Genomic DNA, 55,713 nt, shown 5'->3' with positions numbered 1-55,713 from the left:
TATCACTAACATCCAGTAGTAAACGCATGTGTGACTACTGTAGATAAAAGTTAAAATGAATTAGGCCAGAACTATTTAAATGCTTAAATCACTCACAGACCCTATTCTGATTTACCCGGAGGTTGGGATCCACTGTCTATGGTTTCTGGCTTATGAGACAATGTTTAACTTCTCATGCTGTGTATTTTCTTATTCCTGTGCTGGTTGGCTGGCAGCCAAGTCCTCTGCAGCCATGAGCCACTGCTTCAACCCATAAACATGCTGTAGTGTAGTCCAGACTTTTTTTAATCTTGCTGCCCCAAGGGCAGTGCAAACCAGCCAAATTCAACTTTACCTCAGTCAGAAGTAGGCAGGGAATTCCAAGGATCACAAATTTAAGATTTGCCAAACTAAGATCAAGTTACAGGTCTTCAAGTGATTTTGTTATTGTGAAAGGACACTTTGGCCACTGAGCGCCAGAGACATTTTCCTATGTTCATGTGCACCCCTATGCGGTGCTAAAAACAGGAAATCAAACCTGAACATAAATGATCTCTTGCCAGTTCTCCAAATGGCATGCTGTGGTAATACTGTTTGGAACAAAGAATAGAAGAGAAAGCAGCAGTGTCATTTTAAAATCTCGTAGCTAGAATCTGAGTCAACCAAGTTGGTAACCAAATCCTGTGGGACCATTTGTCCACGAGGTCTTCCCTACCTTCCTTTGGTCTCTCAGTCTAAAAGCATCATCACCCTGTTACTACATTCTTCCTGGTAGACAAATGCGAGATGTAAGCGTGCTTTCTTTCTGCAGTCTTCCTTTCATCCGGGAACTACTGTTCTTAGAAGAAGAGGTAGCAATCAATTCTGTACTTCTCAATATAACTTCTAAAAATGCTATTTTTTACTCGATTGGGTAGGTTAGTGTTGAGAGTAACTTTTTTTTTTTAATTTTCCTTTAAGTGAAAGTTTACAAATCAAGTCAGTCACCCATACAAAAATTTACACTATACTCTCGACTCGATGGCCCTGGGTTATATACTCCTAGTTGCTCTCCCACTGAGACAGCACACTCCTTCCCTCCACTCTCTTTTTGTGTCCATTTGGCAACCTTCTAACTCCCTCTGCCCTCTCATCTCCCCTCCAGAGAGCTGCCCACATAATCTCATGTGTCTACTTGATCCAAGAAGCTCATTCTTCACCAGTATCATTTTCTATCCCATAGTCCAGTCCAATCCCTGTCTTAAGATTTGGCTTTGGGAATGGTTCCTGTCTTGGGCTAACAGAAGGTCTGGGGACCATGACCACCAGTGTCCTTCTAGTCTTAGTCAGACCATTAAGTCTGGTCTTTATACGAGAATCTGGGATCTGCATCCCACTGCTCTCCTGCTCCCCTCAGGAGTTCTCTGTTGTGTTCCCTGTCAGGGTAGTCATCGGTTGTAGCCAGGCACCATCTAGTTCTCCTGGTCTCAGCCTAATGTAGTCTCTGGTTTATGTGGCCCTTTCTGTCTCTTGGGCTCATAATTACCTTGTGTCTTTGGTGCTCTTCATTCTCCTTTGCTCCATGTGGGTTGAAACAAATTGATGCTTCTTAGATGGCCGCTTGCTAGCGTTTAAGACCCCAGATGCCGAGAGTAAGTAATTTAACAGCGCGAGAGTAAGCTACAGTATTTTTTAAAAATAATTTTTATTGTGCTTTAAGTGAAAGTTTACAAATCAAGTCAGTCACATATAAACTTATATACACCTTACTACATACTCCCACTTACTCCCTCTAATGAGTCAGCCTGCTCCCTCCTTCCAGTCTCTTCTTTCGTGACCATTTTGCCAGTTTCTAACCACTGCTACCCTCCCATCTCCCCTCCAGACAGGAGATGCCAACACAGTCTCAAGTGTCCACCTGATGCAAGTAGCTCACTCCTCATCAGCATCTCTCTCCAAACCATTGTCCAGTCCAATCCATGTCTGATGAGTTGGCTTCGAGAATGGTTCCTGTCCTGGGCCAACAGAAGGTTTGGGGACTGTGACCACTGGGATTCTTCTAGTCTTACTCAGACCATTAAGTCTGGTCTTTTTATGAGAATTTGGGGTCTGCATCCCACTGCTCTCCCGCTCCCTCAGGGATTCTCTGTTGTGTTTCCTGTCAGAGCAGTCATCAGTTGTGGTCGGGCACCATCTAGTTCTTCTGGTCTCAGGATGATGTAGTCTCTAGTTCATGCGGCCATTTCCGTCTCTTGGGCTCATAATTACCTTGTAACCTTGGTGTTCTACATTCTCCTTTGAGGTGGGTTGAGACCAATTGATGCATCTTAGATAGCCGTTTGTTAGCGTTTAAGACCCCAGATGCCACACTTCAAAGTGGGATGCAGAATGTTTTCTTAATACAATTTATTTTGCCAATTGACTTAGATGTGCCTAGAAGCCATAGTCCCCAAACCCCCACCCTTGCTCCGCTGACCTTCGAAGTATTCAGTTTTTTCAGGAAACTTCTTTGCTTTTGGTCCAGTCCAGTTGTGCTGACCTCCCCTGTATTGAGTGTTGTCCTTCCCTTCACCTAAAGCAGTTCTTATCTACTATCTAATTAGTAAATAACCCTCTCCCACCCTCACTCCCTCCCCCATCTCATAACCAAAAAAGAATGTGTTCTTCTCAGTTTAAACTATTTCTCAAGATCTTATAATAGTGGTCTCATACAATATTTGTCCTTTAGCATCTGACTAATTTCACTCAGCATAATGCCTTCCAGGTTCCTCCATGTTATAAAATGTTTCACAGATTCATCATTGTTCTTTATCAATGCGTAGTATTCCATTGTGTGAATGTACCATAATTTATTCATCTGTTCGTCCGTTGATGGACACCTTGGTTGCTTCAAGCTTTTTGCTATCGTAAACAGTGCTGCAATAAACATGGGTGTACATGTATCTGTTCGTGTAAAGGCTCTTATTTCTCTAGGATATATTCTGAGGAGTGGGATTTCTGGGTCATATGGTAGTTCTATTTCTAGCTTTTTGAGGAAATGCCAGATCTATTTCCAAAGTGGTTGTACCATTTGACATTCCCACCAGCAGTGTATAAGTGTTCCAATCTCTCCACAGCCTCTCCAACATTTATTTTGTTTTTTTGGATTAATGCCAGCCTTGTTGGAGTGAGATGGAATCTCATGGTAGTTTTAATTTGCATTTCTCTAATGGCTAATGATCGAGAGCATTTCCTCATGTATCTGTTAGCCGCCTGAGTATCTTCTTTAGTGAAGTGTGTGTTCATATCCTTTGCCCAATTTTTAATTGGGTTGTTTGTCTTTTTGTGGTTGAGTTTTAACAGAATCATATAGATTTCAGAGATCAGGTGCTGGTCGGAGATGTCATAGCTGAAAATTTTTTCCCAGTCTGTAGGTGGACTTTTTACTCTTTTGGTGAAGTCTTTAGATGAGCATAGGTGTTTGATTTTTAGGAGCTCCCAGTTCTCTGGTTTCTCTTCGTCATTTTTAGTAATTTTTGTATTCTGTTTATGCTTTGTATTAGGGCTCTTAACGTTGTCCCTATTTTTTCTTCCATGATCTTTATCGTTTTAGTCTTTATGTTTAGGTCTTTGATCCACTTGGAGTTAAGTTTTTGTGCATGGTGTGAGGTCCTGTTTCATTTTTTCGCAAATGGATATCTAGTTATGCCAGCACCATTTGTTAAAAAGACTATCTTTTCCCCAGTTAACTGACCCCGGGCCTTTGTCAAATATCAGCTGCTCATATGTGGATGGTTTTATATCTGGGTTCTCGATTCTGTTCCATTGGTCTATGTGCCTGTTGTTGTACCAGTACCAGGCTGTTTGACTACTGTGGCTGTACAATATGGTCTAACATCAGGTAGAGTGAGGCCTCCCACTTTGTTCTTTTTCAGTAATGCTTTACTTATCCAGGGCTTCTTTCCCTTCCATATGAAGTTGGTGATTTGTTTCTCCATCACATTAAAAAATGTCGTTGGAATTTGGATCGGAAGTGCATTGTATATATAGATGGCTTTTAGTAGAATAGACATTTTTACTATGTTAAGTCTTCCAATCCATGAGCAAGGTATGTTTTTCCACTTATGTAGGTCCCTTTTAGTTTCTTGCAGTACTACTTTGTAGTTTTCTTTGTATAGATCTTTTACATCTTTGGTAAGATTTATTCCTAAGTATTTCACCTTCTTGAGGGCTACTGTGAATGCTATTGATTTGGTGATTTCCTCTTTGATGTTCTTTTTGTTGATGTAGAGGTATCCAAGTGATTTTTGTATGTTTATCTTGTAGCCTGAAACTCTGCCCAATTCTTCTATTAGTTTCAGCAGTTTTCTTGAGGATTCCTTAGGGTTTTCTGTGTATAAGATCATGTCATCTGCAAATAGAGATAATTTTACTTTTTCATTTCTAATCTGGATGCCATTTATTTCTTCATCTAGCCTAATTGCTCTGGCTAGGACCTCCAGCACAATGTTGAATAAGAGCAGTGATAAAGGGCATCCTTGTCTGGTTCCTGTTCTCAAGGTAAGTGCTTTCAGGCTGTCTCCATTTAAGATGATGTTGGCTGTTGGCTTTGTAGAAATGCCCTTTATTATGTTGAGGAATTTTCCTTCTATTCCTATTTTGCTGAGAGTTTTTATCATGAATGGGTGTTGGACTTTGTCAAATGCCTTTTCTGCATCAATTGATAAGATCATGTGGTTTTTGTCTTTTGTTTTATTTATACGGTGGATTACATTGTTTTTCTAATATTGAGCCAAACTTGGATACCTGGTATAAATCCCACTTGGTCGTGGTGGATTATTTTTTTTGATATGTTGTTGAATTCTATTGGCTAGAGTTTTGTTGAGAATTTTTGCATCTATATTCATGAGGGATGTAGGTAAGTAATTTTTTTTTTTTTTTTTGTGGTGCCTTACCTGGTTAATCAAAGGGTCAGCAGTTCGAATCTGCCAGGGTTTTTTTTTTTTTTCACCTGGTTTTGGTATCAGGGATATGCTGGCTTCATAGAATGAGTTAGGTAGTATTCCATCCTTTTCTATGCTTTGAAATACCTTTAGTAGTAGTGGTGTTAACTCCTATCTGAAAGTTTGGTAGAGCTCTGCAGTGAAGCCATCCGGGCCAGGGCTTTTTTTTTTTTGTTGGGAGTTTTTTGATTACCTTTTCAACCTTTTTTGTTATGGGTCTATTTAGTTGTTCTACTGCTGATTGTGTTAGGTAGGTAGGTAGTGTGTTTCTAGGAATTCATCCATTTCTTCTAGGTTTTCAAATTTGTTAGAGTACAATTTTTCATAGCAATCTGATATGATTCTTTTAATTTCAGTTGGGTCTGTTGTAATATTGCCCATCTCATTTCTTATTTGGGTTATTTGTTTCCTTTCCTGTATTTCTTTAGTCAGTCTGGCCAATGGTTTATCAATTTTGTTAATTTTTTCAAAGAATCAGCTTTTGGCTTTGTTAATTCTTTCAATTGTTTTTCCGCTCTCTAATTCATTTAATTCTGGCCCAGTTTTTATTATTTGTGTTCTTCTGGTGCCTGATGGATTCTTTTGTTGCTCACTTTCTATTTGTTCAAGTTGTAGGGACAGTTCTCTGATTTTGGCTTTCTTCTTTATGTATGTGTGCATTTATCAATATAAATTGACCTCTGAGCACTGCTTTTGCTGTGTCCCAGAGGTTTTGATAGGAAGTGTTTTCATTCTGGTTGCATTCTATGAATTTCTTTATTCCCTCCTTAATGTCTTCTATAACCCAGTCTTTTTTGAGCAGGGTATTTGTTCAGTTTCCAAGTACTTGATTTCTTTTCTCTGATTTTTGTTACCGAGTTCTACTTTTATGGCCTTATGGTCTGAGAAGATGCTTTGTAATATTTTGATGTTTTAGATTCTGCCAAGGTTTTATGACCTAATATGTGATCTATCCTAATGTTCCATGTGCACTAGAAAAAAAAAGTATACTTTGCAGCCATTGGGTGGAGTGTTCTGTATAAGTCTATGAGGTCAAGGTGGTTGATTGTAGCAATTAGATCTTCCATGTCTCTATTGAGCTTCTTACTGGAAGTCCTATCCTTCTCTGAAAGTGGTGTGTTGAAGTCTCCTACTATAATTGTGGAGCTGTCTATCTCACTTTTCAATTCTGTTAAACTTTGTTTTATGTACCTTACAGCCCTGTCATTGGGTGCATAAATATTTAACATGGTTATATCTTCCTGGTAAATTTTCCCTTTAATCATTATATAGTGTCCTTCTTTATCCTTTGTGGTGGATTTAACTTTAAAGTCTTTTTTGTCAGAAATTGATATTGCCACTCCTGCTCTTTTTTGATTGTTGTTCACTTGATATATTTTTTTTTGTTTGTGTGTCTTGTAGGCAGCATACAGACGGATCGTGTTTTTTTATCCAGCCTGAGACTCTCTCTTTATTGGTGCATTTAGTCCATTTACATTCAGTGTAAGTATAGATGTTTTTAGTGCTGTCATTTTGATGCCCTTTTTGTGTGTGTGTTGTTGACAATTTCATTTTTCCACTTTTTTGTGCTGAGTTTTTCTTTGTAAATTGTGTATTCCTCGTTTTCATTGTAGTTGAATTTATTTTTGCTGAGTCGTTATGTTTTTCTTGGTTTTTATTTTGAAGTATGGAATTGTTAGACTTCTTTGTGGTTACCTTAATATTTACCCGTTTTCCTAAGTAAAAACCTAACTTGTATCGTCCTATATCACCTTGTTTTCCTCTCCATATGGAAGATTTTTGCCTCCTGTATTTAATCCCTCTTTTTTTATTATTGTAATCTTTTATATAATGACTTCAATGATTCCCTGTTTAGAGCATTTTTTTTTTAATTAATCTTATTTCGCTTTTGTGATTTCCCTATTTGAGTTGATATCATGTTCTGTTCTGTGACCTTGTGTTGTGCTGGTATCTGATATTATTTTCTCACCAAAGAATTCCTGTAGTAATTCTTGTAGCTTTGGTTTGGGTTTTGCAAATTCTCTAAGCTTGTGTTTTTATCTGTAAATGTTTTAATTTCACCTTCATATTTGAGAGAGTTTTGCTGGATATGATTCTTGGCTGGCAGTTTTTCTCCTTCAGTGCTCTCTCTCTCTATGTCATCCCATTGCCTTCTTGCCTGCATGGTTTCTGCTGAGTAGTCTGAACTTATTCTTATTGATTCTCCTTTGTAGGTGACTTCTTTTATCCCTGGCTGCTTTAAAAATTTTCTCTTTATCTTTGGTTTTTGGCAAGTTTGATGATAATATCCCTTGGTGATTTTCTTTTTGGATCAACCTTGTATGGGGTTCGATGAGCATCTTGGATATCCTTTCATCTTTCACGATGCCAGGGAAGTTTTCTGCCAACAGATCTTCAAGTATTCTCTCTGTATTTTCTGTTATCCTTCCCTGTTCTGGAACTCCAATCACATGCAAGTTATTCTTCTTGATAGAGTCCCACATGATTCTTAGGGTTTCTTCACTTTTTTTTAATTCTTTTACTTCTTTTCTTCAACTATATTGGTGTCAATTGCCTTATCCTCCAACTCCCTCACTCTGCATTCCAATTCCTCAATTTTGTGCCTCTGACTTCCTATTGTCTAATTCTGTAATTTTACTGTTAATTTTTGGATTTCTGAATGCTGTCTCTCTATGGATTCTTGCAGCTTATTGATTTTTCCACTATGTTCTTGAATAATCTTTTTTATTTCTTCAACTGCTTTATCAGTGTGTTCCTTGGCTTTTTCTGTAGATTGCCTTATTTCATTTCTGAGGTCATCCCTGATGTCTTGAAGCATTCTGTATATTAGTTTTTTTATAATCTGCATCTGGCAATTCCAGGATTGTATCTTCATTTGGGAAAGATTTTGACTCTTTAATTTGGAGATTTGTAGAAGCAATCATGGTCTACTTCTTTAAGTGATTTGATATCGACTGCTGTCTCAAAGCCATCTATAAGATATTGTAATGATTTATACTTGCTCGGTGAGTCTTATCTTCTTGTCTTGTTTCAATATACCCAGATGGGCTACTAGATTGTGCTGTCTTGATTGTTGTAGCCTTTGAATCACTTATGTCCTATTACCAGCTGGTTTGAGCTGTTACCAGATATATAAGCCTAACAGTCTGTCCAATATTCTTGAATAGAATCAGCTTAGGTGTTCTGATTTTGGGTCAAGTGTGTGGTGTAGACTGTCACCTATTATAGTAGTGGTGATAGTTGTGTGCACCAGAGTCTAGTAGCGGCAGGGGGTCACACTCCAAGGAGGGCAGGATGCTGACAGCCTTCCCCCATGTGCTAGTGAAGTAGGTATGTCTCTATGCCTAGAGCGCTTTGGTGGGTGGGCTCTGCAGCTGTACCTTAGGCACCCAATGCTTGTACCTCTAAAGACTGGTAGGTGTCACTATCCTCAGACCCCTTTAGCAGGTGGCTAGGTGGTTTGGGCGGAGCTTCAGCACTCAGTTCCCCGCTGTGGATCAGTGAGGGCTCCCTTTAATAGGTAGAGAGGTATCAGACCTGGAAAACTTACAGTCAGATCTCTGTCAGAATTGCCTTTGCATTATAATAGCCACCTTGTTCCCTGTAGGGATGAAAGCCAAAGACTGTGGATCTCATATGCTTGGCTGGAGCTGGTTCTGTATTTTTATCCCAGTTTAGGGAAGTCAGGGAAGGATTTTTCCCGGAGGGTTGTTAAGTTGCTGCTTCTCTCAGGTCAGGAGAATGGGTTAGGAAACCCTCCCCCCAAAGCACTTCACTCCCTGGCCCAGGAAATTCCGATGTTAATGAAGCTGCCTGGCACAGGGAGGAGAGGGATCAGATAGATAGGAGAGAGTAGAGCACAGCAATATAGACAAAGTTACTTGCTTGGTGATGACTGTTTTAACTGAGATTCCAGAGGAGCTGTAACCTGTGTGTGCTGGCTGGGTTGAGATTGCGCCTGAGGGCCAGGCCTGCGTCCCATACTTGTGTTGTCTCAGAAGCCATGGTCAGCTCCTACACTTCTAGTCCAAAGCCCAGTGCCAAGGTTTCCTGGTTGGAACTCTGCACTCCAGGCTCCAAAACCAGTCACTGCTTCCCAGTGATTTCTCCTCCTGTCATCCACATCGTTGTGCAGCCTGCGTGCGCTGGCTGGGTTTCCCCCGAGTTTATTTCAGGGGGCTAGGGCTTCGTCCCATGCTTGTGCCATCTCAGAAAGCTGTGCTCAGCTCCTCTGTGCTTAGTCCAACGCCTGGTGCCAAGGTTTTCTGACTGGGATGCTGGCTCCAGGCTCCGAAAACAGTCGCTGCTTCCCCGTGGTTGCTTGTTCTCGTCAGCCACGTCAGTGTGCAGCCTGCTTGTGCTGGCTGAGTCTCTACTGATGTTACTCCCCGGGGGGTTAGGGGATAGAGCTATGTCCTGTGCTTACCCCATCTCAGTAAGCTGCAATCAGCCCCACCACTCTGGCACCAGGGAACCGCGAGGGCTCAAGGCTGTGGCATGGGACATCGGTTTCAGAAGCGTTCGCTGCTTCAGGGCATGGCTTTTCCCTCACCTGTCGCTCGGAAACTCTTTAGCTGTGTTTGATGGTCAGGGTTCGTAGATTGTCATGTATGTGACCGATTCGCTTGTTTTGCAAGTCTTTGTTGCAAGAGGGGTCCCCAGTAGCTTCTACCTAGTCAGCCATCTTCGCCCCGCCCCAGCTATAGTATTTTAACATTTTAAATTATAAAGCAAATATATTACAGGGTAAAACGCAAAAAAGAAAAAATTACAAGAGGCTTAAAGATAAAAATAAGACGCGATTTAGGTTTCCTTTTGTAGTCCTCAAGAGGTAAATTGGGTCTATTTTCTACTTGCTTTCAAATTTGTAACTTTATATACTTTCAAGTCCCTAATAACAGAGCCAACTTAAGAATGTCCGAATAATTTCTCAGTGGAAACAATAAAATCTTCAACGGCATACACTACTAGATTTTTTATGGCTAATTCAACCAGCTAGGTTTACCATAATCCTATTAAACCCATTGCTGTCGAGTGTGACTCATGGCGACCCCATATGTGTGAGAACTGCACTGCATAGGGTTTCCAGTGGCTGTAAATCTTACAGTAATCTTAGTGTTTTGTTGTGTCATATATGGGGTTGCTGAGTCAGAACCAACTTAATACCACATAACAACAATCTTACAGAAAGGTCCCTGGGTGGTACAAATGGTTTGCACTTGGATACTAACCTAAAGGTTGGCTGTTCAAACTCACCCAGCTCACAGCAGAAAAGCGTGGCGATCTGCTTCCATAAACATTACAACCAAAAAAACCCTATGAATCAGTTTTACTCTGTAACACAATGGGTTGCCATGAGACAGAATTGACTTGATGGCAATGGACTTGGTTTTTAATCTTACAAGAGTAGATCACCTGGTCTTTGTTCTGAGATGCCACTGGCTAGATTCGAACTGCCCACCTTTTGGTTAGTAGCCAAGTACAAACCATTTGTATGACCTAGAGACACTATAAGCCTGTTAGTTCCCCTTAAAGATGGTATTTTTCTTCTGGGAAGTAGTTTTTCCCTTTATTCTATGGCCTTCCGATGCTTTTAAAATTAGCATCACCGCAACAGTTCTCCCAGAACAACATGGGAGTTTTATGCACCAAACACTGAAGCAGCTCTAAAGCAGTGACCTAATTTTTCATTATCCTTCTTGCTTAATTAACTTGTGATGCTCCATCAATCTTACAATGGGGATAAAAAAAAAACATGGAACTTTCCAACTTATTTCAAGCAATACGCACAATAGTTTTTTTTTAATAAGTCTTTAATTAAAAAAGTCAACAAAAATATATAATCAAGCATTTTACATGACGCATACATTCTTTATATCTGCAGGTAAGATAAATAACAGAAGGCAAAAGCTGATATACTGTATTGCTTCTCTTTGGCAACTCATCAGTATCATCCCCTGCAGAAACAGGATACATGTAAAAAAACAAAACAAAAACAAATACCACGGTCTTCAAATACGTGTCCCATAGTACAAACAAAATGTTTAGCAATAATACAGGAAATGAATTTTTCAAATCAACTGTGTTAATACTTTATACCACAGGGGCTAAAACAGCAGATTGCTTTCCAAAGTTAAGGCCTGCAGCAGTATTTAAGAAAAACAAAACAAAACAAAACACCCTTTTTATTAGTTATATCCTGGCTCTGCTCTATATCTAATAATGTCACATTCAAACCCCTCCTCCTCTCAGATGCCATTTCTAAGGAAAATAAAAAACAGTGTTTTACACGCAGGGCAGTTGTCTAACCTCCCCCACCCCAATCAAATACACATTTAGTATGAGGCAGTTGTACTCTGTCCTATTAGGTCGCTATGAATCGGAATGGACTCGACAGCACTGGGGTTTTTTTTTTTTTTTTTTAATGAGGCAAAGCAGCTTTCTTATGTCAATAATGCAGCTTTCTTATGTCAATGTTTACCATCTAACTTAGTATCCCAGAATAAAAAAATTCCTTCCACTTCACAGCAAAGATACACATTGTGGTTCTACCGAAGCAATATATATACACGTCAGACACTAAAAATTATAAAAGCAAGAGTTCATTCAACACATAGCAGCTTGTATCTAAATATATTCACGTATGTATGTTTTCACAGTTGGACTTAAAAAAATTTACATTTGATATTTTCAGAAATATTTCTCCTATAGTCTATAAATAATATTTTAAAAGCTCAACTGATCAAAATTGCAGTACAAGAACATATCAAATTAAATAAATCTTTTAAACCTTTAAAAACAGATACTTGAAGTCAGTAAAGCTCGAGGTTTCTGTAATGCGTATTGTCTGTCCCTCCTATTAAGGAAGGCAGAGTCTTCTAAATACGATACGAGAGAAACTCCAAAACTTTGGAAGGAACCGGCAGCTTCTGAACTTCTTGGGTGGCCATGACTCTCCGGATTGACATACGACATAAATGCTGAAGGCTAGGAATCTGCCTTGGAGTGGCCCAAAAGTACACGCTTCCATCATGTGTCCTGAACGGAAACAGAAGCCCCAAGCTCAGTCACCAAAGCATAATGTATTTCAACATGCCTACAGGAGCCCTAGTGGTGCAGTGGTTAAGTGTTCTGCTGCTAACCGAAAGGTTGGTGGTTTGAACCCACCAGCCACTCCTCCATGGGAGAAAAAAGGGGCAGTCGGCTACCATAAAGATCACTGCTCTGTCCTACAGAGCTGGTATGAGTCGGAACTGACCAGACGGCAATGGGTTTTTTGGTTTACAGCTCAACTATAATCCAAGGCTTTGTATTAGATTCACAAATTTCACATTAAAATCTAATTAAGGAGACCCAACCAATGATCTATTCTATCACAAATAGTTTTATTTACTGACAATAAAATCAGCGGCTACTTTGAGGAAATAGAGTCCTGGTGGCATAGTGGTTAAGAGCTCACCTGTGTCAATTCAAATGTACCAGCTACTCTTTGGAAACCCTATGGGGAAGTTCTACTCTGTCCTATAGGGTTCGCTATGTGTCGGAACCGAATGCAAGGCACCTAACAACAGCTGACAAAAAACACCTTAAACTGGCTTTTAAACAAAATAGAAAAGTATATTTACCCAGCAGCTAAAACACTGCCATCAGTAGAAAAAGCACAGCAAAGACCATTGCTCAAAGATGCAATTTGTACTGGGTAATCCTCATCAATTCTCCAGAACCTCACCATTCTGAAAAGGAAATGAATTGTCTAATGAGTATTTAGCAGCCTTTAAAATTCAGAAAGAAATACCACTATGTCCTGAGTCACAAAAAAAAAAAAACATACACACACTCAAGGCACCGTAGAGCAGGCAATTAATGTTGTTTCAAATATTTTATGGTCTATCCACCAGTTTGCAATTTGGATCAACTCACACTTAAAGAGACTACAATGCATGGCTGCCTTCTTTTCCTAGGTTTGTAATGTTCACAACTGCAAGCTTTCTCCTTACTTTTTAATAAATAAAACATAATCAGTATCTTTCCAAAATAATAAAGCCCTTTCACTTAGGCAGTGTGTGTTGTGTGTGTCTAGGAACACAGCAGAAAACTGATGTTTGGAATTGATCTGAGCTAACAGGAAACGGTTGCTGGCAAATGAAAAAAGAACTCCCCCTGTATGTCAGCTAACATTCTGGAAAGATAATGAGTTGCCTTCTGAACTAGTATTACTGAATTGCTTAATCCTATATCCACACACGTTGTATGATAAAAGGTTGGGAAAATGGACGAGCCACCACTAGTCTCTGCTTCTTACCAATAAGCAGCACAGCTCATGACATTTCATCTTGGAGTCTCAATCTCAGGGAGTATAAATTAGTGTTTTTATCATTCATTTCACTTTGGAAATTTCTTTCTGCTTCAACTTTCATAAGCTGTTACTGAAAAAAAATCTTTGTGAGCTGGGCCGAAAGCTAATTAAAATCTACCCAAGTTTGCCTAAAGTAGTTAACATGTAAGGAACACAGGGAAAGGTATGTGTTATCTTTAGTTTACACAGGTATTATTCAGGCCAGTATTCTTTAAGACACACTGATGTTTCTCAAGTCCTTGTCTAGAGAAAGAGGCATTAAAACTCAAATTGCAGAAAGGTTTTTTTTTTTTTAGGCTTAAGAGTATTTCCATTGTGTATAAGTATCAAAGAAAATCTTAAAACAAACAAAAAAGGCCAAGCTGTAATTCACACACTCACTTATCATCAGCAAGGCTTGCAATATGCAGTCCGTCATGACTAAAAGATACAGAGCGTACCCATCGGTCATTGGCTCCTCCAGCAAATATTGGAGTAGGCGGGGGAAACAGGTGCCTGAAGGCAAATACATGTTTTCAGTGAACATAAGGACCACTTCACAAAACAAAACTACCAAGTACTAAGTACATCTGTCTTTCAATAAGGTTTACAGTGAACTTAACGAACACAACTGAGAAGACTGAGCAGAGCCAAAAAAAACAAAACAAACAAACAATCAAAAAAACGACTGCTGATGAGTCGATTCCAACTCACAGTGACCCTACAGGACAGAGTAGAACTGCCCTATAGGGTTTCCAAGGCTGTAAATTTTTACGAGAGCAGACTGTCACATTTTTCTCCCACAGAGTGGTTGGGGGTTTTAGCCGCCGACTGTTCAGTTAGCAGCCGAGCACTTAGCCACTGTGCCACCAGGGCTCCTCATAGAGCCGATATATCCAAACCAAATGAAAGGGGCCTTAAAAGAATTACTAATCTCTCTTTTACAATGTAGTTTAAGACACTAAGATTATGTTTTTAACTATTTCCTCAACATGAAAATACTAGAGATCTGCTAAACTCTATTTTAAATTACTGTGCCTACAGTCAGGTACTGTTAGACAGCAAGACTGGCATCCAGAAAGACAAATTTTTCGAATTTATATCTAAAGCGTTGTATTGTTCAAGGGTTTAAATAACACCAAAATTTTAAAATTATGATAGATGCACCATTAGTGATTCTAAACATTCACTTAACTTCTTAAAAGCCAGATACTGACAGCCAGGGATGAATTATAGACTAAAATAATTCATGCTGTACCTACCCAAATTCCATCAGAATGTCTCCAGTATGTGGATCCCAGACATACACTCGAGTATCATAGGATGCAGTAGCCAGTAATGCTCCATCAGGAGAAAAGTCACAAGCTACCACATCATGATGGTGTCCTTCGAGTTTTCGTATCATGGTGTATTTGTCCATATTCCAAAGGAAAACCTGCAATAAAAAGGCAATGTTATAGCTTCATTCAAACAAGCAGAGGACAAAATGGCACATTTTAAACTAAAAATGCTAAATTCAATTAAGATCATATTAAATTAAACATTATAAATTATGAGTAATTAAAAGAATATGCTCAGTGTCATAGATTAAAATCAGTCTTTAAGTTAATTAAAGCAGACATGCAAATTCTATTTCAAATGCTTCTGTTAAATGTTAATTAAAAAATAAGCCTAAACGTAATATAAAGGCAAAGCAATTTAACCACAAAGTTATACTGAAATCCATTTATTCCAAAAACTAATTAAAATATACAGAAATAAATAGGGTTAAGTGCTACAAACCCCCTTTTTTTTTTTCTTTTTCCAAAAACTACCAAATTTTAAAAATATATACAGACAGAAAATGTAAGGTTAACAAATTGTTACTCCATTGGCATCTCCCTTTGAGATAATCACTTGTTTACAATAGGCTTGGATCACCAACGTGAGCCTAGGAAGAGAAACAGATACTGCAAGCAAAGAGAATTTTCACAGCCAAATGAAATTTCTTTGGCAAACAACAAGGATGTTAAAACCACATTACAAAATGAAAATGCTACTTATGAAAATAATATAATCACAACATTTCGTGAATTGAGATTTACCAAATCTTATTTTTCCCAACTGACCACAATCATTAATCATTTTAAGTATTAAACATTCAAATTACTTAAGTACAAGTTTTCATATAGTTTTAGATTCTAAAGCTCGGTAGTTAAACTGTGCAGAATAGCTCTAAATAGAATTTAACGTATATTTCAGTCTGTTACATTAAATGTAAGCTTGGGAGGTTTATAACAATCCAAATAACACAATCTCGCCTCCTCTTGGAATAAAGCAATCCTTTTTGCTACATTTATTCTTTTTTCTGCACAGACATATTACTTCTAAAGGAAAATAAATACAAATTTTCAATTGGATCGAAGACTTAAGGTATCTCTAGCATCTAAAGAATTCCAAAAAACAGCACAGAGAAACCATTTGAAAGCCAACTGCTTTACATTAAATTGGTCTCACTCATCAGACTCCCAATTCCATCAAACTGGAAGATAAATTTACTCAGGAGTCAGTGGGTTTCACTGTGGAGAATATTATTTTAAAAAAGAAAAAAAGAAAGAAAGAAAAGCAGAAAGTGGACATCGACCAGCACCTGCGTACGTACAGTACACCTTGCAGCCGAATGCAAGGTTACTTCATCCTATGGTAAAGGTCGCCCCCAGCCCGGTAGCCAGAGATGCCACTCTTTCTGCCCAGCTAACACCATTGTGCGCCTGTGTGCGAGTGGTGCCAGCATAACCTCAATCACACCAATATTGCTGCCACCACCTGTGACAGGGAAAGCAAGAAGCATATGGAAAACACACAGCCTAAAATAGCAATGTCAACATCTAGCTTTGTTCTTCTTATGATTTTTAAAGAACTAGGCTAGGTATTTTGTCCTAAACTTCCAACATTTGCAACTACCTTTTTAACATACTTCTTAGCTAAATAAAATGCATTTCACCAGCCTCCCATCCCCCATTAACTCATAAAGTATTGTGATCAGCACATGTACATGGCCTTTAACCATTTTCATAAATACCTGAAGCTAATAAGATCTCTATACAACTCGGGTTACTGGGTTTTATACAACTCAGAGCCGGCAGACAACTAAGAGAGAGTTCATCAATAAGCAAAACCCTCTTAAGAGTCATTTACTCCAGCTGTCTACAGGTATGCTACATAAAACAGACAATTTCATCTATAATCCATTCTAGGACATACATGAGTGCTATTTTTATTCTCATCAGATTTTTAAGTTACTTTTTTTCAGTTAAATGTCCAGGACCAGCTGGGACTGAAAACTTTAAAAACCGCAAACTGGACAAAAAAATAGAACAACAGAGAAAATAATTAGCAAGGGAATGTCTTAACATTCAGACTAATCTCTTCTATAGCACATAAACTTCCCAGATCTGACAAAAAATAAATTTGACACACCCTCATTTTATGAATATTATCTCTAACTAAAGGCAATCCAACTTCTCTTCACCATCAATAACTATATTAAATTAATTTCCTTCATGCAAATTCTCCCCCATCATGAAATAAAACATTTAAGATATTCATGACACCGAGCACAGACTTAACAGGTTACTTAGATTTGAAATGATTATGCACACATTATTACAATCAAGTCACAATGAAAGTACAAGAGCTCTGATACATACTGCTTTACTGGCTCCAACTGAACACAGCACAGAAGAGTCAGGAGAGAATGCACAGCTGTACACCCAGTTCTGATGCCCCCTCAATACTTTCATCATATTTCCTGAACAAAAGGAAGTATTGTTAACCCTGGAATCCATTTTAAATGAGCAGCATTTCAAAATGGCAATAAACCACACGATCACAAACGTCTAAAGCTGACATGATTCATCTAGCATATTATTTATGATAGCAGGGATTGGCAATCTATACCACTGTCTATCTTTGTTAATAAAGTTTTATCAGAACACAATCACACCTGTTTGTTTACATATTGTTTATGGCTTTTTTCTTTTTTCACTACAAAGGCAGATTTGAGTAATTACAGAGACCACATGGTCCACAAGCCTAAAACATGCATTATCCTTTTAGTCCAATTCTCCTATTCTATAAAGAGAAACTGGAACACAGAAAGGTTAAGAGACTTGAATATCTTCAAAATGCTTTCATCCTTCTTTCTTTTTGATAACTTATACTTCACTCCAAAGCCCGTGTGCATTACCCATGGTACACATTAAAAACTGTATTTACATATGATTAACTCTTAATTTTACAAATACTTGTTTAGTGTCTACTATATGTCAGGCACTGTTCCAGGCACCAAGCATACAACTGAGAATAAAAAAAGTCCCTACTCTTTCAGCAGTTATATTTTGCTTGGCCTACATTCTTAGAACAAGTGCACATAACTGAAAATGTTAAGTAAACATTACTTAATATGCAAAAAATTTCTATTTATGAGTTTTAACTGTTGGGATCATTTCTCCCATCCACAGCTGACAAATCAGAACACCGAAAAAATGCACAGGAGGCACCTCATGGTTTGGTAATGTCATCATAATGATATCAGATGATGGTTACTACCCATCAGCTGCAAAAATTTCTGCACATCTGAGGAGTTTGTTTCCTACTGCATTCATCATCATCTACTACACATACATCAGATCTCTTTTAAATATAAAGCTTTAGTTAAAAAATGTAAGCCCTTTTATAAGGGGAAAGACACGCTTATCTCTGGTCCACTCAAACAACGTAGCCTCCCAAACATTTGTAAGCATCATAAATATTAAAGTTTCAAAAAGGCTCACACACCTTTCTATTGAAACCGACAAAGCTTTCTGACATAGTTGAAGGGTGTCTTTTACTTTTAATAAAAGAATTTCTTAGCATTATTTGATAAATTGTGTGTAAATTATGTTTTAATCTAAACTTCACTGGATTACTAAATTTTATCTTTTTGTTATTTCAAAAACCAAAACCAAAAACCAAATCCAATACCATCAAGTTGATTCGAACTCACAGCGACCCTACAGGACAGAGTAGAATTGCCCCACAGGGTTTCCAAGGCTGTAAATCCTTACCGAAGCAGACTGCTGCATCTTTTTCCTGCAGGGCAGCTGGTGGGTTTGAACCACCGACCTTTCAGTTAGCTGCCAAGCACTTAACCACTGCACCACCAGGACTCCTTGATACGTCAAGGTCTACTTAAATTTTCACTAAACAAATGCAGGAAGTTAATAACCCTCCCTACAAAAAAAAATAAATAAACCAACACAGATTATGTAAAACCCTAAAACTGATCCAGATTTTGTCCTCCAATCCTTGATATAGATCTGTATGGTTAGTTTCCGAATAATAGATTGTTTACTTAAAGTAACTGCTGGCTCCTATTCTGGGTCCCATTTATGTTTTTATTTGATCTGTATTGGGAAATGGACCAAAGGATTAAGCAGACAAAAGGAAACTTTGATCATTTGCCACTTACAAATGCCTCAGATGACCCCAATACCTCTCATTAGTAATACCAAACAACTAATTTTTTTTTTTTCCTGCCTAGGCAAATAACATACCATCATCTTTCAGGTCCCACACTCTCAGAGTTTTGTCTCTTGAGGCTGATACTAGGATCAGGCTCCCATCTGGAGCAAAAGTTAAATCTCTGACCACTTCAGTATGATCTACCAAGTTAAGGAGGAGTTTTCCTAAAGGGAACAGGAGAGATAAAAACAAAGGTTCATTTTATCAGCTTGTACTTTTAAAAAATGAGTCGCTCAACACTAAAAAAGTAAATCAACAGAAATTCTTGGGCACCTCTTTAATTTACCAAGTGTTAAATGTAGACTTATATTCACTGTTTACGTTGTTTTAAAATGGATTCTTTCCAGGAGAGCAAAGCCTAAATTTATGAGAAAAATGAAAAAAAACTGCTGAAATGCAAACAAACTCCCGGATCAAGTAAATTTAGTAACAAGAAAAATCATTATCATTTTCCAAATCTTTGTATAATTTTAAAATATAAAATATTTCCTTAGTATTTATTACCGATGAACTGTCGAACTTCCCACAAGATACACGTCATACCACAACCTAAATTTCTGAACATAATCTCAGTGACAAAATACACTTTATTCATCTAATATTGTAAGAGTTTTGCTTTCTAGGAAAATATATGTGCTTACCTTATTTTTTAACAAGAATCCAATCAAATTTATTATTCATTATCCCCACTCTATGTTGGTATCACTTGCTGTGTTCTGAGGTACATATTTTAATTATTTTGTTGTTGAAAATATACAGAGCAAAACACACACCAATTCAACAGCTTCTACTACATGTGTAATTTAGTGATTCATTACATTCTTCTAGTTGTGAACCATTCTCATCCTCCTTTTCGTTTTTTTTCCCCTGAAAAATGGTCTCTTTAATAATGGCATATTGTTTATAGAATTTAAAAAATAGTCTTAACAACAGATAAAACCTGTTGCCATTGAGTTGTTTCCAACTCATAGGAACCCCATGACAGAGAACTGCCTTATCACCCTCCTTTTCTGAGCTGTTCTTCCCTCATTAACGTAAACTCACTGTCCCCCAAAGCTCCTATCTAATTTTTGGAATTGTTCTCAATTTGATACTATATGGTTCTTTAAAGAGTATAACGCTCAAGGCACATTTTTATTAATTAAGCAAAACAATATTGTTCAGTTTTAAGATGACTTCAGGGGATGTTTTTGGTTTAAGGTTTAAAGATTATCTCAGGGCAACAGTTTCAGGCGTTCAACCACCCTCCATGACTCCAGAAAGTCTACAGTACGTGAGAATTTGAAATTCTGTTCTACATTTTCCCCCTTCTGATCAAAACTCTTCTATGGAATCTTTGATCAAAATGTTCAGTAATGGCAGCTGGGCACCATCCAGTTCTTCTGGTCTCATGGCAAAGGAAGCAGTTGTTCATGGAGGCCATTAGCCACACATTCTATGTCTTCCTCCTATTCCTGACTGTTGCAGCAGGTGAACAGAGACCAACTGTTGTGCCTTGGATAGCTGCTTGCAAGCTTTTAAGGCTCCAGATACTACACAACCAACTAGGAGGTAGAAGAGTAGCAGTAAACACCTTATTAAGCCAATTAACTGGGATGTCCTATGAAACCATAACCCTAAACCTCCAAACCAAGGAACCAAATCCCATGGGGGTGTTTGGATGTACATAAGCAGCCTCAGCAGCCACTCTTTTTTGTCGTTGTTGTTGCTGTAAAAATAATGACGCTGTTTGTTTGCCAACCATGCCCTCCCCCCATGAGGTATTTTCGTAAGTGTGCTATGCTAATTTTTTTAAAAGAGCAACATGTAAAAAAAAAATTGTCATAGTGGCACTTATGAAAATACCTCGTGGGGGAAGGGTTCAGTTGGCAAACAAGTGTAGAAGGTGAGCATTATTTGCATAAAACGTGGTATCTTACACACTTTTGCCAATTCAAGTTTTTATAGGTATACAACCTATTGATGTACTTATTGGTTTTTTTTTTTTAAATAACATCTTACTGTGGTTTAGGTGACAGTTTACATAGCAAATTAGTTTCCTATTCAACAATTTATATACGGCTTGTTTTGTGACACTGGTTGCTATCCCCTCAATGTGTCAATACTCTCCCCACTTCTTCCCCTGTGGTCCTGTTTTTCATTCGTCCAGCATTTCTGCCCCTTCCTGCATTCTGAACTTTAGTTTAGGGCAAATATTGCCCTTTAGGTCTCATATAGTTGACTGTTTTGGGGAGCATGGTCTTTATGAGTGTTACTGTTCACTTTATAGGCCTGTCTATTGCTTGGTTGAAAGGCTATCTCTGTGAGTAGTTTCAGTTTCAAGTTTAAAGAATGTCTAAGGGTCATAGTCTTAGGAGTTGCACCAGTCTCTATCAGATTAAGAAGCCTGGTCTTTTTTTATGAATTTGAGTTTTGTTCTACATTCTCTCCCAGTCTGTCCAGGACCTCCTGTTGTGATCCTGGTCAGAGTGGTCGGTAACAGTAGCTGGGCACCACCTAGTTCTGGTCTCAGGCTAGTGGTGGCTGTGATTTAGGTGGTTCACTAGTCATTTGGACTAATTATTTCCTTGAGTCTTTGTTTTTCTTCATTCTTCTTTGCTCCGGGTGGGAAAAGACCAATAGTTATATTTTTGATGACCACCTGCAAGCTTTTAAGACCTCAGCTGCTACTCACCAAAACAGGACATAGAGCACTGTCTTTATGGACTATGTTACGCCAACTGTTCAACAAGACTACGGTCCTTAGCGTTCGAGCTCAGTTAACTGGGTCTCGTGAGGTGTTTGGAGATACCTGAGGTGTTTGGAGATAACTGTGCCCCCTTCGTGCTCTATCATATACATATGAATATATTTGCATCACAAATACAAAATACAAATGCCCACAACCTATATATGTATGCAAATATACTCCATACTCCCTCCCACACTTATATAGCATACATATCTACCTTTGTAACCACTCACAAATTTTTGGTTATTACTTACATTTGTTTTTAATTACCCAAAGAATTAAACTTTTCAACCTATCTAGTTAAACCTTAGATAAACTGTCCCTAAAACCTTTCAAAGATTAGATAATGATTGTTGAAACCAGGTTTGCTTTCAAAGCTCCTAAACCATCAACCATTGAAAAAGTATAAGAAGATGCTAGCTGGTAAGTGACAATTAACTAATTACCTAGATTTCCCGTTCCAGCTATAGTCTCTTAAGAGTGATCAAGCAGTGTGAACTCTACAGTCTTCCAAAACTAAAACCATGATGAGCTGAATAAATGCTATTCAGACAGTCGAAGTACCAATCCTTGCTTTTCAGTGTGTTAAAACTCTCAAATCATTTATTTCATGTCTGAGCAGTGCTCTGAATTATAAAACCATCAAGTTTACTTTCAAAACTATGACTAAAAATACTTTAACTTTATAAAAAATCCGTACCTGTATATACATCCCATATTTTGATACGCCCATTGTTTAACCCTGTAGCAAGGAGCAGCTGATCTTGTCCAAATTTGAATCGATGCCATTCTATATTTACACAGCGACTCTGTTTTTCTGGAACTGAAGACCCAAAAGCAAGACTCCAGACTATATCTCCACAGTCTATAATATGTTCACGAGGCTTATTTTTCTGGCCACCATCACTATTTTGTCTTGACAATCTTAAACTGCTTGAATTGGTGACATTCTTGGTGCCATGCAAGAGACTGAGAGGGGGAGGGGGAGATGGAAATTGAGTCATTATTTAGTCTGCACTCCTGTGGGTATGAATAATTTTATAATTTTTGTTTGTTTATTAAAATAACCTCAACCTATGATACTGAGTAACTGTAGAATCCTGTAGATTGGAAGGTGAAAAGTTATTATTTGGGCTATTAGAGCATGACTAAACAAATTCAGATCATTCAAAGAAATTTTCAGTGGCTAAGGTAAAAAATAAAGCAATTTATAAGTTATTCACTGTCCAAATTTTCCTCAGGCATTTGACAAAATCCCAAACTTTCTATGTCTAAAGTAATATATAATAAAACATTAATGAATATAACCGTGAAGGTCTACTAGACACTAAAAGCAGGGCAAGATTAAATGTAGTATAGGATACACTGTAGTAAGATTTCCAACAAATATATTCAATCAACCCCAAGCAAAGGGATCACAGTACTTTAAAAAGTAATTTCATGATCTATGTACCATCATTACATAATAAAATTATTTAAGCCACTGCTGTGAAATTCAAAGTGAACCCAAAAAGCTTCACATAATAAAGGTCACCTGCCCGACATAACACATATGTGCTAACAAGACACAACTAATCTGCCTTTTAATGCACCAAAAAACTTAAACACACAAAAGCATCTGAGAAAGTTCTATAATGTCAAAGGCCTGACAGTCCTTTACACAAAATTTTCAGTAAGTATATACAGTCTATAATTAAAATACATTTACTATACAAAGGGAAATTAAAAAAAATCAAAATATTTTATTATCCCCACTTAGAAAAACTCCACAAACAGACAGCACAAAGAAGAAGAGTCTTACAAGTTCTTAAGGCACTGGGCCCACGGAACAAGCTTTACTGTACGATGTCCTTGTGACCAAGCAAAGTATGAACCATCTGGAGCAAATGCAACAGTCCAATTTTCACGACCACATTTCTTGTCAAAAGGAGCTGCTGGAGCTAAAAGTTCACCTATAGTACGTGATCTCACTAAAGAGAAAAAAATAAAAAATACGGATACCATGTATGATCAACAATGAATTTGAGATTGCCTCCATATTACTTTGGGACTCAACCAATTCTACTGAGTTTTCCCCTTTTCTATGCTGACAGCATATACGGTTTTGCTTTCTACTCTCCTGGGGAGGTATGTTATGTGAAGACCCCTTACTGATAATGACTATCTTTAAGTTTCGGTAAAAGTGATATTCCTAAAATTTCCAGATGCGAATTTTTTAGAAAGCTGCAATAAAAAACTGCTCAAGTAATAATAATGTAATGGCCACTTAGGGCTAGCAATTTCTGAGGTCTGAATTTTGCATTGCATCATGTTTTCATCAAATTATGGTACTAACATTTAAAATGCAAGAGACTAAAGTTACTTTGCAAAAAAAGTATCTTCCAAATTACTAAGTTTTTTTGGCTTTCTAAAACGATAAACCATTATACAGTACAACATTACATCATTTCTCAAAGGAAAGCATTATAAAGTAGTTTTTTCTAACATGAATATCTTTTTCAGGTCCAGATCACAAAAATCACAAAACACTCAGAACCAAAAGGGGCTTATTTTGTCCAACCAATGATTTAAAACACATTACATTTGTGATTCTCAAATAGTGGTCCTTAGACATCTTCCTAATGGGCCACAAACTGACCCTAAAGCAGAAGTAGAATAATTATTTTGGTTCTTAAGGACAAACCATGGGCAATTTCATACATTTTTAATTTATCTAGGATTACTTAAATTTAGCATTCATAACACAAACTGGCATTTGCCAGAGTGTACGGAGAATTTTACTTCCATATTTAACAAGGAGCAGATCAACAAGCTCCTATGGTACATGTGCACACGCAAAGTCGCCTGGAAGCTCCTCAATGCCAGAACAGAGCTTCTTTCCTCAGGGTATCGCTAATGTCTTAGGCTGGACTTGATTTCAAATTTTGCTATTCTTTGCAGTTATAAATTACTTACTATTACTGTCAGTTTAGCTTCCCCGTTATCTATTTTGTGGCTGGTTGTCTGGTCAACTCTACAATGAATAGTAATATATTTTTACATTTTTGGCCTAAACTTTCCAACTAAATGCTAGAGCAGAGATATACACAATTTCCCAGAATATACTCTTGGTAACAACTGCACAGCCTGAACATGTGCTATGTCAACAGCTAATACAGCACCTGGCTCGACAGGTCCTCAGTAAACATTCACTGATTGAATATGAAAGCACATGTATAAATCCCATTCCCATTTGAGATTATCATAAAATTTTCCTTTTAATGACTCACAATTTTCCTGCCAGTCACTCCACCCACTCACTGGTCCTGACCTAAAAGAATAAGCCTAATCCTGCTCTCACATGACATTCATATACTGAAGAGAGCCACATTACCTCCTAGATCTTTCCACCAAGCTAAACATCTCTAGTTCTTTCATTATTCCACAGGTTACATGGTTTAAAGTCCATTCCCCAGCTCAACCTTCATCACACCTTTCTGCGTAAACTCAGGTAGTCGATGGCCCTCATGAAAGTGACACCCAGGGCTAAACACAATAATTTACGTTTGGTTTAATCACAGCCAGCCGGGGATTCCTACATACACACTTGTATTATTAACTTCACTGGCAGTCACGTGTCTTTCTTAATAACTCACCAACGTCTGACTTGATATCTGCAAAATGATTTTTTTTTTTAATATACAAAATATCTCAGAAAGGGTATGCCGCTCCAGGTTTCCTGACGTTCCTCCAAGTCTGGAGTCTTATGTGGCCATTTCACTAGGGTACCTTACGTGACTGGCTCCTGAATTTGTAATCTCTGCCTAAACCACATCTTTTTAAAACCCATAAATTTTAGGAGAAAAAACTGCAAAGTTCACAAATACAGGAAGTTTAAAAATTAAACTGCAAAATAGAAGCATTATCTTAAAAGAGAAAGCCCCTAGTTAAACTAGATGAGTATACTAACATTTCTATCTCCAAAAATAAAGGACCAACCGTTGCATTCAACTGCAAAAACATCTGTAAATTAGACTAGAATTCAGCTCTCCACCCTGGTGGCACAGTGGTTAAGAGCTTGGCTGCTAAGGAAAAGGTTGGCAGTTCAAATCTACCAGGCACTCCTCGGAAACCCTTATGTGGCAGGTCTACTCGCTATGAGTCGAAATCAGCTCGATGGCAATGGGTTTTAACAAGCATAATCAAGACTAAATTTTCCAGAGAGAGGCTCATGTTTTCAGTCCATATTTTAAGATTACTTTGTGTTTTTCTTTGTTTACCTTGGCCACAAAAAAAACAACAACCTGGTTCAAATGGCAAAGACCACGAAATAATAAACCAATTTATTCTCAAATATATAGAAATTCACTATAAGAACTGCCAAATAAATAGAAGCTATAGTCCAAAACAAGCATTTTACTTTAAAAAAAAAAAAATGCTTGATAGTGTTTCCTTGCTTGTTAACAGGCATACCAAATGACTTCTGAAAGCAACTCAATTTAAACACTTCCTTGTACATTAAAAACCTAGCAGAAAGTTTAGTGCTGGGGGTGGGGGGAGGGAACGCAACCTGTGTTTAATGCTAGTATCCTAAGAAATTTATGATTTAATGACCTCATAGAAGGTAAAGGCTGCCTGCCATGAGACATCAGCCATAAGACACAATACTACATTATTAACGCCTGCACTGCAGCAAGGCATCATCTAAGTCACTGCTGAACAAAGCAAATCAGCTTTAGGGCCTTCTTCACATTCCTCCCTGCAATTTCATAATCAGTTAAGGGAGAATCTGTGGCAGGGCCTTGTGAAACAGGGCAGTAGCTCAAAGCAGTAACCTCCATCAGAATTCTTGAATCATTCATGGATCCTGTCTCTGTTCTCTGAGTCAGAATGGACTCGAGGGCACTGGGTTTGGTTTTTGGTTTGGTCTCTGTTCTTTAAGTATATACTTGAGAAACCAAACAGCTACAGTAAATCCTGACAGATACAATGCTACAAAGACCTAAATGTTTAACCTTATATCCAAATGATACTTTAAAAAAAAAAAAAGCAACCAAAACTGGGGTTTTAAAAAATCCTTATAAAAGGCCAAAGTTCTTTTAGGGATTTGGCACTTAAGTAGTTAACTTTTTACCACATCCAGGTAATAAAACAGAGACCTAAATATGGGGGTGAGTAAATAAAGGCCACTCCGTGGAGGGTTATTTCTCACGAAGGTATGTTACGCAGCTATATTCATCCCTTATAAGAGAGGACTGGAAAGTTTTCAAGAAAATTCATCAAGATGAAGTAAAACACAGGTAGATGATAGATCACTCATCTGTAATCACTGTGTGGTGGAAAAAAAACCACTGGAAGAAAAATAAGAACTTTCGAGTTTTGTGCCCCACTCCTGTACATACTTACTGGTCATAAAGCACAGTTAAAATAAAAATTGGACATGTATCTTGTGTTCTCTGCATCTTTAAAATAGTTATTAAAACCAAAGTTAAAGTCTCCTCCTAACCAGCCTTCAACTTTATTGCTAAGAGAACCAAAGTCCAGAATTCTAAATCCAAAGATTCATCCACACACACAAGATAAAGGGTGTTTTGGCTGCTTCAGCTTCTTCCTTTCTCTAGAAATACGTCCTTCATGTATTTTAGTAAAGACATTCATTTACTTATGGAGAGTAGGGAAATACAAAGACTATTCGAGGGTCACCTGAAATTTTTAATTAACCACTGTCCAGTGTTACTGAGCCCATCAGTCAACGCACGGCATCCCCTTTTCTCCGTAAAAGTTGTTCCAATTGTCTTAAGTGAGAGCATTCAAACCATGCGAGGTGCTTTCAGCCGAGCCTTGGGGTGTGGGTCCTGACGCCCTTCGGCTCCCCCTGCTCTGTCTTCGGCCTGGCAGGCTAGCCTCGACGCCGGTTTGCAGACCGCCTTTCCAGAGGCTGATCTTTGTACAGCACCCCACCCAACCATTCTGCTCCTCCCCTCTGTGTTGGAAAGATCATTCTGAGGCTCCTCCCCTAAACCGCTGCCTTTTGGAACCCCATACTATTTTTTAAAAGAATTGCTTACCTCTTCACATTTCTCATTAAAGAGTGCTTGGGGTGCAGAAGGCCCCCCGCTTTCGGTTAGCGCTCGGAGCAACCAAGTTTACTTTTCCCCTCAGAAGCCTAAGTGAAGAGTCTCCAAGGCTGGCCCGGTAACCCCTGGGAGTAACTCTTCCCTGTCCAGGCGACGCCCCAGTCGCCGAGCCAAAAGGATCACAGGATGCGGCCCTGCGCGGACCTCCGATGAGGGCACTGGGGTCCTGGGGGGCCGACGCGGGGCTGGGCCCAGGTTCCACTCCGCCACTCTGACCCGCTCGCCTGCCTCCCCGGTGCCGGGCTCTATCGATACCGAGCCCGGCTACTGCTCCGCAGACACCCACCGCCGGGCCGTTTCCTTCCTCTTCGCTCCGGAGCTTGGCCCCTTCCCTCAGGCTCACAGGCACTGCCCCCCAAACCACCCCCGGGGGTCCCTTCCATTCCTAAGGCCCCGCGCGCCCACCCTTCACCCAGCAAGCCTCCGGGAAGCCCGCCCCATTTCTCACCGATCTCTTTCTCGTTGACCCTCGGGGGAAAGCTGGCCATCTATGGGGCACCGTCTGATTCCGGGGACGCGATGCGGACGCAGCGACAGAGAAGCGAACGGCGAGCGCTGAGGGGCGTGACACGGGCTCGGTCCCTCCCGATCCCGGGGACGGAGGGGAGGGGCGAGGGCGGTCGAGGGGGTTCTGCCGACTGCCCCGGGGAAGCTCCGAAAGGCCGCGGACCAAACTACGGAGTTGAACACAGACAATAGACCCTGGTGCCCGCCTCACACCTAAGGACCAAGCCGCTTCCTCTGATGCTGCGGACGGCAAACGACACACTGGAGACAAAATGGCGGGCGGCGCGGGTGATATCAGGGCGCGGGGGCGGGGCCTCGTGACGTCACTGCGCCCCGCCTGCAGACGCACGGGACGTGACGGCCTCGGCTCGCCGCTGCGCCGCCGAGAGCGCCTGGGCGCTGGCCGAGGGGGACCCGCGGGGGAGACCAGGAGGAGCGGGGGCGGGGGAGCGACTGTCACCCCGACTGAGCTAAGGCCAGACGGCTGAGTAGGAACCCACTGCCGGGCCACGGTGCCCTAGCGTGGTACATAAAAGTCGAAGTGCCTTTAAAAAGGAAAAAGATACACACGTCATGGCAAATGTTTTTATATCTTTCACCCCAATAAAAATTTTAAAAGATAAAAATATATTAGCCTACAACTGAATAGTGCATGAAGTTAAACTGGCTAAACCTAAAAGAACAAAAACGGCCTTTCAGACTCCAACTACTTGGCCGGCTCCCCAGCTGCCACGTGCTGGGGAAGTGGAGGTTGCGTTGATGAGTGTTAGCGTGGTTACGCCCCACCTGTCTGGTCGTAATCAGGCCTGACAGGAGCCAGCTGGTTTTAGGAAGGGTGGAGGTGACCCGGCGTGAGGAACAAGGTGACCCGGACATGATCGCGCCCCGCCGCGGGCTGCCTTTGTCCTGGGTGGTCCCTGGAGCCGGCCTCCTCTGAGCCTGCACCTCTGAGAGGTGTCCCAGGTGCTCGCCAAGGCGGGTCCCACCGTGTCGGCTCAGAAACGCCCCCCCTCCCCCCGTCATCTCTGTGCGGTGCCTGCCAAGAAGCCAGGTAGGTTCCCTTTTACAGATGGTATGTTTGCATTTTAATGGGCCCTTCCGGAAACTCGAAACCTCATTACAAAGGAGAGCATCTAAGGCTGAGAATTTCGAATATGTGGCGCATACTGGAAGGAGAAGAAAAAGTTGAGTTAGCAAACAGACCTTTTGAGAGATCTCAAAGGGCAACACGTAGTGCAAGTATACTTCATCTTTTTCTTTGCCTGAGTATATAATTCTACAAATAGTGAAATGCTGGGTTGCAGATATAAGAAATCCTCTGCCCTCCTTATTTTTCTGAATTACTTTGTTACATTCAGCCAACACATTTATTGGGGGCTTACTCTAAAAAAAAAAAAAAAAATTTTTTTTTTTTTTACACTATGTCAGGCACAAGGGCTAACTGATGAATATTCAGGAGTAGAACAAAAGAGAATTTTTAATACAGTCTTGTAGCTCATATATCTATGTATCAGTCCCATCAATTCTTTTAACCAACTGCTAGTATCCCTGTTTAAGGAGCCCTGGTAGATCAGTGGTTAAGAGCTATGGCTGCTAACCAAAAGGTGGGCAGTTCCAATCCACCGGCTGCTCCTTGGAAACCCTATGGGGTAGTTCTACTCTGTCCTATATGATCGCTAGAAGTCGGAATCCACTGACAGAAACGGGTTTGGTTTTGGTTTTTTTGGTGGCGCAATGGTTAAGTGCTGCTAACCAAAAGGTCGGCAGTTGAACCCATCACCCGCCCTGAGGGAGAAAAGGCCCGGTGATCTGCCCCCCACTTAAAGATTAAAAAAAAAAAAAAAAAAAAACCATTGCTGACGAGTGGATTCCAGTTCAACTGCGACGCCATAGGACAGAGCCCCATAGGGTTTTCAAGGCTGAAATCTTTAAGGAAGCAGACTGCCGTATCTTTCTCATGTTAGACCGGCTGGGTGGCTCGAACTGCGGACTACTGTACCACCAGGGCTCCTACCTATGAAGATTGTAGCCCAAGGAATCCTATGGGGCAGTTCTACTCTGTCATTTAAGGTTGGAATTGATTGGATGGCACACAAAGTATCCCTTTTTACCTGTACTGTAACAAAAAACCTGTACTATATACCCTACAAATTCATGGAAAATATCTGTTCTTGATTGTCTACCTCTGAATAATTTTGGTGATTTCTTTCATAAAAAAAAATCACCAAATACAGTTGTTTAATTCCACTTTAGTTTTTTCATGCTATCTCGTTTTTATCTGTTTTTTCCTGCTTCTGGACTGTTTTTTCAACTGGCAACTTATGACAATGGAATGAAAAATAGTTTTATTATTTGTGTATTCATTAGTGATAATATCTAATATTTATTGGGTTCATGCTACATGCTAGACACTGTGCAATATAAGTGCTTTTGTGGATTAACCCCATTTAATGCACACAACAGTATGAGTAGTGTTTTAGTCATATACGCATTTACACATACTTGGTTAGTGACTTGGAGCCCTGGTGGCCTAAGAGCTAGCTGCTAACTAGGAGGTTGGCAGTTCGAATCCACCAGCCACTCCTTGGAAACTCTTTGGGGCAGTTCTACCCCATACTACGTTTACGTCCTGTCCTACGGGGTCGCCATGAATCAGAATCAACTCCACCGCAATGAGTTTGGTTTTGGCTGGTCTGGGTTAGTAACTTGACCAGTTATAGAGCTCTTAAGTGGTAGATTTGAACCCGAGCATGTCTGACTTCCCTGCCCTACTTTCTCTAGTAAATGAAACCTAGCTTGAAAAGCAAAAATACATTTCATATTTACCCAAACCCAGCTCTGTCGAGTCAATTCCGACTCATAGCGACCCTATAGGACCGAGTAGAACTGCCCCATTTCATATATACCTATACATAATTTCATCATTTTAATATATATAGTTCATACAGATCTTCGTCATACATATAAATGGGCTCCTTATCCCCTGCATATCCCATAAATGTTAAGGTTCTCCATAGTTCTGTCCTTGCCCCACAGCTTTTGTCTTCCATACTCTCCCTGGGTTATGGCAGTCTTTCTCTTGGGTTTAACTCCAGTTCTATGAGTTGTAGTTGACTCGAAGGCAATGGGTTTGTTTTGTTTTGTTTTCTAAGCAGACTCTCAAGTCCAGGCCTGATTTCTCTCTTGAGCTTAAAATTTACATATTCAGATGCTTACAGTCAAACTCAGAATGTCAAACCCGGCACATGATCTTCTCTTCCAAACCTGCTCCACCTTTTATATTCCCTGCCCTAGTGGACAGGTCCCAGTCACTCAAGCCAGCCCTCAGAGTCTTCCTGCATGCCCCTCTCTCCCCTGACCCCGCGTTGAATCAATCAGTCCACAAACCCTGCCAATATTGTCTCTGTTTTATCTGAGCTGCTATAGTTCAAGATCTTGCCATGTCATGCTCTTAACAATTCTTAATAACCCCACACCCTGAGAAACCACCTTCAATGTCTTTTTTAAATTTACTAGTTGTGTGTCCTTGGGCAAATTATTTAACCTCTGTGTGCCTCAGTCTCCTTGTCTATAAAATGGGAATTGTAATAGTACATACTTCACAGGACTCTTGAGAATTAAATGAGTTAGTATATGTAAAACATTTACAGCAGGGTTTGGCACAGAGTAAGCATTATATAAATGTCAGATAATATTTTTATATTTAGTAATCCCAGCTAACTGCAAAATGGAAAGATGAGAATCTCACAAAAAAGAGATTGGCAAAAAAAAGAGTATTAAAACGGCACCAAATATATATATAATTAAAATAGTAAATAAACTGGAAAGTATCCATTTCCAAAACAAACCTGACCCAGCCACTAAAAATCTGTTCTACTCTTCTCTGGAATCTCATTCTTGAGTCACTCAGAAAACATTGCTGCTGTGTGGTTATCTGTTAAGGTCAGTTTATCCATAATTTTTGTTATGTGACTATTATTTCTTTTGAAATTTTTGAACCAACATTTACCGTTTGAAATATAACTTTATATTTTGTATTTGCATTTCCCTTGTTTAATTTTCTCACATCTCAGGAAAATATTGGTTTCACAGCTTAGCATTTTCAGAGGTATACCTTTTAAGGTCTTCTTCTGTAGCATTTTATATGCCAAGAGGCAGGCACATGTCATGGATTGAATTATGTCCCCCCCCCCCCAAATATGTGTATTAACTTGGTTAGGCCAGGATTCCCAGTATTCTGTGGTGGTTCTCCATTTTGTGATTGTAATTTTATGTGAAAAGGATTAGGGTGGGATTGTAACACCCTTATCAGGTCACATCCTTGATCCAATGTAAAGGGTGTTTCCCTGGGGTGTGGCCTGCACCACCTTTGATCTTTGAAGAGATAAAAAACAAGGGAAGCAAATAGAGAATTGGGAACCTCATACTACTAAGAAAGCAGAGCCAAGAGCAGGGCTATGTCCTTTGGACCCGAGGTTCCTGCACTGAGATGCTCCCAGACCAAGGGAAGACTGATACATGACAAGGAATCTTCCTCCAGAGCCGACAGAGAGAGAAAGCCTTCCCCTGGAGCTGACACCCTGAACTTGGACTTGTAACCTGCTAGACAGTGAGAGAATAAATTTCTCTTCGTTAAAGCCATCCACTTGTGGCACTTCTGTTATAGTAGTACCAGGTGACTAAGACAGCGCCTAAGCATAAGAGGGGGAGGGCAATAAGTGTCACATTCTTTGTTCAGCGGAAGTGAATCTAACCATGCGAATGTAAATAATTAGCATTTAGGAGTAGATTACAACATAAAACTTTGTATCTTGCCTTTTTTCCTTTCATATTAAAAAACAATATTACCCTATGTTGATAACAACTTTTTATATCATTGTAGGTAAACTTAACTTCCCTTGTAGCATCCTGGTTAAGAGCTACGGCTGCTAACCAAAAGGTCGGCAGTTAGATTCCACCAGGTGCTCCTTGGAAACTCTATGGGGTAGTTCTACTCTATCCTATAGGGTTGTTATGAGTTGGAATCAACTCGATGGCAGTGGGTTTTTTGGGGGGCGGGGGGGTTAACTTCATTTGGGGGTGAACTTTTTCCTTCCCTCCCCAGATTGAATATTTGATAGCACAGAAAGATGGACTCCTCCTGTCATTAACTTTTTTATTACTCATTTGAACATTGTAGCCGTATTTCCCTGGATGTCATTCATAGGTCCAGTCCATAATTGTGGTCCACCTTTTTAATCCTTTTTTTGGAGAGTCTGCAGCCACTAAATATTACAGAAATTTAAGTGGTTTGCTGTCAAGAGATGCATCCATACAGATCTTTGAAATTATGGACAAGCCTGTAAATAAGTTTTAAATTGGGAATGCCTCCTGCACAGTCTTACTTCTGACCTCTATTTGGTGAAAGAAGAAACTAAATATCTTCTTCCTGTAGTTAAAGGGAAGCAATATTTGGTTAAACAACAACCAAACATGGATTAAAAAAAAAAAAAGCTAACGAATTGTACAACAGGGCCTTGAAGCCAAAACAAAACAAAACCCCAACAACCAAAGTGCCATAATATTTTATTGCTCGCTACTGGTGTGGTTAAATCTTAAAGATGAAAAAGATTGTTGTAGTTTTTGGACGCTGTGCTGGCCAAACCAAATTTTTTTTTTTAAATAACACCTTGGAATGCATGCATTTTTTAAGCAATAGGATTTTTTGCTTTTGTGACCCCTCTGCCTACTTGGTTACTACACCTCCCCAGGCTAAGCCTAAGAATTCACCCAAAGTTAGCCAGAGTTTAAATGCTAGGGCAGAAGTTTTAAGTCAGGGAATTTGTGGAGTTAAGTCTGGGATTCTAGACTGAAGATGTGGAATTTGCTCAGAACTCAACTGGGCAAGCATAACTTATACCCATAAACGGGCGTACTAATAAACAGCAATAGATACACCTATAGTTGTGAGACATGCGGGAAAAATAGGGCCAAGAAGAAGATTTTGGAGGCAACCCCTTTGGCTATGGTAGTATTGCTGGGGGTGAAGTGTCTAATTGTGCCCCACTTTGTTGTTTAGGAGCCCTGGTGACACAACAGTTAAAATGGTCCACTGCTAACCGAAAAGTTGGCAGTGGGAAACCACCAGTGGCTCTACAGGAGAAAGATGTGGCAGTCTTCTTCTGCAGGAATTTACAGCCTTGAAAACTCAACAGGGTCTCTGAGTCAGACAGCAGTGAGTTTGTTGTTAGGTGCTGTTGAGTCGATGCCAACCCAAAGCGATCCTATGTACAACAGAGTGAAACACTGCCCGGTCCGGCTCCATTCTCACAGTGGTTGCTATGTGTGAGCCCGTTGTCGCAGCCACCATGTTAAGCCATCTCATTGAAGGTCTTCTTTTTCGCTGACCCTCTTACCAAGCGTGATGGCCTTTTTCAAGGACTGGTCTTTCCTGATAACATGTCCAAAGTACATAAGATGAAGTTTCACCATCTGTCTTGGTCATCTAGTGCTGCCATAACAGAAATACCACAAGTGGATGGCTTTAACAAAGAGAAATTTGTTTCCTCACAGTAAAGTAGGCTGAAAGTCCAAATTCAAAGCGTTAGCTCCAAGGGAAGGCTTTCTCTCTCCATTGGCTCTAGAAGAAGGTCCTTGTCCTCAATCTTCTCATGATTAAGGAGCTTGTCAGGCACAGGGACCCCGAGTCCAAAGGATGCGCTCCACTCCTGGTGGTGCTTTCTTGGTAATATGAGGTCCCCAGCTCTCTACTTGTTTCCCTTTCCTTTTCATCTCTTGAGAGATAAAAGGTGGTACAGGCCACACCCCAGGGAAACTCTCTTTACATTGGGTCAAGGCTGTGACCTGGGTAAGGGTGGTGTTGTAATCTCACCCTAATCCTCTTAATATAAAACTGCAATCACAAAACGGAGGACAACCACACAATACTGGGAATCATGGCCTAACCAAGTTGATACACACATTTTCTGGGGGACATAATTCAATCCATGACCGCATCCTTGCTTCTAAGGAGCATTCTGGTTGAACTTCTTCCAAGACAGGTTTGTTCAATCTTCTGGCAGCCCGTGGTATATTCATTCCATATGCTTCATTGTCCAGCTTTCATATGCATATGCATATGAGGCAATTGAAAATATCATGGCTTGGGTCAGGTGCACCTTAGTCCTCAGATTGACATCTTTGCTTTTTAACATTTTTTACCCTATCTTATTTTTCATTTTTCTTCCTGAATTCACTTTTTTTGTGGGGTATTTGACAGTATGGTATGAGTAGAATATTAGCGTTGGATTTTCAAAGATGTATAATTCGATCTTAGTTTATGGCTATACCCGAAAGGGCTCGAGGTATATGTAGAAAATAGTAGGGAGGGCCAATCTAGATGTTTCCTCATTTATGTCTGAGCCAGAATGCTTGGAGGCTTACAGAAATTATCATATACCTAAGAGTAAGCAGGAGGCTCTGTGGGATTCCTTAGGTTTGCTGGTCCAAAAAAATAAAATAAACCAAACCCATTGCAATCGAGTTGATTCCAACTCATAGCCACCCTATAGGACAGAGTAGAGCTGCTCTAAATCTTTACAGGCTGTAAATCTTTACGGAAGCAGACTGTCACATCTTTCTCGTGCGGAACCGTTGGTGGTTTTGAACCACCAACCTTTTGAATGGCTGTGTGCTTTAACCACTGTGCCACCAGGTCTCCCTAGGTTTCCTGGTAAGCCAAATCAATTCCATCCCCCTCCTCTCTTTAACCCCAAACTTAGGCCGCTTAGACACAGACTCTCATTTAGTTCAGTCCTCCAGCCTCAGGATAAATCTGTGTAAAATGGAATATTCCATGCTGTGATGGAGATTTTCCTCCTGTCAGTCATTGTTCTCTTCTTCTGATAGAGCTTTGCTCTTTGATTTTCCTGAATATTTCTGCCTGTGACCAGTCTATAAAGGTTGTGAGGGAGAAGAAAATTATCCTTCACTAACTGCACAAAACTCAGGAATTTCTCTTACTTGTCCTCCCGCTTTGTTCTTTTGTTTCTTATTTGGGAAATGCTCCCTGTGTCTTCCCATCTCCAGTTGCCTGTCTTTTTGGCAGGCTTTTTAGTCAGCTGTTTCTCCCTTCTGTGGAGGGCAAGGACAGTGGCTGGAATTTGAATCTTTTTCCAGGGGCCCCACAGAATCCTGCTGACAGTTCATAGGGTGTCTCCTCCTCAGCTAGCCTAGCCCTTGCCTAATGGATTTGAATCCAAGATCTTCCTATTGATGTCCTTGCCCGCTAGTTTAAAGGTCACAGCTTTGTAGGCTGAGTAATTTCTGACTGACTTCCAACACCTCCCCCACATCATTCCTTTAAGTTCATTTTTATCTTCCATATTGTTTCACTTCCTAAATTTGCTTTTTCTTTTCTATAAAACAAATACTCGATATAATGGAAATGTTTCATTTTCTCTACTTGGCTGTAGGTTCCTTAAAGACAGTGACCTTTCTTTACCTTTAAATCATCTCTAGGGCTTTACCATAACTGGTAGTCAAGAAATGTTTGTTCAATGGAATTGAATTTTATTTTTCATCTGTTTTCTAGTAGGGTATTTGAGGTTACTTTAGAAAGCAATGGTCCCATTACTTTCTTTACAAAAATAAAGACATAAACTATAAAGCTTCCTGGTAAAAGAGTTCAAAGACAGAGACAATTGTGGATTTAAGCCAATAAAAATCATATTGTGTGACTTTGCTTATTAGTTTTTGCTGTGTGATGGGTCACTTCTGTGTGGCCTTTCTAGCCACGGTCTTGTAATTTGGGTTACAAGTCCCACTTGGGTGTGACTGTGCAAATACGGCAATAGTGATCCATCAAGGGCATTGGTCCATTTCACCTTAAAAGAAAGCCAAATCCAGAGCATAGAGAAGATCCTATCACCACCAATGAAGAGCATCCAGGAGCAGAGAGCATGTCCTTTGGAACCAGGATCCCTGCGCTGTGAAGCTCCCCTCAGCTCCTGGAGTCCTGGAACCAGGAGACCGAGAGCAAGAGTGAGCTGTAACCCTAAAGATGATGAGAGGCAGTGGCAGGAGAGACTGGCAGGAGACTGAGCAGTAGGCTTTCCAGCCCATGGAGAGAAAAAGCTGAGTGCCTGGGGTGCCTCTGGGGACTTACTGGTGGGGAGGAGGGGCGGCGTTAAAAGAGCTTTGTAACACTTGCCTGAGCAGGGCAGAGGCCTAAGGCCAGAGAGAGGTGTGCCTCTGAGCACAACTGAAAAGAGGCTGTCCTGATGAAATAAATGTATCCGGAGTGTTCCTGCAGCTGAATTGTAACCTATTACTTCCCCAATAAACCCCATAACCATAAGTTATGGTTTGTGAGTTTTGTGTGGCCATTGCAATGAATTATCAAACCCAGCAGAGAAGTAGAGAGGGCCATAGGAGGGACAGTTGGTGTCAGAATTGGTAGAGTGAGCAGAAGGAGGAGGCATGTTTGACCTCAAAGGAATCAGCTTTGGACTGTTGATCTTGACTCTCCTTTCCCCTCATTAAGTTAGAGGAGGTTAGATACCACCCCCACACCATTTTTACAGTTTTACATGGAAAAAATAAGTGCACTGAAAAGGATGCCTCCTATATATATTTAGAGGGTCTTCAAGGCTAAGTATTTTAACTGCTGGTGGGAATGTAAAATGGTAAAACCATTTCAGAAAACAATATCGCTCTTCCTTAAAAAGCTAGAAATAGAAATACTATATGATCCAGCAATTCCATTCCTAGGAATATATTCTAGAGAGATAAGAGCTGTCACAAACAGACGTATGCATACCCATGCTCATTGCAGCATTGTTCACAATAGTGAAAAATGGAAACAACCTAGGTGTCCATCAACAGATGAATGGATAAACAAACTATGGTGCATACATGAGATAGGATATTACGCAATGATGAATCTGTAAAGCATCTCACAACATGAATGAACCTGCAGGGCATTATGCTGAGTGAAATAAATCAATCACAAAAGGACAGATATTGTATGAGACCACTACCACAAAAACTAATGATAAGGTTTACAGCCAAAAATAAACAATCTTTGATGGTTAAGAGGGAGGGTAGAGGTGGGAGGGAAAAACACTGAATAAACAATAGATAAGGGGTAACTTTGGTGAAGGGTAAGACAGGACACAATATTGGGGAAGGCAGTATAACTTGTCTAAGACAAAGTCATGATAGCTCCAAGGATACATCCGAGCTTAAGGACCAAATTACTGGGCTGAGGGCTGTGGGGACCATGGCCTGGGGAACATCTGACTGAATTGGCATAACATCATTTATAAAGAAAATGTTCTACACTCTACTTTGGTGAGTAACGTCTGGGGTCTTGAAAGCTTGTGAGCAGCCATCTAAGATACTCCACTGGTCTCACTCCATCTGCAGCAAGGGAGAATGAAGAAAACTAAAGATACGAGAAAAGGTTAGTGCAAAGTACTAATGGACCACAACTACCACAACCTCTACCAGACTGAGTCCAGTACAACTCGATGGTGCCCCGCTACCACTACCAACTGCTCTGATAGGGATCACAATAGAGGGTCCTGGACAGAGCTGGAGAAAAATGTAGAACAAAACTCTAACTCACACACACACACAAAGAACAAGGTTACTGGTCTGACAGAGACTGGAGAAACCGCAAGAGTGTGGCCCCCAGACACCCTTATAGCTCAGTAATGAAGTTACTCCTGAGGTTCCACCTTCAGCCAAAGATTAGACAGACCCATAAAACAAAATGAGACTAAGTGGGAACACCAGCCCGAGGGCAAGGACAAGAAGGCAGGAGAGACAGGAAAGCTGGTAGTGGGGGACACAAGGTCAAGAGAAGGGGAAGAGTGTTGACATGTCGTGGGGCTGGCAACTAATGTCACAAAATAAAACGTGTATTAACTGTTTAATGAGAAACTAGTTTGCTCTGTAAATCTTCATCTAAAGTACAATTAAAAAAATTTTTTTAAAGACTAAGCATTTTAAGTGAATTAATTTATCGGAGCCATATAATCATTTTCAGACACATAGTTGGAAGAGACTTAGAGATGATGTAATGTGACCTTTTTTTACAGAAAATGAAACTGATCCAATTGTATAAATGACTTCCTAAAATTCATACAATTAGTGGCAGAATGAGCTTGAGGCACAATTCCTCTCAAAGAGTCCAGAACTTTCCTCAGTGCACTGTAAGTCTTGTAGCATGATGCTTTTTACTGTAGTTACTTGTGTACATATCATTTCCCCCAAGGGTGATAAATTAATAAAAGACCAAGGTCATGTTTTTTCATCTCCGTCTTTAGCACAACGCCTGGCAAATACAAAGGACTCAATAAACACCCTTTGAACATTGAATTAAGTTCTTATTGGAGGAAATGTGATTCTGTTCGTCATCACGGTCCTGAGAAGCCACTATTTATTGACTCATTAAATATTTACTGAAGACCTACTATGTGCCAAGCACCAGGCTAGGATCAAAATGAGAGTGAAAATGAACATCCGCTTCCACCTTCCGGTCTATGTTAAGATATTTTTGTGGAGTGCGAAATAACGAGAAAGGAAAGAAAGTGACTTCTCAGCTGACCCATTTCCTTCTTATAGACTCATTTGCGTTTCATAGAATCTTAGAGCTGAAAGGAACTTAACTTTGCCTGAGATCATGCTGTCAATAAATGGCAAAGCAAGGACCAGAATGAATGTCATCTCCCCCCAAAATCCAGTATTCTTTCCACCACAAAGAAGTCCTTCGTTTCCTTTTTGTTTTGTGGAATAACATATACCTAGTGGAATTTGTGAGTGTTAAAAATGGAGATCCATATTTCTTCCAGATTAGATATCAAAATACTTGGAGAGGGCTATGGAGAGAAAATAGGGTGGGAAAATATAACAATCGACATTTAGCCAAAAGGACAGAAAATGCCCTAATTGTCTGCTCCAAATTATAGAACATTAGAGCCTCAAGGGTCCTTGGCGACCACCTAGTCAAGTCTCTTTGGTTTCCAGGTAAAAAGCTGAGGCTCAGAGAGGGTGAAAGGACTTCACAAAGTCACACAGTAAGCCAATGCCAGAGGTAGGACTAGAACCCAGGTATCCGGACCCTCCAAGCTGTGCCCTATCTACTAGATCAGTTTCCTAAACTTCAGTCATTTGCAAACCATGTTTACAGTTTTTCCCAATCTGCTGTAATAGTATTTACTTAATATTTTTATTTGAATTCATTTTTTCAAAACTTACATTTATTTCTAAAAAGAAATCTTATGCCATTATCATACAAGGAAAACCAGTATTATTTGTTATAACTAGAATAAACTTAAAAATTAAAACTTTGGAAATAATGTTTCTTCATTCCAGCTAATTACTATTCTTACTGAAGGCAACAAGCCTGAGGCCTACTCTCTATTTTTAAAGAGGAGAATTAGCAAGTCTTAGGAGTCCCAGGGATACAAAAGATTAATGCACTTAGTTGTTAACCAAATAGTTGGAGGTGTGAGTCCACCCAGAGGTACCTTGGAAGAAAGGCCAGGTGATCTAATTCCGAAAATTCAGCCATTGAAAACCCTGTGGAGCAAGTGCTACTCTGATACGTACGGGGTTGCCGTGAGTCAGAACTGACTCCACAGCAACTGGGTAACTGGTTACCCGTCGAGTCGATTCCAACTCGTAGGCACCCTATGGACAAAGTATAACTGCCCATAGGGCTTCCAAGGAGTGAGTGGTGGATTCGAACTGGGTTAGCAGCCCAGCTCTTAACCACTGCTTAGATAAGAACTGCCTCTTGATGTCATCAGAAGTACTCATGGACAATTGGAAAGGGAATACCTTTCTCTGTATTTTAGTGTCATTTTATGCTGCAGCTCTGTCCCACCTAAAATTACTTTGTCTACCACCAGCAGTTCACACCCCACATTTTGGGAAACACTGTACTCATCAGTAATAACATTTACTAAAACTGTGTTTTCACACCGCATTTTCTTCCTTGGGTAATATCATCCTTTGCAAATGTTAAGTGGTTCTTATCTAACCTCATGTCTTAAGGGCACAGGTTGTTATTTCTTCATCCCTCAGATGAGTGACCTGAGTTCTAGAGAGATTTGGAGAATTATCCCAGCTTGGTGACAAGTATGACTGAGTCAGGGGTACATAAGCCAGGAGCTTAAATTCCCGATAAGGATTTGGCCACCTTCTTCCTCTTTCTGTGATCTGGGAAGGGAGAAGTTGTGTAATATTTAAGGTTTGCTCTAGCTATCAAGCCAAGAGCTGCTAAGGAGGGTGGGAACAAACTGAACCTTTATAAAAGGCCTGCTGCTTATCTGGCCCTTTGCCAGGTTAGCTCATTGAGCCCTCCCAGCAAACGTCTCCCCATTTCAAAGACAGGAAGAAGTCTCAAAGAGGTTAAGTAATGTTGCAAATTCATACACTTTAGAGAACCAGGATTCAGCCGTCTCTTCCTGACAAGCTCGTGTACTTCATTGTTGCCCTGGAATTGTTTGGAGTCTTGGCTTCTAGACCTATATTACCACAGAATTGCACTGTAATGCTGACCAACAGATCAAGGGTCCCAAGTCACTATCATCTCTATCCCCTTTCACCCAATCATGAGTTTCCTGTTTCCTCATCACCTCAAACCAAAACACAGTGGATCTGAGTAACAGGCCTCCTGACTCCATCTCTCCTCCCTGCATAAGCACACTCATTTGGCCCTTATTTTATGTCGCAGCATACCGTTATGTTATTAGAGCAATGGCAACATTCAAGAAGTCAGTGACAAATCAATGCTGTTCAGAATCAACAAAAAGTGGACTAATTTTTTCCATTCGTAGAAATAATCTGCACTGAAAGATTATTTATAAATCACGTGACTGTACCTAAATCTTATCAGAAGGCTTATGGGAGGGGTTAAGAGGTTACTGAGGGGGAACTGCTTGAAGGAAGGTCATTTAAAGGGAGACATAAAGGGTCCAACCACTGTGAGGGGTTGGGGAGAGAAGAGGTCTTAATAGGAGTTCAGAGGGAACTAAGAATGAGGAGCAAAGGGTGGGGGGCATAGAGATAGAGGGATGGGAGGAATTGGGGGGCGGGGCACAGAGGATGACAAAGGAGGAAGGACCAAGGGTTTCTCCTTTCTTCAGCTCCTTAGCCTGGTTGCTGTGCTGTAGCAGCCCTGATGTTGACCTTAGAACCGTTCCACGTTCCTTGAGCTGGTAGCACTCTCAACTAGGTAGAAGATGAAGTTCTATTGGTCCTCTTGCTCCCTTTGGACTGCAGCTCCTCCAGCAGCCTGATGCTTTTGAGGATGTCATCACTGTACTTGCTTCATGCCAGGCACGAGGTGTACTTGAGCTGCATGTTCTTGGCCACTGAACCTGCTGCCTTCTCAGACAGACACTTCTCTTGACATTTCAGCAGGTTGTTCACGGACATAACTCGTTTAGCCTCCATGGCTGCCACCACCCTCCCCCGTTCTCAGACCGGGGAAGCCATGGTGCTGCCGCCTCCGCGGTCCAATGAGTAATACCTTTTAATGCATAAGTGTTGAGACGCATCTATAGGGAATACCTTCTAATGGAAAATAAGGGTTTTGTCCTTCCTTTTTATTTACTGAAATATAGCCAAAAGTTAATGAACCTCCCATAAGGAACCAGTGACATAACGCTCTTATTTCAAAGCAGTTTATCTGAAACAATCATTGACTTGTATGATCCATCTACCATTCACCCCCAACACAGCCTATTTCACACCAAAAAAAAAAAAAAAAAATCCCTTTTTTTTCCTCCAATAAACTTAGAAATTGTGAGTAGTAAATGGCATTTGAGAAACTGGGACCCCCCCCCTTATGGCAATGCCTTATTTTAAAACTAGTAATTGTTCTGCCATTGGAGAGACTCTAATTTTATTGATACGCAATTTGAAATTACACAGAAATTATTTTCACAGTGTCCCAGAGCAAGCAATAGTAGAAATCCTTGAGTCAGTAACTAAGACAACAGTCAGGAACCTCTCATTGTTTGCCAAGCTCTTGACTTGCTTTCTTAGAAAAAACAATTTGAAACCAAAAAGGTCAAGCAAGTATCTCCAAAAGGAAATGAAAGCCAAAGTAGATGAGAAGGATTTAAAAGACAACCTAGTCCCCTAACCTGGTGGTATAGTGGTTAAGAGCTTAGCTGCTAGCCAACTGAAAGTTTGGCTGTTTGAATTCACCAGTCACTCCTTGGAAACCCTATGGGGCAGTTCTACTCTGTCCTACAGGGTTACTATGAGTCAGATTCGATGTAAACCTGGTGGCATTGTGGTTAAGTGCTATTGCTGCTAACCAAAAGGTCAGCAGTTTCAATCCACCAGGTGTTCCTTGGAAACTCTATGGTACAGTTCTGCTCTGTCCTGTAGGGTCACTATGAATCGGAATCAACTCAACAGCAACGGGTTTGGTTTTTTTGGTTTAGTTCCTTAAATGAGCTTAACTCTTGAGGCCCAGATAATTTCCATCCTAGGGCCCTAAAAGAACTTGCAAATGTGATCGTGAAGCCAGGGTAGAAACTCTGTGATGAGAAGTCAAGGAGAACAGGAGCTACATGTATTTGTAACTGCTTGATGAATGGAATGAAACAAATGTAGAGGGAACATTCTATGAGAAATTCCTCGATGGAATTAGGAATCAGGGAGATGAACAATCAATCGGATGGAACACAGTCTAGAAAGTATATCAGTGGGTCTAGAGAGGTGGCTATGAGTCAGAATTGACTCAATGGCAACGGGTTTTTTTTGGTAGAGAGGTGACAAAGTTCAGTGGAAAAAGTCAAGAACTGGAATTCCGGAATTTGAGTCTGTCCTCCTGACACGATTCACTCAAGGTTTTCACTGCATTCTTAGAAATACCTGGTGAATAAATGAGAAAGTATCTGTGAAGTGCTTTATGTCTCTAGAAAGAAAAATGATGCAAGGAAGCAGGATAGTGTTATAATAATTTTTATTTAGGCTGCATGCTTTGTTGGATTTATTAAAAATTTATGTAGCTGGAAGTACCAAATGATTTGAGAAATAAGTTACAAACTGTGGAGAGACAGGATATCCTAAAATGGATATAATTAGTGAGATAATACTTGGCTATTTTATTGCTTCGAAAAGACTAGTAAAGCTGCTCAACATGCAATTTTTATCCTGCCAAAGTAGAAATTTTTCCTCAGAACTTTTCCTTATGTCTTTCATTTTGTTTTCCTCCCAACTTTATCTTTTTTTCTTTTTTAACCTCTGAATCATCCTTATCTTCGGGGGGCATTGTTGAAGCATTAACTACTTAACTTTTCGCACTATCCCCTTGACTTCAATTAGTCCTGATTTTCCCAAATCATGTTTCTGTAGATGGACTTCAGGGGAAAATAATCAATGTCAAGGGAAAGGACAAATTGGGAATGTAAAAGAATTGGCAAGGAGCTGAAATCCAAACGCTTTGAGTCGCGAAAAGGAAATGAATGAGGCTAAAGTATAACCAATCTCTGTGAGAAATCAGTTTTTTTCTTAAGTGAAAATAATTTTTTTTATGGCTCATAAACTTCTATACCCAGTCCCAGAATCTAAGGCTTCTCAAGTCTATGAAACAGCTGAAAGTTACTGCTTCAATGTGTTATCTTGTTTCAATAACTTCTTAGGTCTGGGTTCATTTAGCCCATCAGATATAGATAGAGGGAGGAGGAGAAGCCTAGGAATATGTTGCCAAGGTTTTCTTTTTGTAGCAAATGACTCTCAAAGGAGGTAGAGCTCATTCTCTTATCCTTGTAAACCTCCTAGCTTCACATTCCTCCCCAAACTTGACCTTCATTTCAACTCATATTGGAATCTCTGCAGTACTAAAGTCTATTGTCCAACTCAGATGATAACCTTTCCTATTTTCTTTCTTCTTGTCTGCTCTATTACAAACAGGTGGCATGGTTTTTGGTTTTTCTTAGAACTTTTTTGTAACCAATGTTTATTTTTATCAAAATATTCCACGCAACTTGTTTAGGGAGTCAAACGGTGCTAAAAAATTTGTACCAAAATCCACAGTTCCTTGCTGCCCTCGGCTCCCACCCCATCATCATTACCTGTGACTCAGAGGCAACCGCTCAACTTTTAAAATTTATTTCTTTTTACATTTATCTCCATATTTCTAAAAACTGTTATATTATCTCCTTTTATTTTGACACAGGTCAATTTTTATAAGTTAGGCAATTGTGAAAAGCTTACAGATATGAACAAATTGTTCATCCTATCAAGTTTACTGTTCTTCAAAATTCAGGTAATGAATTCAATTTTAGTCTTCAAAGTACAAAATTTATAACCAATCTGTAATATACCACTTTAAATCATAAAGATCTTCGGAAGTGCAAATCCAACAAAAATAATGTTGTTATGCAATTATAAATCCACACAACACAGTCAGGATTCAATCAGAGAAGCAGAACCCATTGGGATATACAAAGATACGATGGTGAAACCCATGTGAAATTGTGTGCTACAGATTAGCAAGTAAACACAATTAAGCCCGTGTGTGCCTTGCTTAATATAAACCCGTGCATACCTTGCTTACTGGTTAATCCACCCTGCCCACATGCATGAGCTGGAGCCCACATGGATAGACTGAAACCATGTCAGTTCTCACTGCCTCTGACCTTGATGGTATGGTTGTCCTGCAAGAGAAGCTTCTTCTCCCCCTTCTTCACACACCTGACCCATAAGTTGGAAAAGTTGGAGAAGGATTCAGACGAAGATGGAGCAGTTGTAGGACTGGCCGCTGCACCATGTCAACAAGGTCAGCCCGCAGACAAGCAACAAAGTGAGCTACAAAATGGCTACTGCTTTGTGTCTACCCCCAAATCTGTATAATATCATCTCCTGTGGCCCACCCTAACCAGAAACATACAGGGATGGAATTCTGGGAAATGTAGTTCAGCCTAGCCAAGAGGAGCCTTGGCACCCATACTTTAAATCATACTTAATCTCCAAATAAAGGCAGTAGCAAAATCATGTTTCTACCTAATATGATACAGCTCTCCCACATACGACCAAACCTAAGCTAACCCCTTCCTCTCTCCAAAGAGGATACAAAGGCCCTTTTTTGTCTTTGGGTGATGTTCATTCTTCGGTGATGCTTGTGGCAGGGGCTGATTCCCACTCTCCTTTTGATATTCTATGACTTGAAAACTGAAATACAAAGTTAACTATTATTAATACATTTTATATTCAATAATAAGGGAATCGTAGGGGAAAGAAAACCAAAATATTTGGTTAATATAGATAGAAATTTGAATATATAGAAATAAGGAATACTCATAACTATTACAGTCCCTAATGCTACAACTAGTTACATGATTGTAACTGGTGTTTATAACTAGTTTCTTCCACTACCCATTCCATATTCTGTTTGCCCTCAGCAAGCCCCTTAGCTGGTTATGGTTCTTTGCCTGGTAGGGTGACAGAAACCTTCATTCCTGAGAGGCCTGGGCCATTAACAGCCCTGCCTGAATTGGGTTGTTGTAGATTTCCATTGACTGTAATTACATGGCATGGGAGGGAGTACAAAAGAGGAGGCCTAGGCAATCTCCTGTGGTCCAGACATACTCCTCCTTATCCTCACTGTATAATTGTTGTTGTTGTTAGTTGCCATTGAGTCAATTCAGACTCATGGCGACCCCATGTGTGTCAGAGTAGAATTGCTCCATAGGGTTTTCAAGGCTATGACTTTTCAGAAGCAGATCGCCAGATCTGTCTTCTGAGGTGCCTCTAGGTGGGTTCAATTGTATAACAGCAACCCAAATTCCCCTAGATAGTCGGGAACAATCACCCCAGACAGTATCCCTTCTTTACCTGTTGATTCAGATGCATGAAGAAACCAAGTGACAGCCTCTATTTCCGCTTCAATGGAGTCATTGTTGTGTCCTCTGCTAGAAGCATTTATCCCTTTCAAACTAAGATCAGTCAGGGATGAGAAGCAAAAATTTTGCTGGTAAATTACTTGAAGTTGTAGTGAAAGGAACCATTCCCATTTCCATCCCTTGATTTGCAGACTTGTGACTTCTGGCTATGAGAGAAACGCCACCATATATTAGATGCTCATTTAGAGCATATATTGCATTCTGAAGGACACTGCTCCAGCCACACAGCTGTTGACATCTAGCTGTTACCATAACTGAACCTTCAAAAATTCAGTCCTATCAAGCCAGCTGCTTCAGGATGATGGAGAACATAATAAGAACAGTAAATTCCATGAGTATGAGTTCCTTGCTATACTTTATTTGCTGTGAAATGAGCCCACTGGTCAGGTGTGATGCTATGTGGAATACCGTGATGGTGAATAGGCATTCTGTAAGCCCGTGAGTAGCAGTTTTGGCAGAAACATTGCAGGCAGGGAAGGCAAGCCCATATTCAGACTAAGTGTTTATTCAGACTAAAACAAAATGCTGCCTCTTCCATGAAAGCAGTGGCCCAATGTAATCAACTTGCACCAGGTAGCCGGCTGATCCACCTGGAGAATGGTGCCATACTGGGGGCCAGTATTGTTCTCTGCTGGTGGCAGATTTGGCACCTAGCAGTGGCTATATCAATAGCACTGGGTTTTCTGGGTATAGCCAGATTGGACTTGGTGAGTGGAAGTCGATGTTGCTGAGTCCACGTATAACCTGTATTGCTGTTGTTGTGACTACTTTGTTCATGAGCCCATCAGACAATAACAGGAGTGGCTGGAGAAAGAGATTTACTGACATTCATAGAATGGGTCGTCTAATCCTCCTGATAATTACAATCCTCCTCTGCTGAGGCCACCCTTTGGTAACCATTCACACAGGTCACAAATATCGTCACACCCTGTGACCATTTGGAAAGATCCATCCTTACACCTCTTCCCCAGACCTTCTTGTCACCAGTTTTCCAACTGTGTTCCTTCCAAGTCCTTGACCATCTAGCCAAACCATTAGCCATAGCCCATGAATTGATATAGACCCATAACTCTGGTCACCTCTCCTTCCAGGAAAAATGAACAATGAGGTGCATAGCTCAAAGTTCTGCCCACAGAAAGGATTCCCCCTCACCCTCTGTCCTTCAAGAGCCATCCTAGGTAGTGCCTGCATATCTTGTGAAACTGTCTGTAAACCAAGCCCAATTTTGTTCTTCCTCAGTCAAAAAGAAGGCAATGAAGTGGATGTAAGGGCCATGAACAGTTGGGCTACTTCCTCATGGAAATTCCTTGTGCCCTTCAGGATCTATTCAAGGCCAGTCTCATCTATAGAATGCCACTGTGCATACCCAACTTTACGGTTCAGTGGGTCAGGATCAAAGATGTGGTGAAACCCATGTGATTGTTCATTACATATTATTAAGTAAACACAATTAAACCTGTGCATACCTTGCTTACTATAAGCTGGTGCATACCATGCTTAGTAGTTAATCTGCCCCTGGGTCAGACAACACCCCATTCATGATGGGTAGCTCAGGTTGCATGGTAACTTGGTGGCACATGGTCAAGCATTCAGTTTCTCCTAAGGCCCAGTAGCAAGTCTAAGGCTAACTCCCAAAAGAAGAGTAGTTATCTGCAAAGGATGGCATAGCTTTGCTCCCAGATTCTGAGGGTCCGTGCTGTGACTGACTTTTAAGGGTCTCCAAAATTCTCCATAAAGCATCTGTATCTTACCACTGACACTTCAAGCAATATTGGATTTGCTAGGTCATACGGTCCAACTGACAGCAGCATGCGTGGTAGCCTGGATGTGTTCCAGGCCTATTATAGATATCTAGGTTGCTTGTAACTAACTCCCTGCTACCGCAAACAATTCCCTGAGCATCTCTTTATAGACTGTGAGAGTTTCTCTCAGGTATGTCCCCAGGAATGGGGTTGCTAGGACAGAGGATACATACATGCTTAATTTCACTAAGAATAGTGTGATGGCTTTCCATAATGACTGGGCCAGCTTGCATACCCACCTGCAGAGCATGAGAGTTCCTATTTCTGCCAATCCTAGACAACACTTGGTATTATCTGACTTTCTAATGCATGCCAATTGGGTGTGTCTTAAAGAGCTTCTCATTGTTATTTTAATGTTTATTTCTCTGATTATCAGTAAGGTTAAGCAGCTCTTTGTATTTAATTTAGCCATTAGCATCCCCATCTGTGAACTGCCTGTTCATATCTTTTGCCCAATTTTTTACTGGATATATTGATTTGCAGGAGTTCCTTACATTTTCTAGATGTTAATCTTTGGTTAGCTTTAGTTGTTGCAACTATCTTCCCCTGTTTCTATTACTTGTAAGCCATTTTTTTCTATAGTGTCCTTTATTAAATACAAAAGTTAATGAATTTTGACATATGCCTTAATTTTGTCATAGCGATTTCCACCAATTGTTAAAATTTTAGCCTTATGGTTTGTGCTTTTGGGATCTTTTTAAAGAAATCTTTCCTCAACCCAAGGTCCCAAATACTTCTACATTTTTTTTTCTATTAGCTTTATAGTTTAATCTTTCATATATAAATATTTAGTACATTTGGAGTTTATTTTGTTTATGATGTGAGGTAGGAAAACAACTTTACTTTTATCCATATAGTGAGCCAGTTTTCTTAATTTCACATCCTTTCCCACCAGTTTGGGGAATCACCTCTATCACACCTTATACCAAGTCCACATTTAATTGGATCTGCTTCTGGGCTTTCTATTCTGTTCTACTCATCTGTTTGCCTGTGTTAATGCCAGTACCACACTTTTCATAACTGGCATTGTAATGTCTGGTAGGATGAGTCTCCCCCTTTTCTCAAAATTGATGTAATTATTTATGAATCTTTGTATATGAAAAGGAGCCCTGGTAGTGCAGTGGTTAAAGTACTCTACTGCCAACCTAAAGTTTAGCAGTTCAAAACCACCAGCAGCTCCACAGAAGGAAGATGTCCAGCCTGCTTCCATAGAGATTTACAGCCTTTGAAACCCTACAGAGCAGTTCTACTCTGTCCTGTAGGGTCTCTATGAGTTGGAATCAACTCAATGACAATGGGTGGGTTTGTATACAAAAGAATGTTTTTGTTACAAGTAAATAGGCCAGGAGGCAAGCCCCCATCCTGTCCCTTTACCAAGAGAGCAGTGGAAGAGTCATCTAACATTTCTGGGGCTATGTGCGCTCTGTGGGAAAAATTATTTTTAAGAGGAAACAGGAATTATAGTGGTATATAATCCCTGGAAACTACCTAGAAGTCCATCAGGGAATTTGCCAAGCTCTTTTCTGTACTGCCCTAATAGAAAAGGTAACTGCTAGATAAACCAAGGTTTCTGAAATTGTGTTCCCCAGATCATAAGGCACACACTTTAGCAGAGCTAGGCTTTTAATTCAGAGCCTTTTCATTTTCAGCAAGCATCTTATTTAAAAGAAAACAAACAAACAAAAGGTATCCCAAAAAATCATCCCTGTAGTAGCCTGCATTTATTTTCTTACTTCTTGGCATTTAAGGAAATTCTGTTTCTTTCTCTCTTTCTTTATTATTTTTTTAACAGGGAGATTTAAGTTTCTCTCTCGTTATCACAGCGAAACCTAAGAACCACTGTTTTTAATGGTTAACAAATAAGAGCATTGCATGCTGTTCAGTAGAGAGTAGGTGAAGCTGGACACCTATTAAACTTTGGACATTAAGAAGTGTTCTGAAAGAAATAAAAAGACCTACCAACTAGTTTAATGTTTTTGGATGAACAAACTTTCCATTTAGTGTAACTTCCCTTCTACCCCCACCCCCCACCCAGAGAACTTACACAAAAGGAAGGGGTATACCTAATTTTTTTAACCTTTTAATTTTCTTCAAATTTATTTTTATTGAACTTTAGAAGAAGTTTTACAGAACAAACTGATTTCTCATCAAACAGTTAGTACACACATTGTTGTATGACATTGGTGAACAACCTTACCACAGGTCAACACTCTCCCTTCTCAACCCTGGTTTCCCTGTTACCAGCTTTCCTGTTCCCTCCTGCCTTCCAGTCCCTGCCCCAGGGCTGGTGTACCCCTTTAGTCTTGTTTTGTTCCATGGGCCTGTCCAATCTTTGGCTGAAGGGTGAACCTCAGGAGTGACCTCATTACTGAGCTGAAAGGATGTCCAGGGGCCGTACTCTCAGGGTTTCTCCAGTCTCTGTCAGGCCAGCAAGTCTGGTCTTTCTTTTTGAGTTAGAATTTTGTTCTACATTTTTCTCCAGCTCTGTCCAGGACCCTCTATTGAGATCCCTGTCAGAGCAGTCCGTGGTGGTAGCTGGGCACCATGTAGTTGTACTGGACTCAGTCTGGTGGAGGCCATGGTAGATGTGGTCCATTAGTCCTTTGGACTAATCTTCCCCTTGTGTCTTTAGTTTTCTTCATTCTTCCTTGCTCCCGAAGGGGTGAGACCAGTGGAGAGGGGTATACCTAATTTTAAGGACCCCTGGTGGCACAGTGGTTAAGCGCTCAGCTGCTAACCAAAAGGTCGGCGGTTCAAACTCACCAGCCGCTCCGTGGGAGAAAGATGTGGCAGGGTGCTTCTGTAAAGATTTACAGCCTTGGAAGCCCTATGAAGCAGTTCTACTTTGTCCTATAGGGTTGCTAGGAGTCCGGCTCACTGACGGTGGGTTTGGTTTATGCCTAATTTTAATGATAAATTAGGCTTATAGGTGTCCCTTTTTTCTCCCAAGCTATTCGTAGATAAATTTATAATTCTTTCCACTGAATGACATGGCATATAAGTAATAGGCTTTAAACAAACAAACAAAAAGAGTACTAGCCTTTGCCACATCAGTGGAAGTTAGGCAGCAGAAGATAGACGTAGACATCTTTGCTAAAGCAAAACTCTCCAGAAAAAAATTATGTCTTTCTGAAAATAAACTTAGCAGTAGTTGAACACATCTAACACAAAAAAGCAAGCAAAGCTGTAAACTGTGTAAAAGAATTCAAGCAAACTTGTAAAATGGTGTTTTCCCAAACCAGTACTCTGTATAAAAATGGAATAATTTGAAGAATTACAGTAATTATGCCACGAAGTTACTAGAATTAAAAATATATAGTTTGTTCACATTTCTGCTATTAACAAACAGTAACTTTCAACCCCCTTTCACAGACTTCTTTTCTCTAGATCCCAAGAGAGGCCCCATTTTTCTTGCCCTCTGAGATTTTTGGGGTTATGGCAGAGCTCAGCAGCGTGGCTCATCTCTCAGTGAGTTAATCTCTCCATGTTATGGGTATTGCCTCAATTGTTCTATCCCTGTGAGATTCCTGCTTTGCAGACCCCACATCCCTGAGAGTATTTCTAAATTTTAGAATGAATAGCATAGGCAATTCATCTGTGCTTAGGGGAAGATTCCTCCACCATTTCTTTACTGTATAAGTTTTCTAGATTCAATAATACCTTCCATAAGAACCAGTGTCTTCAGCTGTCCATATACTGCACACCTCTTGGTATATGAGGAGCCTTAATTAGAAAAACTCTACTAGATTCGTGGTTTTAATGATCTCATATTCCAAAGGCATTTAATTTGCCCCTATGACATATGTGGAAAATCGTTGAAAATTAAAAGTGCTTTTGGGATTTTTAAAATAATTTTCAGTGCCTAAAAGAGTGCATCTGAATAAAAAGGCCAAAATTTAATAGACAAATTATTTGTATTTTAAATGTAAATTAATTGTATTTTTAAATAGCACTATAATTTATAATTAATTATTAAACTATATAATTTCACCATAAACCAGAAAACATATCACCAATAAAATTTCTGAACATCCTACTAATATTGATATGTAACTTTTTAAAAATATTGTGTAGAAGCTTGACATGTCTGTCCATATCCAGGCTCTCAAATGTCAGAGTGGTTTGCAAGTGAGGTCTCAGTAGGAACATGCCAGAATCATCTCTAGAATTAACTCTTAGACTACCTGGCCTGTCCTTCTTCCTTCAGCAATGGGATCCCAGATGAGAGTCTCATTTAGGTGGGGTTTGGGAGAGGGAGGAATGGCAGGCAAACTGTGATGGATTGAATTGTTTCCCACCAAAATATGTGCTGGGATCCTAACCCCCATACTTGTGGATATAATCCCACTTGGGAATTGGGTTTCTTATGTTAATGAGGCCATATCAGTGTAGGGTATGTGCTAAACCTAATCACTTATAAATTGTTAAAAGCAGATTAAACGCAGAAGAACAAATGGGGGAAGATAGATGCCACCGTGGAGATCAGCAAGGAACCAAGGAGCATCGGGGTTATGGAAGCTGAAGAAGATAAGCTGACAGAGAACCTTCTCCTAGAACCAGTGCCCTAAGTTCAGACTCCTAGCCTCCCGAACTGTGAGAAGATAAATTTCTGTTCTTTAAAGTAACCCACTTGTGGCTTTTCTGTTCCAGCAGTACTAGGAAGCTGAGATACAAGCGTTCAGGTAAAACCTACAAATTCTAGTATAGCGAGATTTTTCCTTTATCCCAACATGGGGAAGAGGGGGTAATAGTATCAACCACTATCTCCATATGTTTCTCTAATTTTTTCACTGTGCTCACTAAAACCAACCCAGTTTAAAATTCTTGACAAGGATATGATGAGTCAGCAAACTTTTCTTTTTAATGTGTGGTGCTCAGTTTACTCAGTTAGTTGCTTTTGCATAGCCAGTGCCTCATTTTTTTTCTTTCTTTTTATCGTGCTTTAGGTGAAAGTTTACACTCAAGCCAATTTCTCGTACAAAAACTTATACACATACTGTTTTGTGTCATTAGTTGCAATCCCCACAATGTGACAGCACGCTCCCCGTTTCCCTGTGTCCATTCAACCAATTCCTGTCCCTCCCTGCCTTTCAGTTAGTAGCCAAGTGCTTAACCACTACACCACGAGGGATCCTTGAACTGGCCCTACAGGGTTTCCTGAACTGTAATCTTTACAGGAGCAGATTGCCAGGTCTTTTCTCCCACGGAGCCACTGGTGGGTTCAAACCACTGACCTTTTGGTTAGCAGCCAAGCGCTTAACCATTGTGCCACCAGGGCTCCTTAGCAGTGCATTGTACACCTGCTATATTTCACCATGATACAAAGCGACACTTTTTCTGCTCTGAAGTGCTAGACTCAAGCAGCTGACTTTTCTCCTTTTCAAATACAAGATGTGCTTCTCAACCAAAACGTGCTGTATAATTATGTTTAAATACTTACCTGGTACCCTTAAAACGTAGCGATCTCTTTAGGAGCTTTGTTGATAAAGGCCTGGAAAACTAGTGGAGCATCACCATTGGTCTCACTCATTGTGTTTAGCTACCGTCCAGTTGGCCCTTGACTCCTGGCTACCCTCTGTGCAATGAACAATATGCTGCCTGATCCGGTACCACCCTTATGATCGGTTTTGGATTGGACCATTATGATCCACAGGGTTTTCATCGGTTGATTCTCTGAAGTAGATCACCAGGTCTTCCTAGTCTGGAAGCCCCCACTGACAGATGGATGGTGGCTTCACACGCTGTACGCTGGCTGGAAATTGGACCAGAGTCTCCCACATGGAAGGCAAGGATTCTACCACTGAAGCACCACTGTCCCCTCTCACTCATTGTTCTTGCTGAGTGTCATCAACTCATAAGGACCCAATATGACAGAGTAGAACTGCCCCATGGGTTTCCTAGGCTATAATCTTTATGGGACCAGATCACCAGATTCTTTTTCCTGTGAAGCTGGAGCCGCTGGTGGGTTAGAGCCATTGATCTTTTTCTTTAGCAGCTGAGCTCTTAACCATCTCTCTACCAGGGCTCCTTTCTCACTCATTAGTGCTCCCTTTTTCTGATGAGCAAAAGAAGTGCCAATGAATAGAGCAAGGAGAAGCCACAAAGGTGAACAAAGTTACGTGTCAATTTTAAGTAAATTATTTGGTTTTAGGTAGTTATAAGAAAAGGCTCCATCTTTTTTCCTTCTATTATTGAATCATTTTCTAAGCCACTTAGCCCCAACCCAAAAAATTACTGGCTAGAGATGGCTGCTATTGTTACAGTCTTCCCAGTAGACACTGCTTGGAGATATGAATGAAAGCTTAATAACAACTTTATTATGTGTTCTCTGCTGCCTTGGCTTAGCATTTAAAAGTTTGGGTGTGGATGAACCTGCAACAGCAGCCTGCACTGAGGTAAAAAGCAACCCTAAACTAATCTCTTACCCCCACTCACCTTCTCAAAAGGTTAATAAAGGATATAACTAAAGAAATAAAAAAAGATGAAGACACAAACAGGAGTCACAACACCCCCTTCCTTTGCAAATTTATCCATCAAACATCTTCAACCAACAACATTTTAATCAACAAGAGGCTATGATTTTGCAAAGCTGTCCGTGTTATACCAGTGGGTATAGAAATATCAGGTGATTGCTCTATAGTTTTTTTTTAATTAGGAAGTAATTATTATTTTGCTCATTTTATGGCCCTAGTGAATCCTCACTGTATAGCCTCAAGAGCTAAAGCCAGATAAGGCTAGAAGAAATGCTTCAACAATTGTCCTCTAGGAGGTTGCCTAGCTCAGCCACATTTTGTAGGGTTGCTCCCCATGATCCCAGTCAGAGT

The 55,713-nt window shown here is 40.2% G+C and overlaps 1 protein-coding gene and 1 long non-coding RNA gene across 3 annotated transcripts; one reads left to right on the top strand and one right to left on the bottom strand.

Annotated features, from left to right (window-relative positions):
* Positions 1–11,340: 11,340 nt before the first annotated feature.
* Positions 11,341–28,451, bottom strand: WSB1 (WD repeat and SOCS box containing 1). 2 transcript variants are annotated; one of them, XM_003414524.4, is made up of 9 exons: positions 28,115–28,450; positions 23,352–23,520; positions 22,251–22,519; positions 18,852–18,983; positions 16,965–17,065; positions 14,538–14,710; positions 13,678–13,791; positions 12,566–12,673; positions 11,341–11,978 (listed from the first exon to the last, which is right to left on the bottom strand). In XM_003414524.4, exons 1-9 carry the CDS (start codon positions 28,152–28,154, stop codon positions 11,819–11,821), a joined length of 1,266 nt encoding a protein of 421 aa, XP_003414572.1. In that variant the 5' UTR covers positions 28,155–28,450; the 3' UTR covers positions 11,341–11,818. The 2 variants fall into 2 exon arrangements, with proteins under 2 accessions (XP_003414572.1, XP_010592505.1); XM_010594203.3 differs by lacking the exons at positions 12,566–12,673; positions 13,678–13,791 and having other exon boundaries at positions 28,115–28,451.
* A 137-nt stretch (positions 28,452–28,588) lies between these two features.
* On the top strand, positions 28,589–55,350 carry LOC135228102 (uncharacterized). Its single transcript, XR_010318400.1, has 3 exons — positions 28,589–29,224; positions 52,262–52,357; positions 53,324–55,350. It is a non-coding gene; the product is annotated as an uncharacterized LOC135228102 (long non-coding RNA).
* Positions 55,351–55,713: the final 363 nt, after the last annotated feature.

The sequence above is a fragment of the Loxodonta africana genome, chromosome 18 (assembly GCF_030014295.1).
Source record: "Loxodonta africana isolate mLoxAfr1 chromosome 18, mLoxAfr1.hap2, whole genome shotgun sequence".
NCBI lineage: Eukaryota > Metazoa > Chordata > Mammalia > Proboscidea > Elephantidae > Loxodonta > Loxodonta africana.
This window is presented reverse-complemented; position numbering and strand designations above follow the sequence as displayed.

Coding starts and splice junctions, on each gene's coding strand:
- WSB1 (XM_003414524.4), bottom strand. CDS start 28,154: ATGGCCAGCTTTCCCCCGAGGGTCAACGAGAAAGAGATCG. Junction 22,520..23,351: donor GCCCAGTGCCTTAAGAACTT/GTAAGACTCTTC, acceptor TCCCCCTCTCAG/TCTCTTGCATGGCACCAAGA. Junction 18,984..22,250: donor AATATGGGATGTATATACAG/GTACGGATTTTT, acceptor TGTTCCCTTTAG/GAAAACTCCTCCTTAACTTG.